Source organism: Crinia signifera, chromosome 19 (genome assembly GCF_055691185.1).
Source record: "Crinia signifera chromosome 19, ASM5569118v1, whole genome shotgun sequence".
NCBI classification, from domain to species: domain Eukaryota; kingdom Metazoa; phylum Chordata; class Amphibia; order Anura; family Myobatrachidae; genus Crinia; species Crinia signifera.
The window spans coordinates 121,940,297-122,012,385 of NC_139226.1; the positions used below are offsets into that span (position 1 = coordinate 121,940,297).

The 72,089-nt window shown below is 41.3% G+C and overlaps 1 long non-coding RNA gene across 3 annotated transcripts; it reads right to left on the reverse strand.

The window, feature by feature from the left end:
• Positions 1–1,299: 1,299 nt before the first annotated feature.
• LOC146042115 (uncharacterized) lies at positions 1,300–21,051 on the reverse strand. 3 transcript variants are annotated; one of them, XR_014463745.1, is made up of 4 exons: positions 20,948–21,051; positions 19,590–19,797; positions 2,089–2,221; positions 1,300–1,967 (listed from the first exon to the last, which is right to left on the reverse strand). It is a non-coding gene; the product is annotated as an uncharacterized LOC146042115 (long non-coding RNA). The 3 variants fall into 3 exon arrangements; XR_014463743.1 differs by having other exon boundaries at positions 1,300–2,221; XR_014463744.1 differs by having other exon boundaries at positions 1,300–2,221; positions 19,590–19,794; positions 20,948–21,040.
• Between the last annotated feature and the right edge of the window lie 51,038 nt (positions 21,052–72,089).

Consider the following 72,089-nt stretch of genomic DNA (forward strand, 5'->3'; position numbering starts at 1 on the left):
TTTTACCCTATGTGAGATGGACTTAATCAAGTCCATCTCATCTTGTGCCATTATAATGGCACAAGACCGACGCGATCCTCCCGATTTCAATGTTAAAAGTTTTTTTAACATTGAAGTCTATGGAAAAATCGGGTCAATCGGTCGGTCGCATCGCGGCCGATTTTAATTGGTCGCGACCGACCGATTGACCCGATTTCTGTCAATCAAAGTGAAAAAATTGTAAAAAATCGGCCACATCGTGAGGATCGTGTCCCTTAATTAAGAGCCACGATCACTCACGATTGTGGCCGTTCTAGGAAACAAGTACCCCCATTTTTCTTCTAGATTTATTTTAAAGGCTCGTCTATACCTACAGTGTAATCGTTAACATTAATGCCTCACAGTACTGAGGTGGGTTTCCTCAAGGTACTCCGGTTTCCTCCCACATTCCAAAAATATAGTAGGTTAAGTGGATCCTAACAAATGAACCCTCAAATGTGTGCTTGTACATGTAGTAAGGGAATATGGATTGTAAGCTGTACTGGGGCAGGGACTGATGTGAGTGTTCAAATATTCGCTGTATGCAGATGCGTATTTTCGGACAGGAACCGAGTGTTCTTAGCCTGCCTACCGTACGGATCACTCACACCGTCTGAACGCGGTAAGACGCAGAGCGAATGGACCGCGAGTGGATGTTTCGTGTGAACACCTCCTCCATCTGTGGGAACCTCCCCCATCCTCTGATGGTCGCCGACCATCAAATGATGGACCGAGCGGTCAGGCAGCAAAGAGTGCTCCAGACCATTCGGACATGTTTCTGTATGAAAGCAGGGATATGGGCGAGCAGCTGACATCCGGCTATGTCAGCTGTCTGCCCCCCTCATGTGCATCACGGCCGCATTACCATACGTACGCCCAGTGTTTTCATGGACGCGGGGCGTACGCATATGGTAATGAGCCCAAACAGCGTTTTCATGAAACGCGGGGCGCACGCATATGGTAAAAAGCCCAAACAGACCTTCACGTCCCTCTCACCCCCTGCTTGAACGGTTCTGACCGATCATTTTCTGCACGGAACTCACTTCGTGTTTGGACGTGCAACGCGTTCGCACATGCGCAGATACGCCTCTGCACATGCGCAAATACCAAACATCGGCCGCCCGACTGAACACGGAGCCGTGAGACTCAATCAGAATAAGGGCCTATATAAGAAACTGTTAATAATAAAGAAATAAATATCATTAATAAAATAACCATTTAAAAGGTTTTTGCTTTACAACAAAATGAGTGTAAGGGTTCAAATTTTGTTCCATTTTTTCTTTTACTTTTACATTCAAAACTTTTTTTTACATCTTTATGATAAAAACTCTTTTTTTTTCTCTTACATTTTGCAATAAAATATATCGAAGCAACTTGCCAAGTATGTAACTTGCACTTCAGAAACACAGATTAATATTTTTTCCAGACAAGCATGCATTTGTGCTTTATGTCTTCTGCCTTCCAGAAAATATGATCACTTTAGAGTTTGGTCTTCCCTTTCAAAATAAGTGAAGTATTGTAAAAAAGGAAGCCAATCCAGGATGACAGCTGAGACAAAAGAGCGACATTTACACACTATCACAAGAGAGCGAATCATCCTCTGAGCTGACAGGAGACCAAAAGCGTCTTCACATTTTACATTGGTGAGTCAGGCATTGTATTTCTTAATATCTTCAAAGCCTGTGATACAACTCTGTATCTTAATGGATGTAAAAAATGTCAAGCAGAAAGAAACAAGAAACAGATGTGTGTATCCATTTTAACCTCTCTCTCTGTCACAAGCATGAAAAGCTTTTCACATCAGCACAGTAATTGAATTTCCAGGCAGAAAAAGTGTGGCTGCTTTTACTTGGTTGTCCCAATTTCTCAAACTGTGAAGTTTTCCCCCCTAAGTTGTTATTGTTGTTATATGTTCTGTCTGGAGGAAGATAGGCCGATGTTGAAGTGTTCTAAAAACAACAAAACATTTTATTTAACAATCAATGACTGACATATCTCAAAGGAAGTTACAGTACTCTCTTACTGTTGCCAGACAACAGAATTTTTTAAGTAATAAAATGTCAAACCAACACGTTCTAACAGAAATCAGATGTTGTCGTAGATTTTGAGGGAGGAGAATTCAATCTCGTGATTTTCACCCACTGCAGTCAGAATGTTGATTGGTAGGTCAGAATGACATCACCTAAAGTTTTCCCATTGCATCCTGTAAAGGTACAGAAAGAACATTTTCAATATAGAGGGATTCTGCACTTTCATGAATGTGAAAGAATCACGAATGCTGAGTAAGCAGTGAGGGAGCATAAACCGCTGATAGGTTCCCCAGGTTACACTTGGAAGGTGTCTTGTTTATATGATAATTAGGATGGGCACAAGGCCTATCAGAGCAGGGGGAGGGATGTAGACAGGGTAAGGAAAATAACATGCTAGATGTAAGATCACTCTGTCCGGAGAAGCCCCACCCACCCTTCCCTATTTTCTCTCTTCTTCAGCGGCGGTAAAGAACTGTCATCCTTTTAAGATCTTGTGTGTGTAGATAGTGGGGTGCGCTCTCCCTTGACATCGTATGTCATGGGCCATGCTTCTGTCTGGGGGATGGCCACACCACCTGCCAGGGTGGATGACCAGGGAGAGTGATCACCAGTGATGGTGTGTATGTGTAGTCATCTGTAACCCCCACTTTCCTATAGTGACCGTTCTTTGGTGCTGCCACCATTTAAAGTTATAGTTTAATTGTCAAAAATTAATTTGACATTAGTTTTTGAAACGCGAGCACTTTGTGTTTGTGTCTTTTTTATTAGATAAGTTAGTTGTGTTAAGGTTAAGTTAATGTTTAGTTTTGTTGAAATCTAAAGTGTGGTCCTGGGGATAACAGATGGCGAGTTTATGCCTCCAAGTGTTTCTGTAAGCTGGTTCCACAAACTAAAAGTTGTCTTACCACACCCTTTACATTTAATTGTAAGTATTTAACTGCTACTTTTTATAGAGAGGCATTACTGCCACTGAGCAACCAATGTTATAGTCAGGGAGATGTTGCCATGTTTATAGTACATACAGGGATTAACACATTATACAAGTGGTCGAAGTGGGATTTTTGACATGGTAGAATGGAAAATTTACAGCAGCATGGCTAAAAATTGAGGCATGATCACACCTCAATTTTCTTCCTCAGCCTTTTCTCTGGCCCTCAGCACTGTACTCAGCTCTCAGATAATATATAAATGACTGCGACATCTGCTTTACTCAAAATGCTAGGTGAAAGATGTAAATATTTACTGAAAGTATAGATTGAAGACACAAACAGCCTATTTTATTAGAAATCGTCATCAACACCTTCTGCATTTACAGGTTATCACACCTGACATGGGGACCTTTGCAATTTCAGTTGTGCAAAGAGCACAGGCTATGAATGATAGAACGGAGAATAATGTTGATGTATTAAAATGAATAGTCCTTCATCAGGTTCTCAACAAATAGAGGAGTACGACCCTAAATAATTAAGCAGCCCTATATGCTTCTTTCTACCAGTGAAAGGTTTTGGTGGTTCTCCAATATTGTCTGGTACATTTACCAGATTTCATTAGATACAATCATTATCTTGAAAATCAAGACCATTTTTTAATAACATTTTATAAAGACATTTCCCATAATGACAATTCCAAAACGACAATGAAATATACAATGAATCATATTACAAAATGTAATTTATTTTATAAGAGAATATGGGGAGAGAGGAATGGGCAAAGGAAAAACAAAACACACAGAATCTACCAAACACAATATCGCATATCTTATTACAGGACATCATGCCATATCATATAATACCATCTAATAACGTAGAATTTAATTGACAAGATGAAACTTATTTATGAAATTTAAAGTTGCCAAAATAGCTAGGGTACTGAAGTCAATTGGTTTCATGTGATTGATGCCACATATTCAATCAAAGGCCCTAATGAACTGTAGTTGGGTAGAAAGAGAAAGCATATCATTATAAGGATTGACTTTGTCATAATTCTACTTACTTTGATATAGAAAATTGTGTAAAACTGTTTATAAAAAGTGGGAAACTTTGAAGTCAAAATCAATTCAAATCACCATAAACTGTACTGACTGATCATCATGGGCCTTATTCTAGTTCACTCTTTATGACAAATTCCTTCTTAGATGGACAAATCCATGTGCACTGCAGGTGGGGCAGATGTAACATGTGCAGAGAGTTAGATTTGGGTGTGGTGAAGTGTAAAAATAAAGCAGTCAGTATTTACCCTGCACAGAAACAAAATAACTCATCCAAATCTAATTCTCTCTGCACATTTAAAATCTGCCCCCCTGCAGTGCACATGGTTTTGTCCATCTAAGAAGGATTTTGTCAGAAAGAGTGAATTAGAATAAGGCCCAATGTCTCCAATAATAATGTCCCCAATGATGACACTGATAATATTGATAGAGGTTTCTGATGGTTGGTTGAGCAATACACTAATATATCAGGACAATCTCACTTGCTAGTTCTGATGCTGATCTAGAATTTATGGAATATTCTGGAACAATGCATAAGAAAGCATAATCTACAATCACCAACCAGACATCAGCTGAAAGAAAGTGTAACGAAAGCATGGTGCTAAATCATTTCAGCTCATTGTGAGGAATTAATAGATTTTATGGTACAGTATAATGCATAAAGATCACCCTGGACCCAAGTTGTGGTCCAGTAGGCTATAAAGTTACTTTATATTGGGATTTATTTATAGTAAAGAATAGAACAATGAAAACTGATTTATTCATGGAAGAATTTTCTCTTGGCAGAGAAGCTTGAGATCTTTTATTGAGGTCATAACATAATGTAAAGAATGTATATAAAATAAAGAATAATCAGAGGTAGTTTCTATAAAAAAAAATACATGGTATGATGTTCAGTAAACACAACATCCATCAATCATTATACAAACATAACCATGCTCTTCTTGACTGGTTATGTCAGGACAGGTTGTGGGATTTTCATTCACATCTTAACTCTGAAAAAACTAAGAGACTAATTCAGACCTGATCGCAAAGCTGCCTTTTTTTTTAGCAAATGGGCGAACTCATGGTGCACTGCTGGTGAGGCAATGTAACATGTGCAAAGAGTTAGATTTGGGCGAGTTATTTTGTTTTCGTTCAGGGTAAATACTGGTTGTTTAAAATTCAATTTAGATTTCAGTTGGAACACCCAAATTAAACTCTCTCTGCACATGTCATATCAGCCTCAAATGCAGTGCAACATGGTATTTCCCATTTGCTTAAAAAAGCAGCTTTGCAATCTGGTCTGAATTAAACCCTAGGTTCTCATTTTGAGTTTTTTTTATTTTATTTCTTAACAACTGGATTGCCATAGAAAGTTAAGGTAGAAGAAAATGTATATGAATGAAGAAACAGTCTACATGATTTTGGAGTACAGTAAAGTGGCAACTAGAAATTAAAGAATTGATCATTTACATTAAATTGAAAAAAATAAAATAATAATAAATAATATGATTGAATCCTTTAAATATGTCTGTCTTATATTGCAGGTACCAGCAGGCCATTAATGGCAAGGCCTGCTGGCGTTTGCTTGTTACATGCCCTGATTTTATGCTTTTATGCCTCAATCCATAGTCATGTTGCTTTGTATCCTGGTATGGAAACTTATTTATACTTGTCTATGAGAGCCACAGAAATTATATACATATTGTCAATGTCAGTCTGGGGCAAGAATGGCCCATTGGGGGAATGTTGTGGTAAGGGCTCACATTTAGGGCTATGATAGGACACCATTGCAGGCATAAACAGCCACCAAATTGGTTTTCCTAATCATTAGAGAGTGCATGGGCTGGGCCCATTCATAAATATACTGTATATAGTAAACACAGTCTGGAACCTGATCCCTAGAAGAGGAGGTGGACTCCCTGGCTGTGAGGATTACTTGGAATTGTCCCTGTACTCCTATGGACCAGTCCATCCCAACATATTGTATTCTCTTTACTTACATATTATTGTATATATATATCTATATATATATATATATATATATATATATATATATATATATATATAGATATATATATAGATATATAGATATATATATATGTATATATATTGTACTAGTAACCCCACTCAAACCAGATGCTTCAAAAGCTAGTAGATGTAGTTTCACTTGCTGCTGACAACAGATAGCAGTGTAAACCCGCTTAAAGCAAATGCTTCCAAAGCTAGTGGATGTAGTTTCACTTGCTGCCAACAGATGGCAGTGTTTCAGAGCTGCACGGACACTAGACATATATAGATGATAGTATGTTTCAGCTACAACTTCTCACACATTCAGATGCAGATGCTATCACACTGTTTAATTTATGATGATTGGTCAAGAGGGGGTGGGGTAGTTTGAGTTCTTTCTAAAAACCTCCTACACCTACAGTAACTCATGGCACATAACATTTGCACCATCAGGATTTGGAACTCCAGTCGATCAACTTGGTGGATCAAATGCAAGCTTGAAATTAATCAATGAAAATCAATAACCACAATGTAGGTTGGTGTAACATATTTTTTTTTATCAAGGCTATCATAAATATATGTATTCATATCATTCAAAGAAAATCCTCTTAACATAACGTATCAACTGTCAGAGTTTAAAGCAACTGTTATGTGGGTTATGTATCAAAGGTTTAATAATTTGGTGCAATTTTACATATAATCACAAGAATGTGTAACTCACATGTTAGATTTGGATTTATATTTAAAATTATATTTAAAAAAATCTGATTTAAAACAATACAAATTATTTATCTATTTAGTAAACCCAAGACTGTTAGACTGTTTAGGCCATTTTTATATTTGTTAGCAAAAGAGACACAATTAAAAAGTATTTATGCATTTCTCTGTTGAGTAACACTTATTTCAACATGCATAAAGGAGATGGCCATAGTGATGACCACAGCCACCACCAACAGTTTTTCCAGTGGGACTTTGGCTCAAAAGGTTTCTGGATGAACATCTCTTTTACAAACAACCCATAAAGGGCCATATATCTCAGATCTCCTGGTGGCTAGATAAACCAGGAAACAACTGTCTCATTAAAGTACATGAGCACTGCAGATCAACACAGGGCTGACCCAACTCCCTTCCATGCAGTCCTGCCCAATGGCAGGTGCAGTGTGTAATCCCCCATACCAAAGGCTTCCACAACATCGACAAACACAAGCAGCAGCTGTTTAGAGTTAGGCTAGGGGGATTAGTATTAGATTCTAGCAAGGAAGTTAGGGTAAGGCTGTGGGGGTGGGGGTGGGGGTGAGATTAGGGTTAAACTGCAAGGAGGGGGTTATTCACTTAGAAGGAGGGGTTAGGCGTTAGGATACAAAGTTTAGATACTAATGGGGAGGGCTAGGAATAGTCTGTGAGGGGGTGTAGGATGTGGGGGGATATGGTTTGGGTAGGGCAACGGGAAGACAAGAATACTTCTGGGACACCTGTTGGGATTCCCTGCATCAGGATGTCGGCAATGGTATTCCAACAGTTGGAATCTCCAGCTCTGGTCATTTTTATGCATTCCCTGGCAACATGGAAATGACAAGTGATGCCAATAGGCAGTCAAATCCTTATACAATCAACTAGAGAGGTACATTTTTATGCATCCAGTAAGATGCAGGCAGTCATCTTCATCGTTGCATACCTTTGCATGTGTCCAACCAGTAGATGAGAAAAACCTGTCTAAAATTTGGGGGCAATCTAGGAGGTTGTTAGTATCTATTAACATTGCATTTGCATAAATATGCACTTAATATTGGACATTAATCTCTAAATGAGATTATTGGAAAAAAAAATAATTCCTACTCTGTATTACATTGTAGATTTCCTACTACAGAAAAAACAGTGTTTACATGCTGTAATCATATTTATTTAAATGTCTACATTTGTCAAACCATGTATTGTACTTTATGATTTATAGCCCTAATATGAACTAGAAGATTAAAATGCTGACAGGTACCAGACTGGCTTCACAGTGCCAGGGACCTTCAAATATTCATGTCTTAACATTTATTTATTTACAGTTTCTCATATAGCACAGCAGATTCCGTTGCGCTTTACAATAGTAGACAGTGATAAAACAGACTGGGTAACAACAGACAGACTTGGAGGTAAGAGGGCCCTGCTGCAAGCTTACAATCTATAGGGACATAGGAGGGAAACACAAGGACAGGCACCAGTAATAGCATAACTTGTAGGTCCAGAAGGGAAGCTATATAATACATAAGTGCCTCAGAGGGTTATGCGTATGGAACTTAAACATTCATATTAACATTCATACATTAATGTATTTCATTTTAAGATACTTTATTAATTTGATTAGAAAATCCACAGAGAATTAATAAATCACAGAAGACTTTTTGATTTTATTTTTGCGTTTCAGTTTCTTTTCAGTTTCAATCTTTCCAAAAACACATTTCTTTTTCTAAAATAACACTTTTTAATGTCTAAATTATGAGCATAAGGTCAACTGCTAACATTACTTAAATTATATTTAAATGATACATTCCTTTAATATGAAGTCCATTCTACTTAAATACGCCAGTAGGTGTCCTCAATATTTGTCAAAAATGTATTTACTATTCTATGATCTATTTTGGGGGATTTCCTTAAATAATTAAGACAGAAAAACATTTTTTTGTTCCGCACAGGATAAATGAGTGCCCCAAAAAAGTATTCTGTTTCTTCAAATATTTTATAATTTTATCCTGAGATATCTTGAGAAAATATAATCTGACTTTGATATTGATAGAGGACGGGACGAAAGAGGACGGGACGAAAGTGGACAAGTATGATGCCCCTGACAAACCCTTGAAGTAACTGTAATAGCCTACGAGGCAGTGTGGGAAGTGAGAGGTCAGGCACCACGGAGGATACCCCCATCTCGGCATCAGGACCCATAAAAGGCCCCACAAGAGAGGGCCCAGCTCTGAGTGCATCCAGAGACCTTAATCCCTGCAGTGCAGCAGTTCATATAAACGGCTCACAGGGCTCTGCAGTGTGCTGTCTCTACCTGCAATTGTGTTTCTGGTGCCTAATCTATGTGCCCTCATGATGGCTAATGCCAGGCGGCAAAAGTCTCCATTGTCTCCAGGAGTTACGCCACTGATATAAATAAAGAGAAGCAGGTTTCGCACTCCCAACATCATACTTAGCTGTGGCCGATCCCTTCACAGGGAGAAACGATAGGGACATGGAGGTGCGGCACTCGTAGCACGAAAACAGTCACACGAAACTATGCCAATAGGTTACAAGGGTTGAAATGTAATAGGGTAACAAAATCATATATATATATATATATATATATATATATATATATATATATATATATATATATATATATATATATATATATATACAGGTTGAGTATCCCGTATCCAAAATGCTCGGGACCAGGAGAATTTTGGATAACGGATTATTCCGTATTTCGGAATATTTTAATATTTCAATGATGTATTTTGAAGTATCTTGCATTTATGCTGTATAAACACATAATATACACACAAATATATTTTATTACCACATAAAATACACACAAACATATTTTAATTGTTCAAAAAACAAGGTTTCAAAACGTGAAACAAAATGTGTATACTATCTCAGCACTGAATTTGAATGCCAAGCAATCATTGTCTTGCACATATATAGTGCCAGTTACATATCATGTCCCCAGTGATGCTGTTACATATGTCCCCAGTGAGTTTTTAGCAACTTTCTGGAATGTCCGTATTTCGGAATAATTCGGATAACGGATATTCGGATATGGGATACTCGACCTGTATATATTCTCCAAACAATAATGTTATACGGCGCCCTTACATAGTTAAAAAGGTATTTCCTGTCTTATCTTATTTTACCAATCTATAAACAATATACATTTTCTTTAAATGTACAGCATTTATTAAAATATAAACATTAAAACGTTAAAACAAACTTTTCTTGGCAAAATCTTGTTTTTTGGAGTGTTTATCCTTAGATTGTGGACGACGTAAAAACTGACGCGTTTCGTCTCTTTATGAGACTTCATCGGGGGTGTAACAATTTTTGTAGCAATCTGGGAATGTCTTTGTTGCACAGTTATACCGGACAAGTCTTCTCAATTTATTTTGGTGCTCCAGGAGATTTCTCGTTGAAACCTGTAATAAATGGCTTTATAATCGCTGATAATGGATGTTAATCCTTGAGTAACATTTTTTAATTTCACTCAAATTGGTATGATGAAGATACCATTCATAGGTTAGTGATAATTACACTATTATCAATAGTGCCCAAATTCACTTTTATAAAGGTGCATAGGGTAAAATAACTTTGATTTTTTCCTTTTCTAAGGTAAAAACAGGGCAAAAAAGAAGGAGATCACTCCTGATGTGTCAGTACAAGTGCACTATTCAGTGTCTATATACAGTATATAATCTCGAAAATGTATTAATGGTGGGAATTGTTTTTAAGAATGTTTCATAACACTGAACGTATTTTAATATGCTTCACGTGCCAGATTTTTGCTGCAGTCATATATCATATCACAAGAATATTTTGTTTCTCTCTCTCTCTATGCAGTGAGATACTGACTAAAGTGCAATCAATAGCTTTTACATCAAATTCTGATCTTGTTTTTCGAAGAACCATTTTTCATTACAATCTTCAATTACACAAAATAGAGGAGGAAAGACGACAGGTACTCTCATGAGCCATTAGTTGCTGTACAAATTATTATGTGTCTCACATAGTCAAATTTTGCAGCTCTCAGGAGAACAATCCAAATTATAGACTTTACACAGATAGTCTGCTTTAAAATGCACCTGATGGCCTGAGGCTGTAATGTACCTTTATCTAGGAATGATGGCTTATGGGTCTTCGGGTCTTTTAAAAAAATAATTACTTATAGTTCAGTTTCCTTATTTTAATCATCTATAACACCTACATTTGAAACAATGAATCATTTTATGTAGTAAAAACTCCAAAAATAGGGAGGAGTTGTATTAATGATTGGAGAGATTCAATGTTGCCATGGGCAACCAATAAGATACTATCTAATATCTTCTAGAAGCTTTGATAAATCTCTTAATTTAGGAATACATGCATTCCCATTTGCCTGGAAACTCCCCTCCCCCACAGCCTGGTCTGCAGGTGCAACATGCAGGTCATAATGGAGCAGCTGCACATGCCCAAAGGTAGCAGATTTTATTACCTTAAGCACAAGAGAGAGAGAGAGATGTACTAAGCCTTGAAAAGTGATAAAATGAAGAGTGATAAACCACCAACCAATCAGCTCCTACCTGTCATTTTTTCAAACACAGCCCATTACATGGCAATAAGGAGCTGATTGGTTGGTGATTTATCCCTCTCCATTTTATCACTTTTCAAGCTTTTTTTTAAAAAAAAATCAGTTTATTGTAAGTTTTTCAAGTGTACAAGAAACAATATATAAGCATATTTGCATATACAAAGAACTCAGTATAATAAAGAAAGTAAACATAGAACAACCGTCTAATCTGTCTGTACACTTAGCAATCATGAAGAACACCTCAAGTTATTTCAACCCAGACAAAGGGCATGTTAGAGTATCCTATATTGTATAACCATCATAAACAAATGTGTAAAAGTAACAGCAAAAATGAAGATGGAAGCAGACCCCAGATATTTTGTAAATGTCACAGGCTTTCAAGCCTCGGCCGCGGTGGTACAAGGGTGTCCATTTAAATGGTTTATAAACAAACAGACAATCAAACACTCAAACAAACCAACAAAGAGAGGATACATTAGGGAAGGATGGGGATAGGGAATAATGAGCAAAATTATGTATCTACATCATGCTGAAAAGTAACTAAGCTAGCATCCTGTAGTAAGTTAAGGTAAATTAAGTGGGGTTAGTTAATTGTCTATGTAGGGCCCACTTTGTGTTATCAAAAATACAAAAGATTTGGCGTTGAGTTGATTGGTCCAGGGTATCTATATAGGATCCCCACAATTTGTAGAATTTAACTATTCCTGTTTCTATATTTGGAATTGTAGCTGACTTCCTGGTGAAATATAATAACTGTAGCATCTTTCCATGTACCTCTGCGATAGATGGGGAAGAGTGGGATACCCAATGCTTTAAAATTACTGTTTTAGCAATTGTGCTAAATTTCGTCAGCCAAGGGGTTAAGTGTCAATGTCGGTTGTCTAGATCCCAGAAATTGGTGCATAAAAAGGCAAGGGGGTCGCGTGGGAGATAAATATGAAACAAGGAGTATACGTTACCCAAGTGCTTATTCCAAAATCGTCTGATTTTGAGACACTCCCAGAAGCCTTGGATACATGGCATTTCATATATTCTCCTGTGACCGAAGGCATGAAGTGGGAAAGGCATGTGGGTGAAATATATGCTCACTGGATGGTTAAGATATGGACTTCTTGTAGGTACAAGGCGCTTAGTATTCTGAGAGTAGCTTCGTAGTGAGCACCTCATTTATCAGGGGATTGCATTGAGGGGATATCCGTGACCCACTGTTCGTACAATTTGGACCAATGGATGTTGCAGGTATCCTGTAATAGAAGGGAGTAGTATGGCTTTAGTCTAAAGGGGTTACTACTTGTCTGGGATAGCAAGCACTATAAGGGATCCAATTGTAGGGTTGAGGCAGTAGCACACCAAGAGGTCCGTAAGGGAATATAAGTAGTGGCGGGTTTCCAGGTACATATAGAAGTGGTTTTGTGAAACCGAGTACTCCTCACGAAGTTGAGAGAGAGATATAAAAGGATTGAAGACCTTGGATGAAACAGATATACCCTTGTCTCTCCACAGACAATAATCAGCATTGTTCAGGGAGGGAGAGAATGTTAGGGGTACCCCAAAGAGGGATTATTCGGGTAATGACGGGGTTCCTTTTTAATTTATGGTTTATCATTTGCCATGCATAAAATATGTCATGGAAAAGTGGGTTGGCCTATATGTGTGGTGGTTTTTCAGAGGCCTTGGAGTGTAAAAGAGCACTAGAGGAGTATGGGTGCAATAGAGTAGAATTTAATTTGGGATTGGTGAAAGAGTCACCAATCCCAATCAGATGCACATCTAAGGAGGGTGGCTACATACAATACAATGGTATGATGTAAAGTCAGGGATGCCCACTCCTCCTCAGCTCTTGGGGTGCAGATAGTTTAGAAAAGGCAATTCAAGATCTTTTTCCACTCCACAGGAAGGTATTTCTTACTTTTCGGAGTATCTGTAGGTCATGTTTGGTCAGTGAGAATGGAAGTATCTGCATCAGATAGAACAATTTAGGGAAGATTACACTCTGGAGAGCCGCAACACAGCCCAGCAAGGACAGTGGGAGAAGTTTCCAACTAGTGAGTCGTGAGGTGATTTTAGTTATGACGGGGGAATATTTAATAGAGTACATACTGTAGATGACAGCCGTTTCAGGGTGAGAATACCCAAATACTTAATGTGTGAGTTTGCTATAGTGAATGAGAATGTGGGAGGGGGATTAGAGGGGTAAGGATCAGGTGCAGTGAGGTGGAGGAGTTCACATTTAGAGTAATTTACTTGGTATCCAGAGCAGGTATCAAATGAGTCAATAATACGTAATATATCAGAAATGAACCGGGACAGATTTGAAATAAAAAAAGCATATCATCCTCAAAGAGGTAGCGTTTCAGTTCTAGAGGGCCTATTGATATGCCTGTGTATAATTAGGAGGAGCTTAGAGCAATGGCTAGGGGCTTAAGTACAATGGCAAATAGCAAGGGGAGAGGGGACATCCCTGTCTGGTGCCCTTGTGAATAACAAAAGGTTCTGAAAGGAGAGCATTGCATGAGATATGGATGTGAGGGGCATGGCTGATAAGGCGAAGAATAGAAGATAATCCATCAGGGAAGTCAAATTTAGACAATGTTGTATATAAATGTAACCATTCTACCAGATCGAAGGCTTTCTCCACATCTAGGGATAAAATCATAGGTTAAATAGGTTTGTTTGTTGGGTCGATAGGGTTCATCTTATACTGTTTGAAAGATAAGGTTAGCACATTTTGCAAGGCTAAATATTTTTCAGCATATTTATTTTTGGTGCTAGCAGCATAGGAAAGTATTTCCCCTCACAGGACCGCCTTGGCAGACATCCAGAACAACTTTGGGTCTGAGTCGGCATGATCAATATTGTTTGCTAGGAAGGAATCCCAGGCAGATTCTAATCTCTGTTAAAATTTTAAAGATTTGGCCAGGTAGGATGGGAATTTCCAAACTCCTGACTTATTGGTAGGTTGTAGTAACCCAAGGGTAATGGAAATAAGAACGTGATCACATATAGCAATTATAATTTTTCAAGTTTAGTACATCTGGCCCAGAGTCTGGTAAGTACTGTAGCTTACCGTGAACACTGGTTTACATTTGAAGTCAGTATTATACAAACAGCACTTAGGGGCGGACTACAGGTTTGAGCACTGCACATGCGTTTTGGCTGCAATTTGTATTTGCGACGCCCACCTGCGATCAGGTCCTGCAAATTTTTCTGTCCGAATGCACGGTGATTGACAGAGATTGACTGTGTGGGGGCACGTACTGACTATTTCATAGGAATGCCAAAAAACCTCAAGATGTGATGAAAAAAATGCTGGGAGCCTATTAGAAGAGGATGTATGACTTCAGTAACAGCCCGGATGTTGCTGTATTTACCGCAGCCAAAAACTTGGATATGCTGCAACTGCAAAAAATGGTGGCAAGTATAAAATACAGTATAATTCAATGGTGAGTGGCTTCCGTCTGGATTTGGACATCTTCACTCAGGGGTGAACGGATGTGCAGCTATACTAGCTCCCTATTCCCGGACATTGTATCATCAGTTAACGCCACCCTTCTGGACTCCGGTCTTTATTACCAGAGTAATCCCAGACGGGTGGTGGTAACCCTATTTGGGGGTATCACATATCAAAGCACTTCACATTTTGCTTCAGACTCATTTGCATAGCTATGAAATAGCCTATATTAGATTACTAGCTGCCTATTCCTGGACATTGTATTGTCCAGAATAGCCACCTATCCGCACTCCAGACTTTATTACCGGGCTATTGTCTAGAGTAATCCCAGATGGGTGGTGGTAACCCTATTTGGGGGGTATCACACATCATACTGTAGAACTATGTATTTAGCTTTGGACTCATTTGAATATATATGGAATAGACTATTAGACTACTAGCTGCCTCTTCCTGGACATTGTATAGTCCAGAAATGCCACCCCTCCGGACTCTGGTCTTGATTACCAGACTGTCCAGAGTAATCCCAGACCAGGGAGAGGGGTGATAACTTTAGTCTCCCCCATGTGTCTATCTCTTCACTGGCTCCCCATTCCTTTCCGAGTTCTCTTTAAACTCCTCACCACCGAAAGGAATGGTGTTGTGCTCCCTAGGGTGCATGGACAGGCGCTACCATGGGTGCTGTGCCAAGAGCTGCCACTTAAAAAGGGGTAGTCGGCCCCAAGAAAACAGAATAAACAAGAAAAAGAAGTGGCGCTGGTATTGATGAAATAATCATACAAATATTTAATAACAATTTAAAATAACATATAATTAGACATTCACATAACATATAATTAGACATTCACATACAATAATAAAAGGTGGGTCAATAACTGGACCGGAGGCTGAATGGATTGGACCCGAGCAAGATGGAAATGGGTAGTAGCTGGGGTAATAAGGGGGGTTGCCCAATAGTTACCTTTGTTGGTGATTGTGATCCAGTCCCACAAACAGATTTCCAATGGTCCTCGAATGGGTGCGAATGTGGGGGCCACAGTAGGTTGGAGGCCCAGTAGATGTTGTAGGGCTGTAGACTGTTTAGGCCGCAGTGTCCCACGTCGCTTAGAGGCTCCAATAGGGGGATAGGATCAAATGGCAGGTGTCCTCAGGGTTGGAAATTTTAAGACCAACTGGTCAAAGATCTCTGCTTGGAGAAATATCCACGTGGTGTCGGCAATAGTGGACCACAAGTGCGGGATGGTGTAGGGGCAATTGTTTCCCAGAGCTTGGAAATGGGCACCCAGTGCACTGAAGGTCCAATGAATAGGGTCCAAATATATTCAGCTGATACTGGTCAAGGCTAGGGCCTGATGCGTTTCGCTGCTTGTGGCAGTGCAGCTTTATCAAAGGCAGAATAAATGCTTGTGACCATGGGGTTTTTATACCCCTATGCAAGTGATTAAGGCTTCACACCTGTGTAATTACAACATAACAGCAATATTATAATGACTCTCTCTCCCCAACCGATTGGCCACCTATCCTCTTCCAGTCAGAAGTTTTAACAATTTATTAATATGAAAGAACACTCGTTTTTTAACTATATATGTCTATTTGTTGTACTTCATAAATTACTAAATGTTTGCCTTCTGTTGATGTTTGTTTTTTATGCTTTATTGTATACCAAGTAATTACATAGGTGTGAAGCCTTAATCACTTGCATAGGGGTATAAAACCCCCATGGTCACAAGCATTTATTCTGCCTTTGATAAAGCTGCACTGCCACAAGCAGCGAAACGCGTCAGGCCCTAGCCTGGACCAGTATCAGCTGAATATATTTGGACCCTATTCATTGGACCTTCAGTGCACTGGGTGCCTATTTCCAAGCTCTGGGAAACAATTGCCCCTACACCATCCCGCACTTGCCGACACCATATTGCCGACACCACGTGGATATTTCTCCAAGCAGGAATCACGGTTGGTCACTACAGAACTGAGATCATTGACCAGTTGGTCTTAAAATTTCCAACCCTGAGGACACCTGCCATTTGATCCTATCCCCCTATTGGAGCATCTAAGCGACGTGGGACACTGCGGCCTAAACAGTCTACAGCCCTACAACATCTACTGGGCCTCCAACCTACTGTGGCCCCCACATTCGCACCCATTCGAGGACCATTGGAAATCTGTTTCTGGGACTGGATCACAATCACCAATAGTGGTAACTATTGGGCAACCCCCCTTATTACCCCAGCTACTACCCATTTCCATCTTGCTCGGGTCCAATCCATTCAGCCTCCGGTCCAGTTATTGACCCACCTTTTATTATTGTATGTGAATGTCTAATTATATGTTATTTTAAATTGTTATTAAATATTTGTATGATTATTTCATCAATACCAGTGCCACTTCTTTTTCTTGTTTAACTCCTCACCACCACCTACAAGGCTCTCTCCTCCTCCACGGCTCCTTACCTCTCTTCACTGATCTCTATCCACACTCCCTCCCGTCCTCTTCGCTCCATCGCTGACCACCGACTGACCTCTCACCTAATCACCTCCTCCCACTCCCGTGTCCAAGACTTCTCTCGCGCTGCCCCCCTGCACTGGAACAACCTCCCGCCACCCATTAGGCTTTCTGATTCCCTTACCTCCTTCAAGCGCTCCCTCAAAACCCACTTTTTTCGACTAGCCTATCCCTCCTCCTAACCTCTTTTGATCCTCCTATCCTGCCTCCGTTCCCCTCCGTTCCTACTTATCCTATTGTTTTTCGTTCGTCCTCCCACCTATTTTTAGTATGTTAACTCTTATGAGTAGGGTCCTCCTTCCTCACGTACTCACCCTACCTCTTTAACTCACCTGTGCTCCTGTCCTGTTCTTCCCTTTTTCTACTTCATCTTCAGTCTCCTCGACAATTTTGACACCTACTTCTGAACTGATGCTGATTTTAGTTCTACCAGCTATACCCCTATTTATACTGTATTTTTCAACACACCCTGTACGTTACCTTGTAATTTGTTTTTGTTTGCTATGTACGGCGCTGCGGACACTTTGCGGCGCCTTATAAATAAACGTACTACTACTACTAGTCAGGGGTATCACACGTCATAGCACTTCTTATTTAGCTTCAGACTCATTTGCATAGAAATGCAAATGTTGCACATCAAATTGATCAGTATATTATAGCAAATTAGGTTTGTCATTTCCAGTTGTTTTATTCACGTGAATAAGATGCATATTTTAAGTTAAAATGCTTGGGTTGATCGTGTTCCCTGTGAGCTGGCATGCTGGGATGGAATGTTTGGCATGACTAAAGCCACAATGCCTGGAGTCTTAAAAGAGAACTACTGTACCACTACCACTACTACTACTACTACTACTACTACTACTACTAATAATAATAATAATAATAATAATAATAATAATAATAATTAGTTTTGTTCTATAGTCTATTCCTAAAAAAAATCTGAAATGCAGTTGATTTTTCAATTCAACTGTAACTGAATATTTTATGTGATATAATTCCCAGAAGCACTATTCCCATACAGCATACAATATTTATTGAAAAGCAAATATAGAAGTGGCTGAGTCATCAATGTCATTTTGCATGACTATGTCTATAATTACTTGCTTAACCATGCAGATTTTCTTACCTGCTACTATGTTGGGTCCCAACCATGGCTCTGAACAATGTGACTTAATAATGCATATTGACATAAAGAAGAAATTGTGTTCGCTTGAAAAACAATCCAGCCTTGCAATATAAGCCAAAAATATATACTTTATTTGATATGGTATAATTAACTATGCACACATTTCACTTACATAAGGTTTATGTTAATGTTTGATACAATAGATGTTTGTTCGTTTTCTGCCTAGGTGCAGCCTCTTCAGTTCTAGCCCCCTCCTCTCTGCTGGCCGCAGCGTCCCACCGGGAAGTGCAATAGAGTCTGAGCACAAGAGCGCTGCCTTAATCACATGGAGAGGCCAGTGGCGTAACTAGAAATTTTGCTCCCCCCAGCCAAAAAAAATCTGGCGCCCCCCTCCCATTTTTTGGAACCTATAGCATTCCATGAAGGGTGTGTGGCAATGCTTATTAGACAATATGCCACACATTGTAATGTCTATTACATATTATACTACACACCATAATGACCCTTACACATTATTCCCCTTACCATAAAGCCCATTACACATTATGCCACATATTGTAATGTCCATAACACATTAAGCCACACAAAGTTATGCCACATTATGCCACAACGTAATGCCCATTGCACATTATACCACACACCTTAAAGTCAATTACACATTATGCCACACACCGTAATGCCCATTACAGAATATAACACATTATGCACACATGGTGAAACCCGATATATATTGAATGAGGTCAGCTTCCAGGCAATCAGGTTGCTGGTGTTCAGTATATCGACACTGGCATCCCAACTGCCATTAGAACACTGAAACTGGAACATTTAAGCGCATCAGTATGCCAACAACGGAATGTCAACAGCCAACAATTAGCCGTAAGTATGCTATAACGGGTTAGGGAGAGGCCAAGGTGGATTAGGGATAGGCAGTACTGGTGGTAGGGAAGGGGTATGGAAGCTACTAGGTTTAGAAGTGTACATACATTGCACTTTAAGCTGCCATATTGAAAGTTATTTCCAGTGCTGCTGCAGGCACCATTGACACCACCTCTATACCCCATGCACGGCCAGCAGCAGGAACCGGGGCAGCCTCTGGGAAGAGAGCACCATCCTAAATGAGCGCCAGTTACCCCATCTCCTGACCCGAAACCAAGCAAAACACATCTTACCAGATGCTAGAACTGCAGCCAGGAGAGGACACTGAAGCGCCGGGATGGCAGTGGGTCACAACCATTATCTTGAAGGTCATGACGGGTGCTCTGTGATGGCCGCTCCTCCTGGGCTCTGCGCGTGTGATAGCTTGGTTGGTCTCTAGGACAGGAAGGGTGGAGTCTGCACTGCAGCAGCAAGTTCTGCTGCCCAGGAGACACGCTGCTGCTGTGGGAGATGAGAAAGGATGATCATAGGTCAGGGTGCTCTGGTGCTGCTGCCAGCAACTCAGGGCAAACAATTGGGGTGCAGGAGAATAACTAGAACCTTGTGGGTCCCATTGCAAAATATATAAAGGGTCTGATTCTCTCTCTCTCTCTCTCTGACACTTTCTTTTTCTTTCCATCACTGTCTCTCTATTTCTCTCTCCTTCACACCCCCACTCTCTCCATAGCATTTCGCTGTCTCGCTCCGCTCTTTCCTTCATACTCACCTATCAGGATTCTAGCTGTCAGTATTACGGCATTGGCATCCTAACTCATTTCAAGTTCAGCGGCCGCTCTTCTAAAGGCATTAGGGATGCTAGTGACGCAATACTGAATGCTGGCATCCAGGGACCAGGGGCTAATAGATACCAGACACACAGGGCATACATGCACACATACCATACACACACATACCATACATGCACATACCATACATATATATACAAACAGGACATACATGCACACATACCATATATACAGACACACATCACAAACACACACATATACCATACAGACACACATCATATACACGCACATACCATACATATATACAAACAGAACATACATGCACACTACAGTAATCACACGCATGCCATACATACACACAGGACATGCCATACAGACACGCACACACACACACACGCACATACCATTCACACACAGGACATTAAAGCACACATACCTTAGACACAAAGGACATACAAGGACACACACATGGCATACTGGTACAGATACCATACATGCACACACACAGCATATTTACATACACACACACATACAGCATACACACATGGCATACAACCACAGATACCATACAACATGCACACATACAGCATATTTATAAACATACACACGCTATAGACACACAGAGCATACACAAAAAGTATACATACATACACACATACAGCATACTTACAAACACCAATACTAAAGCAAATAACCCCCACAAGCAATGGAGGGCACCCAGTTTCCATATACCCAGTCCTCCCCCTTCCCACTGAAGCTACCAAGACATAGTACTCACTGGGCCACCAGCTTACATTAATGGTGCCCACACTTTTCTTCCCCTGTCCATGCCCCTGCAACTGGCACCCACAACAAGGTACACAAACCTGTAAAATCAGCATGTCACCTATTCATAGCTCCGTGTATCAGGCAGCCCCATGTCCTGAGACAGAGAGAGGGGCTTCTTCCTGACAGCCGAGGAGCTCAGCTGTGCGCTGCAGCGCCACCTACAGGCGGCTCAACAGTATATACCCAGCTTCCTCCCAGCAGCAGAGCACTGAGCAGAGCTCGGCTTTGAGAGTGCCGTGACCCTGCTGCGCCCCAGTGGCACCGGCTCCCCCCCGCGACGGCTGGGGCTGCCTTACCATAGCTACGCCCCTGGGAGAGGCAGAGGGGACAGAGTGAAAGAGGCAGCAGGGTCAGAGACATGGAGAGACAGTGGTGATAGAGAGAGCAGGGACAGAGACATGGAGAGACAGTGACATGGAAAGCGGCAGGGACAGAGAGACAGTGCATTGGGGAGTGGTCTCAGTTGAAACAGAAACTGGGAGAGAGGAAGCCAAGCATAGAGGACACAATGGAGGACTGGGTTCCACAGCCTGCTTCTGCTGCACTGTGATTAGGAGTCAGAGGTGGAGTGGACGGACACTATATGAGAGTGTCTATCAAGGGGCGCTCAACACGGGGTACCTTTCACAGCAGCTGCGATGATGGGTTAGTCGTGCCTGATAGAAACAAGAAGAAAGAATTTAACCCAAAAGTTTCTGTAAATACAGAATTAAAAAATTCAGAATAATTGGATTATCTTTACAAATTTTCTTTATTAAAAATTACTAAAAAGTTTGTCTAAAGAATGGCATTAAGCCAATGAAGTATATAATATACAAATATAAACAGTAGGACACTTTTGCTAACTGCACAGTTATTGCACGATGGATCTGTTCCTATAATGCACTGCAAATGTACTGTCTTGTATGTACAGTAGGAATGGGGTTGATATAGTTACCACTCCAAGAAGTTGTGATGGGTGAGCACCTTAATGATTGAAAGTCTAAACTTGGCTTAATCAAAGATGGATGAAGATGGATGCTCAGCAGTTGCTGAAAAGGGTCTTTTTAGGTTGATCTTGGGAATTGATTGATGTCCCAATTTAAAAATGTAGAATTGGTGCTCCAGTGGGTGCTTTGTAGGTCCTCTCTATTTGGATGACCAGAGGGATTACCTGGTCACTGGAGGTTTCCTGACGTGGGCTTCCGTGGGATTTAATGGAGAGGTGGTGATCCTTGATAAAGCTACATTTGGGAAAGCAGCGAAATGCATTGGTCACCCCACCTGCATCCCACTTATGCACAATAATGGATTCTGAACCAGCCCCACTCCATCCAATTTTCGTTCACCACCTCTCCATTCAATCCCATGGAAATCCTGTGGGAAAAGGGTCATACTGTTTATATTTTTATAATATATACTTCATTGGATTAATGTACTTTTTTAGACTTAACTTTTTAGTTATTTTTAATAAAGAAAATCATCCAATTATTCAGAATTTTCTAATTTCTGTATTTACATTTCTAAGTGGACCTAATCCAGTAGCGCTGCCAGGAACCTTTGGGTTCAATGCTTTGTTACTGTGATTTGGAGTCAGTAGTAGGGAGAAGATAGGGCTGTGTGCTGGGTCATACTGTGTGCTGCTACTAGTTGTGTGTCCTTCCACCCCGTATGCCTTCCCTGTCTTTCACATATATTTTTGTCCACCCAACAGCCAGCCACTGCAGAGGATTACCTGGACTTCGATGCGCCACCCTGCAGACACTCAGAGGAAGTCACTAGGTTCTGTCCACACGACCCCCAGTGACTGCAGAGGCTTACCCAGACTTCCGCACGCTGCCCTGCAGACACTCGAAGTGGGTCACAGTGACTGTGACTGCCAAATAGGGATGGCCATCGACCATCCATGATTTTAAATCATCTATGGTTTATGGTCAATGTTGCATACTCTTACCATCGATGTGGGAGAACCAGATAGTTTCCCTACATCGATGGCAAAGTAGAACCAATGTTTCAGTTTTATTTTATTTTTTTAAAGTGCTGAGACACAGAGCATAACTCCACCACCCAACACCAGGAAGTCCCGTCTCATATTCTAATTGGCCCACAGGCCATCCAGTCAAATATAATGGATGACCATCTACAGCTAAAACTATCGATGGTTATCCATCAGACAGTTTATGACTATCAATGGCTGGTTGCAGAATCAACATCGATGGCAACTGCACCGATGGCCATCCCTACGTGCCGAATACAGCACACAGTGGAGCTACCTCCAGACTTGTGAGATGATGACATCATCATCTTGCAAGTCTCTACACTGGGCAGCTCTGGGAGACTGGCCAGACATTGGGTATTACGCTGATACCCTTTCCCTTCCTCCTTCCAGAAATTGGCCTCCATGGCCAGTGTGCATTATTCATATATAAAGGGATAAAAATGTGAGTGTGCAGGGGATTAACTGCTGGGCCATGAGGCCCCAAGCCCCTGGGCCCCATATCAGTCACATCCCCTGTACCCTCTATATTTACACCACTGATCACCACTAAGGAGATATAAGAACTTGCCACACTGAGACGTGAATACAAGAACACATAGCCTCAAATGTCATAGCATACCACCTTCACACCATGGGACAAATTCAGGACTTGCTTTCCCATATTAACTCAAAACTCCCTGCCCACATTTATTGCTCCCAGACCACTGGACTTTAGACTATTCCACCTTCATATTAATAACCCCACCATTAGAATTAGAAATTTGCCCCCCAGAGCACTGAACACCACTAGTGTGTAACTGCATTATAAATATGCCACTGCATTAAACTGTGTTCACAGAAGTCTATGGGTGTCTATTGTATTTGCAAGTTTAAGCAGACCCTTTGCAGGATGTTTGACATTCATGTGTTTTAGAACAGTGTATTGCTTCAGTGATACACTAGTGTGAAAGAAAGCCAGCCAGCTGTGAAACCAGGGTTATGTCCAATGCGTAAAAAGGGGGAAATAGTAGGAGAAAGCTTTATTTGGATTCTCGTTGCCAGGCCAGACATGTGATACATAATAAAAGTTTTTGTGTTATGTGCTGTGAGAAAGACAAGGGGCGAGTGTGTAATAAGTTAGTTAACGGGACATAAGCGCTGAAAGATTGCTCCAGATGCGTTTCAGGAAATCCATTTGTGCCTTTGATACAATCTATTGCATAACTTCAATTTACCGCCAGTGCATAAGATCGAAAACAAGGAAGATTTACACCACTTAAAATGGATGATTAGTGTGCAAGGGGTGTTCAGGGGTAACTGTGCTGTAGACTCAGTTGAAGTGGGTTGGCCGCAGGGTGTTGGAAGTATACTACAGGGTACCTCTTGGGAGAGAAATGATAGGAATGGTACACCTTGGGGTGTCACCCTGCGCACAATTTCACTTAACAGTAATCCTGTGTATGCTAAGATATTGGTAAAAAATGCATGAATCACATACACTGTGGTGAATGAATAAAAATAGGTTTATTATATTTTTAAAAACATAATCTGAGAAATTCATAAATGCATGCAATATTTAAAAATTATTAGAAATAAAAGAATAGCCATAAATAAATAAAAATGTGAAAATGAATATAAACTACTGTAGCTTGAAATTATATATACTGGTTAGCGAATTACTATCAATGACAATGATACGGTGACAGATAAAATGGATGTCAAATAAAGAATACAGGTAGGAAGGCTAAAAACTGTCACAGCTCAAAGAGAAAATAAAAACTGTCACAGCTGAAAGTGAAAGTACATTGCAGAACCGTAATTTCAACAAGCTTTTAACTAGTAGATTTAATAAAATATTGGAGATTTTTAACATTTTGTATACTATACAGGACAAAGGAAAGAACAAACAACAATGGGAGAGCATATGTATTGTTAACTGTTAGTTTTGGATATCAACAGTAATCTCTTGAGTTTTGTACAGGTAAGAATTAATGTGTTGAATTTGTTGAGCATTTCGGTTGTCTGGTTTCCCAGAAATAATGCTCCATGTGACTCTAGCAAATTGTCAGAAATTGTTGTAAAATTATTCCATGAAAATGCTGTATTTCCAATTCCTTTGATCTACTCCAATTAAACAGAACCCAAGCTCCAATTTATTTTCCCCACTCCCTATATGCATGCTACAGTCTCTGTGGGAGAAGCATATACAGTAACATAAACAAACACTGTGAGAGTTTGAAAAGTGTGGTGATTACTTTTCCTGTTACATGTTTACTTTCTTATTTCATTTTCCTTTTATTTAGAAAATAGTTATTTCAAAGTTTTTCTTTTTCATATACAGTAATCATGTTTAGAGTTTTTTTTTTTTATTTAACTAGAAGTCTAATAGCATTGGGCTGGTAGATTTCATTTTTGCTTGTTTTTTTGAGATGGTGGACAAATGAGTTTTGTAATTATTTATTTATTTATTTGCAGCACAAACATTACAGCAATTTGATAATGATAATATTGGTTAGGTTTGTTCTTGGGAACAAAACTTAACCCTTTATTGAGTACTGATAATTCTGTGGGGGTGAGTTCTCTGGTGGAAAGGTTGTATACTATTTGGCTTTTTTTGCCTTCCTTTCTCTGTATTCTCTCACATTGCCTCCCCCGCCTTGTTCTTGTGAGTCTATGCCCACTCGTTGATTTCTGTTGCGTGCCCCTAAAGGGTGAGTGCGTGAGGTTGTAGCTTGTTCTCTTGAAGTGCTGTCTGTTTCACTGTTGGCACTAGAGGTATCTGTATCAAATCTATTTTTAAATGGACGTCTAGTGTTCCTCCTGTTAGGTCTCGGCCAATTAACCTGGCCATAAAAACATTTACCAGAATGGTGAATGAAGAAATCATCAAAAAGAACAACTTTGAAGGTAACTATAACATGACAAAAGAAGAGAATAAAGCCCTTAAAGATCTATCCAAGTATACAGATATAATAGTCCGACCAGCGGACAAAGGAGGAGCGCTGGTAGTACAAGTTGTCGAACAATATAAACAAGAAGCCTACCGACAGCTTAATGATTCCAAAGTCTATGTAAAATTGGAACAAGATCCCACTCCTATATATTACAAAGAGCTGGAAAATATCTTACAGTTAGCACTCAACAATGGATACATTAAAGAAGACACTAAAAAAGCCCTTTTCACCATGAATTCGAAGATCCCAGTCTTCTATACGGTACCAAAACTACATAAAAATAAGGAGAATCCTCCGGGACATCCAATCGTGTCTGCCAAAGAGTCCCTATATTACAATGTAGCACGGTACCTTGATCACTACTTGCAACTAGTAGTACAAAAACAAAGTACCTATTTAAAGGACACTTGTGTATTCTTACAAAAAATCAAGGAGTGAAGAGATCTTCCTAGTGACAGCTGGTTATGTACGGCCGACGTAATCAGTCTGTACACTAGAATACCCCACGAGAGAGGCTTACAATCAGTAAGGGAACTACTTACGGACAACCCAGACTACCAAGGACCGCAAATCGACTTCTTCCTACAGCTGCTCCGCTTAGTACTAGAAAGAAATTTCTTTCTATTTAACAAAGAACTGTTTCTCCAAGTACAGGGCTGTGCGATGGGGGCGTGTGTCGCTCCGTCGTATGCAAATACATTTATGTTCCAAGTGGAAAACAAACTCTTCTTCAATAACCCAGTGTATTCAACTAAGATCAAGATGTACACCAGATTTATTGATGACATCTTCATTATATGGCTTGGAACGAAAGAAGAATTCAAAATCTTTATGGGGGAAGTCAATAAACTGGATGAGCATATTAAATTTACATTCAATATACATGCACAGGAAATACATTACTTGGATGTAAAACTCCTAGTCAGAGATCAGAAAATCACGACGTCCATATAATCGAAACCTACTGATAGTAATAATTTACTATTAGCATCCAGCCACCACCCTGAACCACTGCTTAAAGAACTACCATACTCTCAATTTCTCAGAGTCCAGCGCATCTGCAGCGATCCGTACCTTAAACAGATTGAAGGAACAAAATGGCAACAAGATTCCTACAAAGAGTATATAATAACAAATTGATACAAGAAGCTAAAAATAAGGCTCTGAATTACCAAGAACCAGCCGCAACAGTACTAACCAACCAAGCAGTCAATAAAACAGAACAAGAGAAAATTATCTGGGTGAATAATTACTCTACAGAATCCAAGAAGATCACCAAATTGGCCAAACAAATCTGGCCAATTGTGCAAAGAGATCCGGACCTCAAAGGGTTCAAAAACAGACGTCTCCTACCTTGCTACACGAGAGGCAAAAATATTAGAGACTACATCGTCAAGACAGACATATCGGACTTGGATAGAACAGAAGAGATGCACTTTCTGAGGAGAAAAATGGGAAATTACAAATGTACAGGTTGTACTACATGTACGTACCTCATAACAAATAATTACATAACACACCCGCATGATGGATACAAAATTCCTATAAAGCACAGGCTGAGTTGTCACAGCACACACGTCATCTACTGTATTATTTGTCCGTACAGCAAATATTACATAGGAAAAACTATATGCAGCTTCAAAGTTAGGATGGCGCAACTTCGGAGTTCAATAAAGGCTGCACTGGAAGGTAAAAGCGCTGACCAGCCTGTAGCAAAACACTTCTTAAAATATAAACACAGCCTATCAAGTCTGAAGTATCTGATGAATGACCAAATTCCAACAGACAGACGAGGAGGAGACAGAAATTTAAAACTGTTACGAAGAGAGTCATATTGGATACAAAAACTAAACACTGTAGCGCCAGCGGGACTTAATTAACAATTGCCACTGACATGTTTTTTGTAATGACTGCATAATAATCGTTTGTACCTAGTAGCAAATAGGTGGTTAGTCCTGTGATTGCATAAGCTGATTTTATAATGTTCATTATGTATATATCTTCATGAGGTTGCCCTGTACAGTTAACAGCACAAGTGGCATGATCGTAGAACTAAATGTTGTTTACAGGTTACCATGGTTACCTAGTTTTGTGCCGGAACCTATTCCCCACCCTGTACCGGAAGGGAGTGAAGGAGGAGGGAGGAGGCACGGCTTGCACAAGTACGAGAATGGGGTGAGATAATGTTATTTATTTGGTGATTGTACTTGCATTTTGTATATCTGACGAAGGTAAACCGAAAACGTTCATAGCAAACTACTGAGTGGTCTCAGTCATTTTGGTTCCCGCGAGTGCCGCCCGTCATTCCATGTATGTATATATATATATATATTCTTGGTTGTATGCCGGCACTCTGAATAAGCAGCTGCCCCGGTGCCTAGTCCATAGTGTACTGTAGTAATCCAAATAAGGAGGCACTCGGAGACTGTATAATAAGACAAATCTTCTGTATTGAGGGTTTAGTACTTTCGAGAGCGAACTCTCGTCCTCAGAAGGTGGTTCTGAGGACGAGAGTTCGCTCTCGAAAGTACTAAACCCTCAATACAGAAGATTTGTCTTATTTGTCTTATTTGTCGCATTCACAGCGGTTGTGCCCAGGTGCCATCCAAGGAGGGAGACCCGTAGGGTCACTTCCTGGAAGCACCCGGAAGCAGATTGTGGTGAACCTGGCCAGGTTATGGAGCAGCACAGATGGTCATCCAAATGTAAGTTTGTTATATAAAGCACTGCACTTTGTTGTTTAAATTTGTTTGAGATTTTGGTCCTGACGACGGGGTAATATCCAAAAAGGCGTTGACCGCCTCACTTTAAAATAGTTTTTTTCACTAAAGTCCCGGTGTGACGCCTCACATTTCCATATTATATATATTCAATTAATTTTATCTACACTGTTACAGCGCCCGGCACGAGGGGTGGCTATCAGTGACGGAACGGAGGTAACACCCACGGGGGCGTTCCTGGGTGACCAGCCTCCCGGAAGCCCTGACGGCGCACCATCGGAGCTGCACGCTGCCTCTAACACTTGGTTATAAAATGTCTCATAGAGAGGTACGATACTGTTTTGTTTGTCTATAACCTGCACAAGTTTTTGCTACATTTTGCACAAATGACCTGATGAAAAGACCATCCAGGTCTTGAAACGTCGTCATGGACACTGCTGTAATCATGCTTTAAAATGCACTTTTCAATACAGATTCTTATTTAAATCCAACTGAGTGCCGCCTACTATCTCATGTTCTGTGTCTACAGTATGAGTGTCTGCATATATAATTAACTCTGGGAAGGCACCGTGGTCTTATTAATTTCATCTGGAGTGCCAATCAACCCCTTTCTGTCTATATATATATATATATATATATATGGTACTTGTTTCCTAGCACGGCGCCCAGATTTTCTACGTATGGTACCATAGGGAAATCACATCACATCGCATCGCATGGGCCATTATAGCGGCATGCAATGCGATGCGATTTTTTCATGTATATTTTTCCTCATTTTACACCACTATATCGCATCGCATTGGATCGTATGTCCCGCAAAATCGCATGCGATTTTTAGGGTGTGCGATGCCATGACATTAGGTATACAATAATATGATTGTATATCCCAAAAATAGATTCAACACACCCCCTCCCCACTATCCACGCCACCCTGAAGCGTGGCGAGTGCAGTGAAATGCATCCTACAACTTTTTCATTACCTCACTATCCATGTCGGCGTGGATTTGACTTTATACAGTGCGCCGAGCGCAGCGACCCCTGTGAGGGGACGCGGATTACTTGACATGTATTCCGCGTCCGCTCGCCACGCTTTGGGCTCGGTGGCGAGCTTTGCTCGCCACACTATATAAAATCAACTCCACGTCAACGTGGATAGTGGGGTAATAAAAAAAAGTCGGAGGACGCGTTTCGCCGCTTCGGGGTGGCGTGGAAAGTGGGGGGTGCGTTAAACCTATTTTTGGGACATACAATCATATTATTGTATACCTAATGTCATGGCATCACACACCCTATAAAATCACATGCGATCGCGATGCGATTTTGCGGCAGATGCGATGCGATGCGATGGCCGGGGCTGAGAGAGCAGTGAATAAATTACATAGGAAAATCACATCGCATCGCATTGCACATCGCATGGCCCTAAAATGACCCATGCGATGCGATGCAATTTCACTACGCAGAATAGCTCACTAAGCAAATAGCTTAGTGGACGCTGTTCTAGGAAACAAGTACCATATATATATATATAATTCTAATTCAGGTGCTGTGTTTGGGATTGTCTCACCTTATAAAAGCCATGTTACTTGGCAGTTGAGCATTAACCCAGAAAAAAACACATGTTCATTTTAGCTATGATGTGTAAGCAGGTGCCAGGTTCTCAAGATAACCAGTTGCTAGTGTAGGACTTGCAGTGAAATGGGGTCCCTTGGCGATGGGCTGCAAGCTTAAATGCATTGATCAATTCATGAACTAAAACCCCATTATTTATTTATTGATTATTTGAATGTTAAGGTGAGTTAGTTTGTTGTAGTGAGTGCTGGGCCCCCTGTGTTTGTATTTACTAGAGTGTGTGGTCACAGGCCACCGCACCCCACCCTGGGATGTGGGTGCAGTTTGCACCCCATTCCTAGGAATGGCGAGTGTGTTGGTACTTCTGTATCTATATATTTGGGTTGATTTTTAATTAACCTCTGTTACTGTGACCATAGCTTTCTCATGCACCCTTGATAAGCTCATTTACCTGAAACCTGTGACAGCTGCCCCTTTAATTCTAATTCAGGTGCTGTGTTTGGGATTGTCTCACCTTATAAAAGCCATGTTACTTGGCAGTTGAGCATTAACCCAGAAAAAAAACACATGTTCATTTTAGCTATGATGTGTAAGCAGGTGCCAGGTTCTCAAGATAACCAGTTGCTAGTGTAGGACTTGCAGTGAAATGGGGTCCCTTGGCGATGGGCTGCAAGCTTAAATGCATTGATCAATTCATGAACTAAAACCCCATTATTTATTTATTGATTATTTGAATGTTAAGGTGAGTTAGTTTGTTGTAGTGAGTGCTGGGCCCCCTGTGTTTGTATTTACTAGAGTGTGTGTGGTCACAGGCCACCGCACCCCACCCTGGGATGTGGGTGCAGTTTGCACCCCATTCCTAGGAATGGCGAGTGTGTTGGTACTTCTGTATCTATATATATATATATATATATATATATATATATAGAGAGAGAGAGAGAGAGACAGACAGAGAGAGAGAGAGAGAGAAACTTTGGGAATGAGCACTCATTACTTGAATCCACAGGCAGTGGGTGCAAAGAGCCTGATGTATTTGTAGAAAAACTGAATATCCAAAGGATATGAAAGGCAGCACTCCTGGTTATACTTGTAAAGTCAGATATTTATTTCATATGTCACCCAACATTGGAATACATATGACTGGGATACAACTGCAACTGATGGCAACAGCAGATATTCAAAGTGACATGGGTTTCAGATTAACAATCGGAACATAATCACCAATATGGCAGTCAACGAAGCCCGTTTCGGCTTATCCAGCCTTCATCCTGGACTGACCCACACTAAATCAGTGCCCCAGTTTGGTTTATATAGCAGTTACCAATCAGGTTAATACAATCACCACTGTGAAGATTATTGGTTAATTACGTCAGCCCACGGCATTACTGATGCATACTGCCGCCCTCCAGATCTCCAAATATGGAGTATCCGGTCTGAGTTCCAATCAGTTGCTCAGAGGCCTCACACACCTCCGTGTGTGTCATGGAGCCCGGCTGCTGGTGACGTGTGCGTGCGTCTGATGTGCCGTATTGACGCGATCACGCATGCGCACAGAGGTCTCTGTGCCGGGACTTCATCCGTCTGAGGCTAGGGATAGTGCGCCCCTACTCCATCGTGACGCTTATGCGTTGCCCTGGTAACCCGCCACCTCAATGAACGATGCAGCAAGCATCGTCATCAGGGCCGGGTCTCATCGGGGTTAGCATAGCGCTTTGACACCAACGTTGTCCACAGTCATAGACAGTAATAGAGGACAAATTAGAGTTCAACTCATTATGCTGGAAAGGTACATTAATATCAAGCCCTGGTATCTCATCGCACCTGTCATATGACACCATTATGTGTCACTGACAGTGCCGAGTCTCATCAGGATATATACGAATCAGCACCACTTTAACACTAATCGAAGAGCTCACGTTTACTTAATAGTGAAAGAGTACTGTGGCAGATGCCTCCTACCTTCGGGGAGTGAATGGGGATATTTTAAATGGCATATGCATCATAATGATCATAGAGCTGAGTAACCAACAACCTATAATCTATATTTATCACAAAAAATAGAGGTACATGTGAACAATCAGAGATACACAAAAAGAAAGAAAAATTGAAAAAGATTAGATCAAATATAGAAGCAGTCCACAGAACAACATAAAACTTTTAAGGAAGGACCACTCGTATCAAGAAGCACGGGTAATTGTCACCATGTGTATCTTAATAGATTACTGGTTCCCTATATGAGGATGTACATGTGCAAAGACTGAGGTTCATGAAGAGACTATCTATATAGGACTAGACATAACCCCTAATAGGGCTACTGGCTGGAGATCTATAGAAAGGCTGATAAGGGGAACTCCTCATTTAGGCCAGAGGGTGACAATGTTTCCAACTTTTTTATCCATTGGCATTCCCTTTGGAGAAGTATTTTATGTCTATCGCCTCCCCTCCTCAATGGAGGTAAATGGTCCACAGGTATGTATGAAAAGTCTCTTAAAGAATGTCCGGCTTCATAGTAGTGACGAGCCACCGGAGTGGTTTGGTCAACACCGTTAAGTGCCTTTTTAATTGAGGACCTATGCATGGAGATCTGCTCCTTAACCATTCTGATGGTCTTGCCAATGTAGATTTTTACACATGGACATGGAATAGCGTATATCACGAATCTTGATTTGCAGTTTAATCGATGAAATATCTTGAACTGCACACCGGTTGATGGATGAGTGAAGTGTGCTCCCGTGATGACAAAGGGACAACCAGTGCATTTATATGATCCTGTTGGTCTTTTTAACCAGGTGCTATTTGTACTCACAGAAGGGCTAATATCAGAATACGTAATCCGTTGTTTAAGATTGGGGCTACGTTTGAAGCTAAATAGCGGTAGTTGTGTACAATCGGGTCCAATCACTGGGTCTGTACTTATGATATGCCAGTATTTGGTGACTGCCGCTTTGATTACCTTGGTCTTAGTAGAGTAGGTAGTTGGGAATACTACTCTATTGATGTGTCTCGACTTCGATGTGGATTCAGGATGTAACAGGGTCTCTCTATCAGGTTCAAGGCATTTTATTACTGCAGCTGCCACTTCTGTTTTGTTATAGCCTCGATCAAGGAATTTTTGTGCCATCAGTTGCAGGTCATTATTTAGGTCCTCCCTCTCTGAGGTAATACGGTGACTTGAACCAATTGGGAGAAAGGTAGACCCTTCTTCAGCGGTGCTGGATGGAAACTTGAGTATGATAATAGGATATTTTTGTCAGTCTTTTTGGTGAACACTTTTGTCACAAATTTGTAATTTTTGACTGTCACAGTCACATCAAGGAAGTCCATCGTTATGAGGTGCCAGTTGTATGTGAAGCGGATGCGCCCAGGGAAATGATTCAAAAACTCAACAAAATCTTGGAGTTGGGAATGGCTGCCAGACCAAATCAAAAATTAATCGTCAATGTATCTACAGTAAAAAATAATGTATTTGGAAAAATTGGAATTTGACATGATATGCTGTCTCTCATAACTGTACATAAATAAATTAGCGTAGGATGGGGCCATGTTGGACCCCATCGCTGTAACAGATAACTGTAAATAAAATGCATTATTAAACATAAAATAATTCATGCGTAAAATTATATTCATTAATAAAATGAGATAGTCGATTGGTGGACCCGTATAGTAGGGGCTTTCAGTCATGATGGTCCGTGCAGCAGCTGTACCCTCCTCATTGGAGATATTGGTGTACAGACTGCTGACGTCCATTGTTACCAGAAGGCTGTTTTTGGGGGGTTCACCCACGTTTTTGAGTTTAAGAAGGAAGTCAGTTGTATCACGTGTGAAATACGGTGTTTTCACCACCACCGGTTGGAAGTGGAAATCTACATATTGCTAGAGTGGTTGACCCAGTGACCCCCTGGCAGAGATGATGGGTCTGCCAGGAGGGGTCACTGGGTCTTTATGTATTTTGGGGAGTATGTAGATCAATGGGATTTTCGGGAAGTCCTGTGTGAGGAATTTACCGGTATCCTCATTGATCCACCTGTTCGACAATCCCATTTTGATCACAGCATCAATCTCCATTTTATATGCAGAGGTGGGGTCAAAGGTCAACCGTTTGTAACAATCATGTTCATTTAACTGTCTCATCACTTCATTTACATATAATTCTTTGTCTATGATCACAATGCCCCCGCCTTTATCGGCGGGGCGTATAATTATACTGGTGTTATCATGTAGCGAGCAAATTGCCTGAGATTCAGTTCTAGATAGATTGTTTCTTACAGGGTTATTATTAGAATGTGCAATCTCTTTTTTCACCAATCTGAAAAAGGTATCAATAGAGGAATTTGTGGTGGGGGGACACATCCTGAGGAAGACCTGGCAAGGTTGAAACGCGTTGGTGGAGAGTCTGGGACATATTTGGAGACCTATACTGCTGCATGCACCTACTTCTATTTCAGGGGTATCAGTCCGGACCTGATCCCCTGAACAAAGTTAAGTGTTCATTTTTTCATCTGTACTGTGCAGTTTGTACTGGCCCATTGTAACCCACATTTTAATTGTCCTTTCAAATAAATTTGTTACCTGTATTATACCGGCATTTTTACCTTCTTCTTTCTGGTATATAACTATTGATATAAGAAAAGGAGTTCTGAATCAGAAGGAGACCGCATAAAAGAAACCGAGATAGGATTGAAGTTGCACTGTGTTGTGTAAGTGGGGTACGTCCCCAGTTTTATATTTTGTCTATCTCGCACTGGGTGAAGATTCAGCCTGATCTTGGGGAAGAAGAGAAATTGATAGAGAAAAAAGGCCCTACCTTTAGGCTTGAAAAGAAACCTTTACGTGAGGAGCACATCCTTTTCTTGGTGTGAGTAGGGTACGCTACCCTTCTGGACTTCTACATATATATAAAAATACTTCCCACTTCTATTTTAGGGTGGTGGTTACCAAATAAATCACTACTAGTTCTAGAACATACTACACTATATCTCTTCTCTTGTTTTGCTTCTCTTTTATACTCCCGACACGGAGAGAGGAGGAGCGAAAGGAAAGAAGAAAAATTGAAGAAAGAAAGAAAAGACACGTCTTGGAATATCATTCATCTAGGACTGTCTTATATTTGTATTAGTTTGTGAGCGCGGTGTGCGACAGGGGAAAACTTCTTTGTATATCCCTTGTCTTTATTGAAGGTTGGGTGACCTTCATTTCCCTGTACTTACTGCTGCTCTGTGTGCGCCAATAGGGTACTGTAATTTTCTTTTTAAGCCCTTAGATAAGACCGTCATTTCTGCTGGTGTTGGAGTATATTTGGAAAGGTTGAATACAACTAATTCCGGGGTTTGGGGTTCAATCCCTTTCCTCTTGTGTCTCCTGCCCCCCCCCCCCCATCTGGTTGGTAGTCGCCTTTTCGATTCCGACTGCGTGTATGTATGCGCTCACGAAAAAAATCGGGCGTCGTCTGCCCCTAATGGGTTGGTCTGAGTCGCTCTGGGAAGTGTGGGACTCTACGTCCGTATAATCCCTCCCACCCCCCCGTTTTCTGGGACCCTCTGTAGATCGCCAGGGGCGTCTGTTACTTTGAGAGTTTAACCAGGGGTACACCCGCAGCTCTTTGTAATCATCCTTTACTTTTTCATATTTAGTCTTTTTAAAAGCTAAAAGATCAGCTTTAAATTTGTCCACTTCGTCACTAATTTTGGTCAACCAGGCTCCACCCTCATCTGCCCTCAACGTGTCCAACCCGTTCTTTTCACAGTCTTCTATGTCAGTCTTAATGGTTTCAATCTCAGTATTTACCTGCTGCACTACCAATACCAGCAAATCTAAGCTGCACTGGTTAAGGATCATGCACCATTGTTTGCAAAATTCAACACTACCCCGGCCAATAGTGGGCTGGTTCTTGATGCGAAACCCTCTGGGTATTATTTTATCTTTATGGTATTGTGAGAGTGTTCGCCCGTGGAGTTCTAATTCCACTAGTCTTTTATTTAATTTAAGAAGGTCGGTATATATTTCCTCAGGATTATCAACATCAAATGCTAATAAAGATGTATCTGTGAAAAGAATCTTAGATATATCCTTTTCAAGAAATCTCTTGGTGCCTGTGAGGTCACCAATGCTTGCTTCCATAACAACACACAGTATAACCAGGTTGGTAAAGAAAGTACAGTAAAAGAGGAGAAAAAATGAATCACATAGAGAACATGAAAAATTGCAAAAAGTTAAAAAAATAAGTCTTTCAAACAACTTGTACGGTGCCAATCCAAAAAATCAGAAGAGACTTTTATATGGAGAAACTTGGGGAATGAGCACTCATTACTTGAATCCAAAGGTAGTGGGTGCAAAGAGCCTGAGGTATTTGTAGAAAAACTGAATATCCAAAGGATATGAAAGGCAGCACTCCTGGTTATACTTGTAAAGTCAGATATTTATTTCATATGTCACCCAACATTGGCATACATATGACTGGGATACAACTGTTACTGATGGCAACAGCAGATATTCAAAGTGGCATGGGTTTCAGATTAACAATCGGAACATAATCACCAATATGGCAGTCAACGGAGCCAGTTTCGGCTTATCCAGCCTTCATCCTGGACTGACCCACACTAAATCAGTGCCCCAGTCTGGTTTATATAGCAGTCACCAATCAGGTTAATACAATCACCACTGTGCAGATTATTGGTTAATTACGTCAGCCCACGGCATTACTGATGCATACTGCCGCCCTCCAGATCTCCAAATATGGAGTATCCGTTCTGAGTTCCAATCAGTTGCTCAGAGGCCTCACACACCTCCGTGTGTGTCACGGAGCCCGGCTGCTGGTGACGTGTGCGTGCGTCTGATGTGCCGTATTGACGCGATCACGCATGCGCACAGAGGTCTCTGTGCCGGGACTTCATCCGTCTGAGGCTAGGGAGAGTGCGCTCCTCCTCCATCGTGATGTCGTGCCACTTATGCGTTGCCCTGGTAACCCGCCACCACTAACGAACGATGCAGCATGCATCGTCATCAGGGCCGGGTCTCATCGGGGTTAGCATAGCGCTTTGACACCAACATTGTCTACAGTCATAGACAGTAATAGAGGACAAATTAGAGTTCAACTCATTATGCTGGAAAGGTACATTAATATCAAGCCCTGGTATCTCGTCGCACCTGTCATATGACACCATTATGTGTCACTGACAGTGCCGAGTCTCATCAGGATATATGTGAATCAGCACCACTTCAACACTAATCGAGGAGCTCATGCTTACTGTACTTAATAGTGAAAGAGCACTGTGGCAGATGCCTCCTACCTTCGGGGAGTGAATAGGGATATTTTAAACGGCATATGCATCATAATGATCATAGAGCTGAGTAACCAACAACCAGGAGTGCTGCCTTTCATATCCTTTGGATATTCAGTTTATATAGGAAACGCAAAGTACACGGGCCCGGACCTCCAATTTTTTCTGGCCATCTTAATGTTCACATTAGAACATAATTATTTTTATTATGATGGAAGATATTACAGGCAGAGAGTGGGCTGTGCGATGGGGTCAGCAGCCGCCCCGTCGCTAGCAAACTCATACATGTGGAGTGTCGAGAAACAGATGTTGTTCGAGAACGAGAATATCGCTTCTAGATTACGCCTTTATTACCGATACATAGATGATCTCCTGTTCTTTTGGACAGGAGACATCAAAGATTTACTAGAAGTGATCGAACAACAAAATGCATCGGCCAGCCCGATAAAGCTTACAGTGGCCCATCACGAAAATAAGATACACTTCCTGGATATTAACATCCAAATCCAGGAACGAAAAATAAAAACTTCGCTCTTTACAAAAGAGACGGATCGGAATACACTGCTCCATCACACTAGTTTCCATCCGAGAGCGACAGTCCACGGGCTACCATGCTCACAGTATGTAAGAGTGTGTCAGTGTACTAGTGATCCAGTTGAAAGGGAGACACAACTGGACATGATGACCAAGAAATTCATGGATAGGGGTTACCCCATAGCAGAATTAAAGTCGGCAAGGCTAAAGGCCAGCAAACCCACAAGAGACAAACTGCTTGAGGAGCGTAAAAGAACAAACCTATCCAAGGTAATACCATGTGTCCAGCAGCACCATGAACAGAGCAAAAGCCTGGTGCGAACAGGAAAAAGATACTGGCCCATGGTCAGCTCAGATCCGGATCTAAAATCCCTGAGAGGTCACCGGCTGATGCCCAGCTACAAGAGGGGACGGAACCTGAAGAACTGGCTGTTCAAGACAGATGTGACGGGAATGGACCCAGGCAACACCAAAAAACATTTTCTATCTAAGAAGAACGGGTGCCACAAATGCCTGGGATGCACCACCTCTGGCTTTAAGCTAACAGGGAATCATGTAGCCCACCCGCACACAGGCCAAAAGTTATACATCAACAAAGTCTTGACATGCACATCAAAGTTCGTGGTGTACGCTCTGTACTGCCCATGTGGCTTATGCTACGTGGGCAAGACAGAGCGACAATTCAAGGAGAGAATGGCACAGCATCGAACAGCGATTCGGGCAGCCACCGCAAGTGGGAGCAGTGAGCAGCCAGTGGCTCGCCACTTCGCTTTAAAGCAACACGGGGTGGCGTCCATGCGCCACAAGATTATAGACCAAGTGCCCGTGTCACCACGAGGGGGAAACAGGGGCAAAGCCCTGTTACAATTGGAAGCCAGGTGGATCCACAAAATGGACACGGTACAGCCGAGAGGATTGAATGAATCCCTTTGGCTGGGCTGTTTCCTGTAAAAATGGAGAAGGCCAAACCCAAAGTGGAATTGGCCCCACCAGAGTGGAAGTAATATAAGTAATAGCATCAGAAGGGTAGGGTGGGCTCTACAAAGGGAGCTAGTCCTAACACACCCATGTAGACCCCTGAGGGGTCACCCATGTTATTAAATCATGAAGAGGAAGGCATCACGTGATCATTTGAAATCGGGAAGAGTAGATAAGTCAGCGCTTTGAGATGTAGATCTATAATTATGGGTTAACACATGGTATTCACCCCAGCACAATAGGCACTTTGGCCAGGAGAGGGTTAACCCACAAGATTTTTATCAAACACAGTCAGCATAAACAATAGGCACAGTTTTTCATTCACCACTTGAAGCAATTCATGATTCACCACAATCCCTGAAGAATAAGCGGGGTCATAAGAATGTATTAGTACGAGCACCTATTGTAATGGCATATATGCGCATGTTTTTATTAGAAGTATTTATGATAGAAGTGTTAGTGATCTTGTTTGTATGTTGCCGTCTTCTGTTACAGAGCACTTGTTGTCAAGGCAACCAGACGCCCTGACCGCCGGGCATGGCTGAGCACGACGTGACAGTGCGGTGCAGACCTGTGACATCACACGCGCCGGGAACACGGACGGAGATGCAGCAGGGAGACGCCGACAGCACGCCGAGCGCGCCATGGAGGGGGAGAGGAAGAGGCGTAATCAGTAAGTAAATGTATTTATACACGTTTTTGTACACAGACATGTTCACTTGTTTAGGCTTGAGAAAGGGGTGCAGCCCCGAAACGTTGCCCACCGAATAAACACCTAAAGATTTTTTTTCACACTTTTTAAACCGACTCAGAGTGCCTCCTTATGAATACTTGTATTGGGGGATGGCCTGCACAGGACCAGATCAGAAGAATGGCACCTGAGCAAGTATATTGAAAAAGCCACGGAGGAGTGCCGGTATATTGACTGTATAAATATATATATATATATATATATATATATATATATATATATATATATATATATATATATATATATATATATATATATATATATATATATATATATATTAGGGCGGAGTGAAAAAACTGAAATTGAGAAATTCAAAATCGGCTAGTGTGGAAAAGTTGTGACTTGACTTGAATAAGAAACGTGCAGAAGCATTTTGATCTGAGTCAACATCTTCTGTTCTGGCAAGAGGCCTGAAGTTTCACTTTTTTGGTGAAAATTACGAAAACTATGAAGATGCTCCGATCTAGTTATAATTATGTCAGGATGTCTTAGAGTGGTTCATTAATATACTTTAGCATAGTAAAAGAGAGTACGAGCTTGTCCTAGTGCAAAGTGACTGACTTTGGTGGGAGAAAAAATCCCTAATAATTGACCCATTTTCATGGTCACAATTGTGAATATTGTGTGTTTTCTCCTGAACGTGTTTATAATAGAAGCACAAATACTCTAAATGGAATTTCGGTGACACTGTGTGAAATATAACACTGCATAATAGCCCTTAATCAGACCTGATCCCAGTACAAATTTGTTCTCAAAATGGGCAAAACAAATGCTGCATTGCAGGTGGGGCAGATGTAACGTGCTGAGAGAGTTAAATTTGGGTGGGGTGTGTTGAAACTGAAATCTAAATTACAGTGTAAAAATAATGCAGCCGGTATTTACCTTGCACAGAAACAAAATAACTCACACAAATCTAAAGGTGGCCATACATCTACAGATCGATTGTCAGATCTGGCTGGTTGGAACAAACAGCTGGTAATATCTGAATGACAGTTTTTCAGCATTTCAAAGCAAATGGTCAACTGTCATTTGCTTTCATCTTTTACCAGGATTTTGTTCCAACCAGACAAATCGGACAATAAATCTGTAGATGTATGGCCACCTTAAATCTCTCTGCACATGTTACATCTGCCCCACCTGCAGTCCAGCATTTTTTTGCCCATTTTGAGAACAAATTTGTACTGCGATCAGGTCTGATTAAGGGCCATTATGCAGTGTTATATTTCACACAGTGTCACTGAAATACATGAAATTGGATTTATGCTGCTCTCTTTGCAGTGCATAAACAAAGATAGACAATCCTGTGTATATAAATAAGAAATAACTGTTGCAGTCTGTTATTGAAAAACAGTAACTGTTACAATAAGTATTACAAGTAACAGTGTAAACGGTCTAATGCAGGGGTTCCCAATCTTTTTTGAATCACGGCACCCTAGAGTATCAAAAATTTTTCACGGCACCCCTAGGCCAAAAATAAATTTATTAGATTGGGTTTATATGTGATTCTTTGGGTCAGGTATGTGGTAAAGGACAGGATTTGCTTCTGTTTGTACACATTTTATTAATGGCAGCCACCAGCATTGCTTTTGCTTATAAATAATTAACCATTAATAATTTGAGTTGGTCCTGGACTACCAACCCAGGGCACCCCTGCATGTGTCCCGAGGCACCCCAGGGAGCCACGGCACACAGTTTGGGAACCACTGGTCTAATGTATCATTTTACATATCACTTCTGTTTATTGACAGAAAAACAGTGTTGCATCTCCTATACTGGGAACATGATTGGGCTGCATTACAGCATATAATTATGCCAAAGATAAACCAATATATTAACTGTTAAATACGTTGAAGTATATTATGATGTAATAAATTGTAAGCTTGCAGCAGGGCCCTCTAACCCCCAAGGGCGGGATTCTCTAAAATCCGCAGCCCTCTTCGCCGGGCATCGCATTTCTAATGACCGCATATTCTCTAAAATATGCGGTCATTAACGCAAGGGACAGCTCTTGCGGTAAGAGCTGTCCCTTGCGATGCGGCGCCGTTGCTGGACTTCCGGGTCTATGACCCGGGAGTCCGTCTGCGCATGCGCAGACTGACGCGCTGGCCGCAGGGCATGCTGGGATGGATCCGTGACGGATCCCTCACACACCGCTGCGGTAAGAAGCCCATAGGCTTCTGCAGGGAACCACCAGCTTTTGCTGGCGATTCCCTCCGCAGCGGTGACACTGCGGAGGGAGGTTAGAGAATACAGAAATGCGGTTTTTACCGCATTTCTGTAATAGAGAATCTCGCCCAAAGTCTGTCTGTCATTACCCAGTTTGTTTTATCACTGTCTACTATTGTAAAGCGCAACGGAATCTGCTGCGCTATATAAGACACTGTAAATAAATAAATAAACAAATACATCTAATGTTTAGGGGAAAAAAAACAAGAACATTGATTCAAAAAATAACAGGTTAATCATTCAATAAATGGTGTCCAGCAGTACATATATGCCAATCACTGTGTTCATTTCTAGGCAGCAGGGCCGTCTTAACAGCAGTGTGGGCACCTGGGCAAAGCAATGCACTGGGGCCCTTACCCATTCTCCCCTCCTAGGGGTGTGGGCTGGTATCAGCAGCAGCTTTGATGTCCCACGGGTGGCAGGGGGTGCTCTATCTTCCATTCAACATGTAGGACCTGGAGCAGTAATTTGTGATAATTACTCCTTTACTGCGCAGGTGGTGGGAGGGTGAACACTAACGTGTGGAAGGGGGCACTGAGCTGAATGAAGGGTCCCTTGTAAATTACTTCCATGGAGGTAGGGGGTGTTTTATACACAGGGGACGGTTGGATAATGGAGTGGGCTTAATATTTGTCATTTTCCGGTGAAAGGGCAGCTTGTTTGACTGCAGATATCGCCATTATCTGGAAATAGATTTCTTAGCCTAGTATAAAAACCTAGAGTCCCAACTTTCAGGAGGTGCTGGGAACTTGGGTATCAGAGATCAGGAGCCAGAGCAATCCATTGACAAAAATATAAAACTGTACACCAAACGTTTAGAGCTGGAGCAGGGACCGGCTGCTGGAAGGCTAATATCTCTGGTTCTGGGCATGATAGAGACAAGCCGCTAGTGTCAGAGAGAACCTGAGAAATATGTCTGGAAATTGTTATAAACAGGTCGGATGTGGACTGCTGCTTTGAAGTTGGATATCTGCAGTTCCCCAGGGCTGATTTTCAAAATTCTGGTATCCCTGGAAAAAGGGGATCCTCAGCTATCAACATAGAGCCCTTATACGCCTGGGGCCCCTGGGCAAGTGCCCATTAAGCCCATACAAAAAGACGGCCCTGCTAGGCAGGATTGATCAGCAATACTTATTACAGCATAATGCACTTTAATGTATTTAACTGTTAATATATTGGCTTATCTTTGGCATAATTATATGCTGTAATGCAGCTGCAGGTGGGGCAGATGTAACATGTGCAGAGGGAGTTAATATGGCCATACATCTACAGATGTATTGTCCGATCTGTCTGTTTGGAACAAAATACTGGTAATGGATGAGAGCACTTTGCTTTGAAATGCTGGAAAACTGCCAAAAACTGTCATTCAGATATTACCAGGTATTTGTTCCAACCAGCCAGATCTGACAATCGATCTGTAGATGTATGGCCACCTTTAGATTTGTGTTGAGATATTTTGTTTCTGTGCAGGGTAAATACCGGCTGCATTATTTTTACACTGCAATTTAGATTTCAGTTTCAACACACCCCACCCAAATTTAACTCTCTCAGCACGTTACATCTGCCCCACCTGCAATGCAGCATTTGTTTTGCCCATTTTGAGAACAAATTTGTACTGCAATCAGGTCTGATTAATGGCTATTATGCAGTGTTATATTTCACACAGTGTCAATGAAATTCCATTTAGAGTATTTGTGCTTCTTCTATTATAAACACAATCAGGAGAAAACACACAATATTCACAATTGTGACCATAAAAATGGGTCAATTATTAGGGATTTTTTCTCCCGCCAGTCAGTCACTTTGCACTAGGACAAGCTTGTACTGTTTTTTTACTATGCTAAAGTATATTAATGAACCACTCTAAGACATCCTGACATAATTATAACTAGATTGGAGCATCTTCATAGGTTTCGTCATTTTCACCTAAAAAGTGAAACTTTAGGCCTTTTGCCAGAACAGAAGATGTTGACTCAGATCAAAATGCTTTTGCACGTTTCTTATTCAGGTCAAGTCACAACTTTCCCACACTAGCCGATTTTGAATTTCTCAATTTCAGTTTTTTCACTCCGTCCTAATATATATATATATAGGAAGAAATTAGGCAGCGCTAGTCCTTGCAATATTCCAATATATGTTCAAGCTATATACATACACAGTTGTTAGCAAGGTGGCACCCGATGTGGTATAAGGTGGTTCAAGGTCCAAAAAGATAGTGATATAGATGCACTTACCTCCCCCTGTGATGGAAAGGAGACATGAACCAGCACTCAATTGAAGTAAAAGTGAAGTGTAATAGGAATACAGCATAACGGAGTTATATAAGGACAGAACAGCTGACCTGACAGCTGTTTCAAACGGAGCTTGGAAGAGAAAGGTACCAATCCTGCCTGCGTCTGCTTGAGGTGGTATTGGCACCTTTCTCTCCCTATTTTCTCTCCCTATTTAAACCTCCTACTGTACTATGGACTGCACCTTTGAAGTAAACTGGACAGGCTCCGGTTGAAACAGCTGTCAGGTCAGCTGTTCTGTGCTTATAACTCTGTTATGCTGTATACACTTCACTTCACTGAGTGCTGGTTTGTGTCTCCTTTCTGTCACAGGAGGGAGGTAAGTGCATCTGCATTACTATCTTTTTGGACCTTGCACCACCTTAAACCACAGCGGGTGCTGCCTTGATAACAACTGCATACATATAATTGTATTACTCCTACTTCCCCTACTCCCATGCTTTCATTTCTGTCCTCAACATTCCCTGTATCTTATTATTGTCCCACTCAGCAACTAGTCTCCATATATACTACATATTTTGCTCTCAACCCCTTGTCTTTCTCTCTCATATCTTTCTGCCTCAACACTTATCTCCCTCTGTCTCATATCTCTGTTTCCTCACCCCGCCATCTTCTATTTCATATCTCTTTCTCTAATGTCAACGTCTGTCATCTTCGTCCTTCTCTTTCCTCTTGACGTTTTGTCATCCCTGTTCCCAATCACCCCATTAAACACATGAGGGCAGGAGGAATACTTTTATGACACTGCTGCTCCTTTAAGTCAGTACCTAGAGATCCCTTTACATATTTTATCAATTGATCTACCACAGTTGAAGTCATGTCTTCTTCCTTCCACCATTGGTGCCTGATCAACTTCTAGGATGTTTAGGCTGCAGCATGGGTGCAAAGAAGACACAATTCATTCAACGCTGGTGGCAACATTCATTACAGAAGCTTGTCACTTATCCAGACGGCTGAGGCAGTGTTGAGGGAGAAGTTCCTAAAATAACTGTGAGACTAATTTTGTACAGTACATTTGTTCTACCCATTGCCTCGCTTACTCTGAGTTTACTGTATCATAACACTGTTTACCATGTATCCACAGCACCAAATAATTCATTATCTACTTATCTATATATCCATACCTTCATCTGTTTTGTAAATTACCATTTGATGCATTATTCTGATAACTGTCCTGCTTCATTTCTTCAAGACAAGGGTCAGTATTAGAAATTTCCATTGTCGGTATTACCCTATTACATTATTTCAAGATTTGCTCCTCTACTGTTGTCTGTTTTATGTAGTATCCTGGTTATCTTTTGAGCACGTACAGCTTACTTCACTGCACTGTTGTGTGTGTGTCTCACTCTATATTTAAAAAACTCACAAAAGGTACACGAGAAGTAACAATTGTTTCATATAAAGATGTAGCCACACTCAGCTTTGCACATTAATTGCCATCCTGGTGTCCCTGTTGTGCCATAAGAAATGTTTTGTTAAGGCGCACTTACAGTATGTGAACCAAGGCGTACTATGGTGAAAGGATCAAAAGCATGTAATTACACAGCTTCACCAGTGGGTGGTGATTGGTCACTAATGAAAACTATAGTACAGTGCCATAGTGTAGTGTCATGTATTCACATAAATCAGGTGTGAATAAGATGACCAACATAACTTATCTTTCAAATGTGCAAAAGTTGTTGATTCTTTGTATGAATTAATATTTACAGGAGCAAGTATTATACATGTGCCATAGACATCTTTAGGTTCATCTTTAGGGCATTTGTCCAAAACATATTTTATTTTTTTTATTACCTACAGCTAGTAGATACGATTTGGGCAGATGCCTTAGACACTGAATCGAATTTTATCATATTCAGCAAAAATACTTTATTTAAAATTATTTATTCAAACAAAAATTCATTCTTGTAATGAATGGTTTTCTCCAATGAAAGTTGCTCCATATGTATGATGGGAGAAAAAGGGATTGTCCCCAAAAAATACCTTATACAAATAATATTTACTAGATGACCCATGTGAAAATTTTGCGTGCAAATAAAACTGATCATCTTAGCCATGCTAGCCAACTCATCCAGGAAAAGAACTCTAGGGTGAAACGTGAATTTTTGACTTTGATTATTAAACAAACAATACAATGTGCAATTCTAAATTAACAATTTGTCAGAAGTGGAGAACTGTATCTTTAAAATAGTACCTCATTTATCAATTTTGGTTAAGTATGAAGAGAGAAAAAGGGATCGTCGCCAAAAATCACCTTCTAGAAATAATACATATGATGATTAACCAGGCTATTATATGTACTATACACAGGGCTATTTTTCAGTAGGCTCCAGCAGGAACTGAGGCCCTTATTCTAGTTCACTCTTTCTGACAAAATATTTCTTAGATGGACAAAACCATGTGCAGGCAGGTGTTATTTGTGCAGAGATAATTAGATTTGGGTGGGGTTTTACACCTGCCTCACCTGCAGTGCACATGGTTTTGTCCATCTAAGAAATATTTTGTCAGAAAGAGTGAACTAGAATAAGGGCCTCAGTTCCTGCTGGAGCATGCTGAAAAATAGCCCTGACTATACATACTGTAATACTGTTATATAACTCCATGGAACAGTGAGTTGCTTCTGTTTCAAAATGTTTGGTAACCAATTATCAACACTACTCTTTAAGATAATCAATCATGTGGTGGTCACAGTGACTTTATCCACTCTCCAGAAACATGGACCCACAGGCAGCACTGGATTGCTTGCACACCTGGGCGAAGGGTTATAAAGTAAGGTATGTTTTATTCTGATTGTTTGTTCTTCATGATGACAAGGTATGTTGGCTTCATAACATCACATTAAGGTTGCTTTGATATATTTCTGCAGTGCCATGCATGTTTTCTCTGCGTCTGCAGTTTAAACACCTCCTGCCCATCTCAGCAATTGCATGCAGGTCATTGACTCACTGATCGTGGTGTGCCAATCCATTCTGTGCTATGTAAAATAAAAAAATAGAGCCCCCTTCAAATGTTGTAAAAAATAAAATGTATATGGGCACTGGATGAACACACATTCCAAAGCTGTATGCTGCTGCTGGTTACTTCTTCCAGTCCTAAGTGCTTTCTTGATTTTACCAAATTTGTTGGGACTAGCCTGTATTTTCCAACTGAGGAACCCATAATATGAATAAAGGAACCTTTAAATGTACGGGAAACTCCAATACCATCTAATTTGTGTGGATTGGAATGTATACCCTTCAAGAAGTCGTTAAGAAGAAACGTGTCAGGTTTTCATCTAGACCAGGGTTTTTATCCATATCAATTATGAAGGAGTTGAAAATGTATATTTGTATTTGATTTCAAATACATTTTTATTGGTTTTTACGTTTTATCAAATAAAAAGAAAATATATGAAAAACTTTTCAAATTATTGTTTAACCCCTTCCCGACATTTGACGTACATTTACGTCATGGCCGGGATGTACTTCCCGACACATGGCATAAATGTACGTCATGACTTTAAACTGTCACTGCGTCTCGAGACGCAGTGACAGAGGGACGATGTCTGCTGTCCCTGACAGCAGACATGTCCCTGCATGCCCAGGGGGGGCTGCGATGTCGCCCCCCCGTCGGCGATCGCTGTGATTGGCTGTTCAGTGTGAACAGCCATTCACAGCGTTTTCCTGTGTTACCAGCGAATCAGACGCTCGGTAACACAGGTGTCAATCACCGCCGGGCGTCAGGGGGCATGAGGGGGTCATCGGTGACGATGACACCTCACCCCACCCTCACCCCACCTGCTCCCAAGGCTGTGATTGGTCCGTGGGACCCACGGACCAATCACAGCCAAGGCGCGACATTTAAACTAACGGTGACTGCGCTGCAGACGCCATTCCGGTCTGGAATAGCGTGCAGAGCGGTCACCGTGCCTATCTGCCGTGATACTGACCTGATCCTTGCTAATACTTACCTGATCCTTGCAAATACCTTACCTGATTACCTGATCACTGCTTGTAGCGTGCTGGACGCTTCCTGGATCTGACTTCTTGGGACTTCCTGCTGCTGCTGCAGTGTGATAGAGAGATAGAGAGATAGAGAGAGAGATAGAGAGAGATAGAGAGATAGTGACAGAGAGAGCTATATTTTGTGTCTGCTACCCCCCCTTTTTGGGGGTGCAGGGGTTTTTTATATATAAATAACTGTCAGTGCTGCTGCTGCTGCAGTGTCATAGAGTGATAGATAGTGATAGATAGTGATAGATAGTGATAGATAGTGAGAGATAGAGAGATTTGTGTCTGTTACCCCCCCTTTTTGGGGGTGCAGTTTTTTTTTTATATATCTAACTGTCAGTGCTGCTGCTGCAGTGTCATAGAGTGATAGATAGTGATAGATAGTGAGAGATAGAGAGATAGAGAGAGATAGTGACAGAGAGTGATAGAGAGTGTATATTTTGTGTCTGCTACCCCCCCTTTTTGGGGGTGCAGGTTTTTTTTTATACATATAACTGTCAGTGCTGCTGCTGCAGTGTCCTAGAGTGATAGATAGTGATAGATAGTGATAGATAGTGATAGATAGTGAGAGATAGAGAGAGATAGTGACAGAGAGTGATAGAGAGTGTATATTTTGTGTCTGCTACCCCCCCTTTTGTGCTGATCAGTATATCTGTGCTGATCAGCAACTTTTTGGGGGCGCAGGGTTTTTTTTTTATATATATACCTGTCAGTTGCTGCCAGTTGCACTGTCAGTTGCACCAAAGGTTGTGCACCTGCTGCCCCTCACTGGTAATCAGTGTTGCATCACTGATCACCTTTTTTTTTTTTGAGGCTGCTGTGGGTCTTTTTTTAATTTTTTTTTTACACACACTGTGATTTTGTGGGTGTCCTGTGGCCACTGTGCGCTGATCAGTGACGTACATCACTGATCAGCTTTTTCGGCACAGGGTTGATCTATTTTTTTTTTTTTTTTGATCAAATTCCTGTTGCCTTTGAGCGCTGTTCAGTGACGGACGTTACTGACCAACATCTGTGCTCAATTTTTGGCGCAGGAGCTTTTTTTTTTTTTTTTAACCCCTTCAATTTTTTTTTTTTAATTGGGTTCAAATTCCTGTATAAAGTATTTTTTTTTTCTGCACTACATACACACTACACACTACATACCCCCCGGGTTGAAATAAAGTTTGTACCCCCCCCTACACTATACACGTGTTGAAACATTTCACTACCAGTAACACAAAAATAAAAATGGCATCCCAAATGTCATCCCAAATGTCATACCAAATGTCATCCCAGTCACCCAGAAGAATATATTCAGCGGAGGAGGCATATGCCATGCTTGCCTCTGATTCTGACACAGCCAGTGAGGCAAGCGGGGAATTTGAAGGATTCATCTTAAGCTCCTCTTCCTCCTCTAGTGATGAGGGACCCCCTCAAAGACGCCCCCGTAGAGCAGCTGAGACCCCCCCCCCAATAATTGATCTTGTATGGACCCCACCACCAGACAATTTTGAGCCCCAGGTTCCTGAGTTTTTGGCCATGCCAGGAATCCAATTTGATTCCACAGGTCTCAGAGAAATTGACTTTTTCAAATTATTTTTTTCTGATGATTTTATAAATTTAATTGTGGACCAAACTAATTTATATGCCCAGCAGTTTATTGCTCAAAACCCCACGTCATCATTTGCTAGGTGGACCCCTGTAGATGCAGTAGAGATGATGACGTTTTGGGGTCTGGTGTTTCATATGGGCATAGTAAAAAAGCCAGAAATTAGGCAATATTGGAGTACAGATGTTCTGTACAGCACCCCATTTTACCGTATGGCCATACCCCGGGCTCGATTTGAGACGATCCTTAAATTTTTGCATTACAACGATAATGCACAGTGCCCACCCAGAGATGATCCCACCTTTGACCGGCTATTCAAAGTCAGGCCGGTCATTGATCATTTCAGTGCCAAATTTGAAGAGATGTACATCCCAGATAAATTCATTTGCATAGACGAGTCCCTTATACATTTTAAAGGAAGGGTTAAATTCCGCCAGTACCTTCCCAGTAAGAGGGCAAGGTATGGCATAAAAATGTATAAGCTGTGTGAAAGCACCTCAGGGTACACCCACAGGTTTAGGGTATATGGAGGGAAGGATTCAAGAATTGAACCGCCAGAATGCCCCCCCTCCCTCGTAGGTGTTAGTGGAAAAATTGTCTGGGATTTAGTGCACCCCTTCCTGGATAAAGGTTATCACCTCTATGTGGATAACTTTTACACCAGCATCCCCCTGTTTAAGGCCCTTGGTTCAAGAGGTACAGCAGCTTGCGGTACTGTGCGCAAGAACCAAAGAGGCCTCCCAAAAACGCACATTGCCCAAGTAATGAGAAGGGGTGAAAGCAGGGGAATATGCACCGAAAATATGTTGTTGGTCAAATATAAGGACAAGAGGGATGTCCTTATACTGACAACAATTCACGGAGACAGTACCACCTCCGTCCCTGTACGAGGTACCAGTACCCACACCTCAAAACCTAATTGTATCCTGGATTACAATAGGTACATGGGCGGAGTGGATCTTTCAGATCAGGTACTGAAGCCGTACAGTGCCCTGCGGAAAACAAAAATCTGGTACAAGAAGCTGGCCGTGTATATCATCCAGATGGCACTGTATAACGCTTACGTGCTATTCCGTTCTACCGGCCAGAGGGGGACATTTATGCACTTTCAAGAGGAAGTCATAAAGGGCCTAGTATTTGGGAACCAGCAGGCAGAGGGCCCCAGTACTTCTAGTACTGGCCCCCGTATTGTACCAGGGCAGCATTTTCCTGATGAAATCCCCTCCACTGGAAAAAAGGGCAGGACACAAAAAAGGTGCAAAGTTTGCTATAAAAAGGGAATAAGAAAGCAAACTATTTTCCAGTGTGACACTTGCCCCGACAAACCCGGCCTATGTATAAAGGAGTGTTTTAAAATATACCAAACATCTATGGATTTTTAGGTTCATCATTTCACCGTGCTTCGGGGGTCTTGCTAATGCCACATAGCACCCACCATTCATTCCACCAGAATCTGAGCCGCAAAATCCAAAAATCACTCCTTCCCTTCTGAGTCCTGCCATGCACCCAACTGGTATTTTTTGGTCACATGTGAGGCATTGCCGTACTCGGGAGAAATTGGGGCACAGATTTTGGGGTGCTTTTTCTCCTTCATACCTTCTGAAAATGAAAAATTTTGAGCCAGAACTGCATTTTTGTGTAAAAAAATGTAATTTTTCATTTTCACTGCCCAGTTGTATCAAAATTGGTGAAACCCCTGGGGGTTTGAAATGTACACTATACCCCTAGATGAATTCCCTGAGGGGTGTAGTTTGCAAAATGGGGTCACTTGTGGGGGGTTCCACTGTATTGGTGCTTTGGGGGTCTTGCTAATGCGACAAAGCACCCACTAACATTCCACCAGAATTTGTGCTGCAAAATCCAAATATCACTCCTTCCTTTCTGAGTCCTGCCACTTTTTGGTCACACATGAGGCATTGCCGTACTCGGGAGAAATTGGGGCACAGATTTTGGGGTGCTTTTTCTCCTTCATACCTTCTGAAAATGAAAAATTTTGAGCCAGAACTGCATTTTTGTGTAAAAAAATTTAATTTTTCATTTCACTGCCCAGTTGTATCAAAATTGGTGAAACCCCTGGGGGTTTGAAATGTACACTATACCCCTAGATGAATTCCCTGAGGGGTGTAGTTTGCAAAATGGGGTCACTTGTGGGGGGGTTCCACTGTATTGGTGCTTTGGGGGTCTTGCTAATGCGACATAGCACCCACCAACATTCCACCAGAATTTGTGCTGCAAAATCCAAATATCACTCCTTCCCTTCTGAGTCCTGCCACTTTTTGGTCACACATGAGGCATTGCCGTACTCGGGAGAAATTGGGGCACAGATTTTGGGGTGCTTTTTCTCCTTCATACCTTCTGAAAATGAAAAATTTTGAGCCAGAACTGCATTTTTGTGTAAAAAAAATGTAATTTTTCATTTTCACTGCCCAGTTGTATCAAAATTGGTGAAACCTCTGGGGGTTTGAAATGTACACTATACCCCTAGTTGAATTCCCTGAGGGGTGTAGTTTGCAAAATGGGGTCACTTGTGGGGGGGTTCCACTGTACTGGTGCTTTGGGGGTCTTGCTAATGCGACATAGCACCCACCAACATTCCACCACCAAAAATCACTCCTTCCCTTCTGAGTCCTGCCATGCACCCAACTGGTATTTTTTGGTCACATATGAGGCATTGCCATACTCGGGAGAAATTGGGGCACAGATTTTGGGGTGCTTTGTCTCCTTCATTCCTTGTCAAAATGAAAAATTTTGAGCCAGAACTGCATTTTTGTGTAAAAAAATGTAATTTTTCATTTTCACTGCCCAGTTGTATCAAAATTGGTGAAACCCCTGGGGGTTTGAAATGTACACTATACCCCTAGATGAATTCCCTGAGGGGTGTAGTTTGCAAAATGGGGTCACTTGTGGGGGGGTTCCACTGTATTGGTGCTTGGGGGGTCTTGCTAATGCAACATAGCACCCACCAACATTCCACCAGAATCTGAGCTGCAAAATCCAAAAATCACTCCTTCCTTTCTGAGTCCTGCCATGCACCCAAATGGTATTTTTTGGTCACATGTGAGGCATTGCCGTACTCGGGAGAAATTGGGGCACAGATTTTGGGGTGCTTTGTCTCCTTCATTCCTTGTGAAAATGAAAAATTTTGAGCCAGAACTGCATTTTTGTGTAAAAAATGTAATTTTGCATTTGCACAGCCCAGTTGTATCAAAATTGGTGAAACCCCTGGGGGTTTGAAATGTACACTATACCCCTAGATGAATTCCCTGAGGGGTGTAGTTTGCAAAATGGGGTCACTTGTGGGGGGGTTCCACTGTATTGGTGCTTGGGGGGTCTTGCTAATGCGACATAGCACCCACCAAAATTCCACCAGAATCTGAGCTACAAAATCCAAAAATCACTCCTTCCCTTCTGAGTCCTGCCATGCGCCCAAATGGTATTTTTTGGTCACATGTGAGGCATTGCCGTACTCGGGAGAAATTGGGGCACAGATTTTGGGGTGCTTTTTCTCCTTCATACCTTCTGAAAATGAAAAATTTTGAGCCAGAACTGCATTTTTGTGTAAAAAAATGTAATTTTTCATTTTCACTGCCCAGTTGTATCAAAATTGGTGAAACCCCTGGGGGGTTGAAATGTACACTATACCCCTAGATGAATTCCCTGAGGGGTGTAGTTTGCAAAATGGGGTCACTTGTGGGGGGGTTCCACTGTATTGGTGCTTGGGGGGTCTTGCTAATGCGACATAGCACCCACCAACATTCCACCACCAAAAATCACTCCTTCCCTTCTGAGTCCTGCCATGCACCCAACTGGTATTTTTTGGTCACATATGAGGCATTGCCATACTCGGGAGAAATTGGGGCACAGATTTTGGGGTGCTTTGTCTCCTTCATTCCTTGTGAAAATGAAAAATTTTGAGCCAGAACTGCATTTTTGTGTAAAAAAATGTAATTTTTCATTTTCACTGCCCAGTTGTATCAAAATTGGTGAAACCCCTGGGGGTTTGAAATGTACACTATACCCCTAGATGAATTCCCTGAGGGGTGTAGTTTGCAAAATGGGGTCACTTGTGGGGGGTTCCACTGTATTGGTGCTTGGGGGGTCTTGCTAATGCAACATAGCACCCACCAACATTCCACCAGAATCTGAGCTGCAAAATCCAAAAATCACTCCTTCCTTTCTGAGTCCGGCCATGCACCCAAATGGTATTTTTTGGTCACATGTGAGGCATTGCCGTACTCGGGAGAAATTGGGGCACAGATTTTGGGGTGCTTTGTCTCCTTCATTCCTTGTGAAAATGAAAAATTTTGAGCCAGAACTGCATTTTTGTGTAAAAAATGTAATTTTGCATTTGCACAGCCCAGTTGTATCAAAATTGGTGAAACCCCTGGGGGTTTGAAATGTACACTATACCCCTAGATGAATTCCCTGAGGGGTGTAGTTTGCAAAATGGGGTCACTTGTGGGGGGTTCCACTGTATTGGTGCTTGGGGGGTCTTGCTAATGCGACATAGCACCCACCAAAATTCCACCAGAATCTGAGCTGCAAAATCCAAAAATCACTCCTTCCCTTCTGAGTCCTGCCATGCGCCCAAATGGTATTTTTTGGTCACATGTGAGGCATTGCCGTACTCGGGAGAAATTGGGGCACAGATTTTGGGGTGCTTTTTCTCCTTCATACCTTCTGAAAATGAAAAATTTTGAGCCAGAACTGCATTTTTGTGTAAAAAAATGTAATTTTTCATTTTCACTGCCCAGTTGTATCAAAATTGGTGAAACCCCTGGGGGTTTGAAATGTACACTATACCCCTAGATGAATTCCCTGAGGGGTGTAGTTTGCAAAATGGGGTCACTTGTGGGGGGGTTCCACTGTATTGGTGCTTGGGGGGTCTTGCTAATGCGACATAGCACCCACCAACATTCCACCACCAAAAATCACTCCTTCCCTTCTGAGTCCTGCCATGCACCCAACTGGTATTTTTTGGTCACATATGAGGCATTGCCATACTCGGGAGAAATTGGGGCACAGATTTTGGGGTGCTTTGTCTCCTTCATTCCTTGTGAAAATGAAAAATTTTGAGCCAGAACTGCATTTTTGTGTAAAAAAATGTAATTTTTCATTTTCACTGCCCAGTTGTATCAAAATTGGTGAAACCCCTGGGGGTTTGAAATGTACACTATACCCCTAGATGAATTCCCTGAGGGGTGTAGTTTGCAAAATGGGGTCACTTGTGGGGGGGTTCCACTGTATTGGTGCTTGGGGGGTCTTGCTAATGCAACATAGCACCCACCAACATTCCACCAGAATCTGAGCTGCAAAATCCAAAAATCACTCCTTCCTTTCTGAGTCCTGCCATGCACCCAAATGGTATTTTTTGGTCACATGTGAGGCATTGCCGTACTCGGGAGAAATTGGGGCACAGATTTTGGGGTGCTTTTTCTCCTTCATACCTCCTGAAAATGAAAAATTTTGAGCCAGAACTGCATTTTTGTGTAAAAAATTTAATTTTTCATTTTCACTGCCCAGTTGTACCACAATTGGTGAAACCCCTGGGGGTTTGAAATGTACACTATACCCCTAGATGAATTCCCTGAGGGGTGTAGTTTGCAAAATGGGGTCACTTGTGGGGGTTTCCTAAATTTTAGCATCTTATGGTGCCTAGAAACCTACATGGTGCCTAAAAAATAATCTCATAAAAAGGAGGCTCCAAAATCAAGTAGGTGCTCCTTCTATTATGAAGCCTGTGGTTTGGTCAACGTGCACACTAGGGCCACATATAGGATATTTATGAAAACAAAAGAATTGGGGGAATCAATTTTTAGTCACATTTTTCTAGTAAAATGTACTGTGTTCCTTAGAAAAATGTATTAAAATTGCAAATCTGCAAAAAAATGAAATTTTGAAATTTCACCTACACTTTGTTTTAATTCCTGTGAAACACCTAAAGGGTTAACAAACTTCCAAAATGCTGTTTTGAATACTGTGAGGGGTGCAGTTTTTGAAATGGCATCATTTATGGGGGTGTCTCACATACAAGTCCCTCAAAGTCACATCAGAACTGAACTGGTCCCTAAAAAAATCAGTGTTTGAAATTTTCTTGAAAATTTGAGAATTTGCTATTCATATTGTAAGCCTCCTAGTGTCCAAAAAAATTAAAAGGAAGTTGAAATAATGTTGGAAACATAAAGTAGACATATGGTCTATGTTAGTTATTAACTATTTTGAGTGGTATGATTATTTGTCTCACAAGCAGAAAATTTAACATTTTGCAAATTGCAAAATTTTCCATTTTTTCACGACATTTTGGTATTTTTCACAAAAAAACACAGACTGTATCGACCCAAATTTACCACTAATTTGAAGTACAATGTGTCACGAAAAAACAATCTCAAAATCACTGGGATAAGTAAAAGCAAAAAAAAGTTATCCCCACTTAAGTGAGACATGTCAGATTTGAAAAAAAGGGCTCTGTCAGGAACGCAAAAACTGGCTCTGTCAGGAAGGGGTTAACCACAATCATCATTTACAAAACATTGGTGGTGGCAAAAACTATAAGTGCGCTCTATTCTTAAATTATACACATATACACACATATATATATAATTATAACAGTAGAAGTGTCATTAAAATGTTGATATTATGCACTGCCTACTGTCGATATTATAAGATACAAAAAGATACAAAATTCCACCACAGCGCTAGAAGGTGCCCATGTAAAACACACAGGAATAGTTTAAAACAATACTGTCCTTTTATTGAAAAACCAAACAGTCCCTAATGATGAATCCAAGCCAGTCCTATAACATGGATCTGAAAGAGACAACCCCCCCCCCCCCAAAAAAAAAAACAGCATAATACATATAACTCAAGCAAAGCCACTCACATGTCCCAGCGTCCAGGAATGGAAATGGTCACTGCGATTCCGGATAAAGGCAGGAAACCTCCTGGTAAGAATGGGCAGTACAGTAGGTGGAGCCACGCTTAATGCATTTCATATAATCCTGATCCTTCTTCAAAATGTTGGTTGTGGCTCTCCTCCTTGGTGTATCTAAGCTTCCTGGCCGGGAAGCACAGCTGACAGGTGTTTGCCACTAATTTTAATTTGTCACTAGTGCACATGCTCCAAACGGCAGAAACAAGATGGGGATGCGTTTCATCCACAGGAAGTCCATGTCCAGTATATGCATTCCATAGTGTTATTTAACCATGGTACACACTTCCCAACAAGATGGTGGTGCGTTCCACCATCTCAGGAGGAACATCTTATGAATAAAAATACAAAAATACTATACAACAATACTATAGAGTTGCGGGAAAGAAATCAAAATGGCCATTGAGATGTGAACCCAGAAATCTGGTAACCTGCAGCATTTGCCGGGGAACAGCTTAGCCCTGTTGTGTTGGGAGACGCCGGCGGTCCGGATACACAGACAGGAGGTCCCATGAGTTAAAACATCTAAAATGGTAATAAACGGCTATGTGCATGCAGCTTGCCAATAGGAAACTAATATATAGTGTGGTAACCAGCACACTCCTGACGTAAACTTTGGTACGAGCTCTGTACACAAAAAAAAGAGATAGTGGAGCACTAGAAAAAAATTATTTATGGTAAATTGGGCATCACATATATTTTTTATTTTGTTAAATTAAAATAAAATATAACAAAACACTGTAAATATATATAAAAAACTGAAATAAAAAGGTCAAATGACAATAGCAAGTGTACTACGGTAAGTGAAATAATCAAATTCAGGTACAATAAGGTTGTATACCTATTGAATCGAAGTCCCACAGCTCTGAATTTCTTGTTTTGGCTCACCTTTCCACTGGGTATCCTTAATAAAAAGGAAATTTCTCAGGGGGTTCCATAAACTTTGCAGGGTAGGCCGCTGGAGGGTAATGGTAGTCCTCAGTTATTTGGATAGAGGCATCCTCACAATAATGCACTAAAGGCTTAATTTGCCCAAATAAAATTCAGGCAAATTCAATTTCACCATAAAAACAGTCTCTGTGGATTCAGGCTATTTCTCTATAAATTATTCACTACTGCATGGATGGGATAAAAGCCTATGAACCTGCATAGTATGCCTCTCAATTGCTTGGGGAGCAAAGTGCTGTCTTGCAGTGAGAGACAGAGAGAGATCATTTCTACCTGAAGTAAGCACTGTGCTGAACCTCTGTCTTTGGGAGCTGGACAGTAAGCATAAAGGTAGTAACCAGTCAAGCTAGGATTTATGTTTATGATTTTTTATTTTATGATTGATGTTTTTAAGTTTGCTACATACTGTATAAATATAGCTCTTGCTACTTGTACCAAATATCCTGGACTGGCGGTGTATTCTTTTTTGAGCAGCTAAAGAAAGTGAACACGTCTACCCCAGGATACAGTATATCTACCAATCTGTTTCCACAGCTAGCACTCCGCTGCAAGTGTTACTTGCCCTGGTGCATTCCAGGGTAGTCATATACCAAAAAAATACCTGAAATAGTCAGCGGCACTCACAGTATTTTTTATATAAATACTCCACAAATGCCTATGGTTGTTCTGTTTCACTTTTCAGTTGGTCAGACTGTTATCAAGTACATATTATAAAAAGAGAAATTACATATCTTATATAGCCATAAAACCCTTAAAGATCCGATGTCTCCACCTTCACCAAATGCCAGGTGTTGGGTACCCACGTACATGTGTCATCGAGTGAAGATGTCAGACACCAGTGACGCAGCATGCCAAGCACACCGTGTCCCTCTTTTAGATGATTGCGTTCTTGCAAAAGATTTAGACCTTCCACTGTTTGTTTATCATTTTGGCTTTTTAATTGTATTACAGTAATCCTTTTGTCTCCATAGTTCTTTCTTAAAATGTCATGGTTTATGAAGTATGAGCTGCTTAAGTTACAACACATTAGAGGAATTAGTGATCTTATTAAGTTATCTGAGAATTTTAATTGCTTTGCAAAAATAAAGCTAATACTTCTGGAATGTACAGTAGCATCTCTTTATTCTGCGAGCCTCAACAACAATCCCTGTTAGTTTCACCCCTGCTGTTATCAAAAGCAATTTACATTGTTGATTGTTTTCTAATGAAAACTGAAGTCAAGTCATACAACTAATAAAGTCAGATGAAAAATGTAATTATAAAAATTACAATATATTTTTCATTAGGTATACTCCATACATCCAAAGGGCTTTATCTGTGATTATAACCATTAATTAAAATGTTATTTATTGCTTTCTCATGTTAAATTTTAAAGATTTATCAATTGTCATCATTAAAATATAATGTGAAATTTATACATAATTATTTAGCTTCAGAGTAGATGAAAGCTCACTAGGAGTGGTAGAGCTACTGTGTGCAGGGCAGCCGAGAGGGGAGCAGGTACTAATTACCCTGGCCCAGGCTTGCTGGAGGGGCCCGGCGGGGGATCTGGTCTGACCCCACCTTCCCCCTCCGACCCTCCCGGGCAGCACATACCTACAGCATGTGCTGTGCTGACAGCAGGCTCAGCATGAGAGCTGTCAGCACAGCACATGCTTTAGGTATGTGCTGCTGCTGAGGGGATGGAGGGCACAATAACACCCCCCCCCCCCCTTGACTTTACAGTGTGTTTTCACCCCCTAAACATTTTGGGAGCGTGGCCTAATCGCAGGAGGTGGCCATGCCTCCTGCGATTGGGCCACACCCCAAAAAATTTACCGGGGCCCGGCATACCTCTTGGCTGCCCTGACTGTGTGTAGTAGAGTATACAAGGTAAATAATTATCTCTGTCTGATCAATTTCTTTGCTGTTTTGGAGTTGATATGTTTAACGCCCCTTCCTGTATTTGTTCAATGTCCATTTTTTGCTGTGGTTAATTTTTATTTGTCTTTTACGTCTCATTCTTCTCTTTTCCTTTGTTCCCTTTCACCTACAGTACCTGCTCCCACCTCTAATGTTACTCCTCTTTACATCCTCTTTTTTTGGGGATTCCCCCACTGATGCAGCATCATGCCCTATGCCTGTCAGTCTGTGTTTCACCCAACTTGCTCTCTTTATCATGTTCCGATAGACTGTGTAAGCTTGTGTGCATCGCCTGCAGAATGTGCCTCATCCACTGTCTTCTCCTCGTCCTGTCAGTAGGGGAATGGCCAGCACAACTGCCTCCAACCTATTTTGGGATACTGCTGCTGTGGAAAGGTTGGCCACTTCACCAGATCCATGCTGAAGCCACATCACATACTTTCATTGAGCATCTTGTATCCCCATTGACTGCAGCCCCTATTTGGCCACTCTGTTTGTTATGTGGATCTGGCTGACATTTACATATGGTGGCAATGATAAAGTCCACTTATTCCATAGGTGTCGGACACTTTACCACTGCTGCTTTATTTTCCTTATTCTTTCATTGGCACTGATACCCTCCCCTCTTTCACTCTGATGTGGGGGCTTTAGCTCTGTGAGTCATTGGGTCTGATGGTGGGCTTCCTGGTGCTTCCATTTTTGCTGTTTTCCTTTTATATTTTTTCTTTCCTAAGACCTCTTTTGCCCCTTTGTCATCTCTGATCTTTTTTTCTTGTCCCAGCCTTCCTGAAGCTTTAACTTTGTCCTGCCTGCATTCCCTTCTGTTTATGTTGCCTTTCCTCTCTCATTTTCCTCTTCTTGCCTGTAGTACAGTATCTGCCACTGGCTAATTCTTTCCCTTACAGGATAACCGATCTTAGTAAAGGGAAATATGACTGCACTGATCTGGTCCAGAAGGATTTTGTTTATCTGTCAAGATTTTTTTACTAACATGTACAATTGTTTAATCTTTTAAATAATGCACAATTTTTATCGTATTTGTTGATGTTCCCAAGAGTCCTAAACAGTGGCGTAAGTTCGCCCCAGTTGCCCGGAGGCAAGATAAATATTGGTGCCCCCCATATAGCTCAATCAGTAAGGTGTCTGTCTCCAGTAAGACAGGTCATGGGTTCTAATACAGGAATACAGGTTGTGACACTTACAAAAGTAATGCTATGAGGGGGAGTCAGCCACAGAAGCGATATCGATGGCTTTCAATGAACTGATTCAAACTGGCAGGAGAGGAGAGGTGCCCCCTTGGGAGTAGGAGCCCGGCGGCAGATGACTCCATTGTCTCCCAGCGTTACGCCTCTGGTCCTAAATATATAGCAAATCCAAAGCAGAAAAAATAGTGCTGTGGCGCTCTTTAGTTGATTATCTTTATTAAAACTGAATTTTTATCATAATATATCTATCCATTTTCTCTGCCCCAGAGCTTTATATTACAAATCATGTGTCAAGATACAATGTTATGATGCTAGTATGACAATTTGACAACATACTGTATATTAGCGTCACAAACAGAAAAATAGTGTAAGGTATAATATATTGTTTTTTACTCTCTCAAAATCAAACAGATAAGTCAACCAAATACTCACAAGAAGAATATATTAATGATCAAATCCAAAGAATGTCAACCAATGTGTTCTGTGATCCAATATTGGATAGGTAATTAACCTGTTAAAAAAACATGACAAATAGTAAAAATGTCAAATATGTATTAATTGGAGGATATCAGAGAGATATTCAGTATATTCTAATTGTGGCAGATACAGCATACTTCCGCATTAGGTGAATGTGGAAAATCCAGTCCAGGATTTAGAGCAGCAGCAGTAGGTGCAGTAAGATCCAGTCCGGGTATGGTGAATCACTCTTCTATTAAATGACACCTGGTTCTTCTAGTTATAGGTTTGTCCAGAGCAGAGGATCAATGTTATCAATGCCAAAGGCTGGGGGAATGTGGGGATTATATTAGGCATTTCTGCAGTACTCTTATTGTGAAGCCTGGGTGTTACCTGCTGAAACCTGCCATTGCTGTAACCTGAGAACTGCATTGCTGTAACTTAGAATTTCCCAGCTGTTATCCTGGTATGCTGTTTATCTGCTACAAATAAATAATCAGACTTCATTTCAGTCTAGTTTATGTGAGTACTTGTCACAAAATACATTGGGTCATACTGTATATAGTGCAATTGGTATTCATAATACACAAATACCCTGATAGAGGTAAATTATACAGTCTGTATGATTAAAATGATAAAATGTACTGTAAAGTGAAATTCCCAGTATTAAAAATAGATATTCAGATTCATGTGATCTGTGTCCCACCTCTACAGCCCACCTGTGCGTTTCAATAAAAAGTGAGTAGGCGGGTGACAAGTCAATTACAATATAGAAAGAAGTAAGGTATCTGCTGTTGTGCAGATAGCAACCACTCAGTCCCTGTTATAGAACCATGGCAGGGGATATCACATCTCAGACCCAATGAGAGCCCCAAAAATTGGTGCATTTCCGAGGTACTGTGCAGTGCACCAAATTGTGGGTGTAGTGTGAGCATGTACAAAGTGGTATTATACCAAAATCAGAATTTAAGTATAGAAAAGATAGTGCACGATAGGAAAATCTGAAAGTACTGTACTAAGAATAAAATGGCATGTAAGAAAGTAATAGTAGTTAAACATTTATCAGATGGATCAGATGATGTTTTTTATGAGAATTTTGCAAGTGGTTGATTTGTACCTTAATAAATGAGACAAAAATTTAAAACAGCAAGTTCCATCAGGATTTCGCCCCTGGGAGGAGTAACCAGCTTTGTGGAATAGTAATCTCATTTGTCGATTCAGTTGCTAGGTATTAAAGTGAAGGAAGCTTGTTTCTTTGTGTTGTATTGGATCCCATTTGATAGACATCTTGTAAGAGCCAATAGAAAGTCTGTGGGTGGATTTCTAACAGTCATGTGACTGAAATAGGTGTGATGGCTACCCCGTGGCCACAGTGACCTACTCTAGCATGGTGGGTGATATCTGTGAAATGAGAAAACAGTGCAATACATGCTGTGAATTAGTTTTTGCATGCATGTAGTGCTCACAGAGGATAGCGAGGTCATGAATTAAATAAGATTCAATATTAAATAAGAGTTATGTATAGACTGAATTCAAATAATAAATAATACGATGGTAAAAGAAAGGGGAAAGAAAAAAGGGAAATGTGGTGTGAGAAAATGTCAAAGATGCAAATTGTAGTACTACTTGGGTATAAGAAAGAGAAAACATAAAAAATATGAAATGGTATATGGAAAGTTATAATACTGTACATTGGAAATAGGTTGATGATGTAGAAGGAGAAGGCAGGAGAAAGTAAATTAAAATGTCACCAGCTGTATTTTATTTACATCACCCAAAATAACTGCAGCACTCAGGATTCCCAGGCATCCTCCATCCAGGTACTAGCCAAGCCTCCAACTGCTTATCTTCCAAGAGCAGATAGATTTGGGCATGTCCAGTGTGGTATGGCTAAAGATAGTGACATGAAATACTATACTGGAGTGAGATAAATAATTGTTTTGTGTATTAAACAATTATAGAAATGACAGATAACTAGTTGGAAAGGAAAAAAGAAAAGAAAATACTGATATTATATGAATATTGGAAGAAGGTTTGTGGAACTATTATGTAAAACACATATTGCGGGAATAAAGAAGAAATTGTATTGATATTTATACAGTAGTATGCGTTTTAAATATACCAAGCGGATACTTTCTTGTTAGACCAATTGCTCAGCAGTGTGATCCCATTTCCTCCTACTATGACCCCAGAATAGCTTCAAACCTGAATTTTAACATATTTATAAACCATGTTAATTACTTACCTCACCCCAGGGAGTAAGGAGTCAACTCCCTATGTGCATTAAACCATGTATTTAGTGCTAACCACTTAGATAAACTCTAACATGACACATCATAATTAAATACATTCTACACATGGACACTGAAGAGCAATTATTTAGCATTTCTGATTACTCTGATTTTAGACATACAGTACAGCATTATCTTCAGCAAATATCCATTTCCATTCCCAAAATGTTCCTATATTTTATTTTAAACTGTCAATTACAAATGTAACCAAGAAGTAGGGCAAGGTAATCCACCAGGTGCTGTAGGTGCCCGTCTAGGGTCCTTGTATGTCCTACGGGACCCAACTGATACCATCCTCCCTCGTGACAAACTATTGTTTTAATATAAATTTGAGGGCCAATGGGGAGGAGCGATCAGGTACTGCTGCATAAAATTAGTGCCATTGGTGACTCAAGTGTTCATTATTTTGCCAAGGAACCAACAACAATTTGTACTGACAAAGTTGGCAAGATAGGCTTCCAAAAATGGAACATCATTTATGAATGCCCTAGACTGGAGTTCCTCAAACTACTTTGCTCTAGGACCCCATCAAACAATAAAAATAATGACAGGACCCCAGCAAGTTACTGCAGAAGGTCATCACATCACATGTGTAGTCAGCAGAAAGCACATAAATGGTAGCGTTGTGGAGGCACAAACTGATGGGAAAAGTTTGAAGCAACAGACAACTCAACAGATTTATCAGACTCCTTCAATCAGTGACTGCGATTAGAAAAGTCATCAGCCTGACGGTCAGCAACATGGAATCGCGACCCCATGCTGAGAAGGTCGGGACCCACTTTGGGGTCAGGACCCACAGTTTGAGAACCGCTGCCCTAGACAGAAGAAACCATTGACAGAATAGAAAAGATGTAGCTGGGAACTCAGCTTGAGTCATGTCCACACCAATAATGGAACATTGCTGATACATATAGACCTGAAGTCAGTAACCTGTGGTTGAGGAAAGGTTTTCTGTGGGCCAGTCAAGTTCTTCCACATAAAACTTATGAAACCATGCCTTTATAGTCCTTGCTTTTTGCACTGGGGCACCATCATGTTGAAACAAAAAATGACACCCCCCAAACTATTGCCACAAAGTTGGAAGCATAGCATTGTTTGAAATGTCTTGGAATGCTGACGCATTATGGTTACCCATTACTGGAGATAAGGGGCCTAGCCCAAACCCTGAAAATAGTATTTACCATTATCTCTCTACCACCTAATTTCACGGTTGGCATAATGCAGTCAGAAAGGCAACATTCTTCCGGCATCAGCCAAACCCAGACTCTCCAGTCTGACCGGCAAAAAAATTTGTCACTTATTTTAAATAATTATATCAAAGGGTTAAAGAAACAAGGTAAGAGATATTGTAAGTCATATTATTAAGTAATATGGAATATACAGATGTGCCAAATTGTGCCATACATGGCGCAGGAAAACCAAGATGTATGTGGACACATCTGGTATAAATTTACTAATGCTGCGTTCTCATTGCCGCCCCTGCAAAATCCCGGGTTTTTCTTGCCGGATTTTTTTGGGGGGGGGCACAGAGCTTGTCAGCTCAACAGACCCCCTTCACACTGCACCTCAAACCCGGGAATTTCCCGTGTCTACCCCTTTCCATGGTCTGCCTTCCAACAAGTGTGTGGAATGTAATAGCAGCTTTGATTGGGTGTTGGGACCCGGACTTTGAGCCGCAGAGCCGGCCCCGATCTTGCACATGGCCCCTGCAGTGCCCGGACTTCCAGTCCAGTCCCTCAAGGCCTGGCGGCGAGGCCGGGGATGTGTCCTCCATGATCCCAGAGGAAGAGGATGAGAAGGAAATGACAGCCGCGCCGGGGCAGGCGACTCGCTAAAGCGAGGGACCCTGGTGCTGGTGAGTGGTGGCGTCCATGACGTTCTGGCTCCCGGGCGCAGTCAACCACCCCCCCCCCCCTTACTTACTGCTGCAGTCCGAGATATACCCCCTGTGTTTGTGGAAAAAATAACTTGGCCTCCTCTAGGATACCTCCCAGGTAACTGCTCTCCTGGGCACTTCTGGAGATGTATAATGTGTGTATATATACATATATAGATATATATAGATATATATATATATATATATATATAGATAGATAAATATATATATATATATATATATATATATATATATATATATATATATCTTTATATATATATATCTATCTTAATAATGAATATGTTAAAATGGGGGGGGGCGTAAATAAATGTTGTGCCTAGGGGCGGCCTGACCCCTAAATTCGCCCCTGGTTGCTATGGGCAACCAATCAGAATCTTATTTATTTTGCACCTTCTAGAAGATTATAGAAAGTATCTGATTGGTTGCCCGTAGGAACATCAAATCTGAAATAGAACTTTCACCTTAGTAAATTTGACCCAATGTTTTTAGGTGTCCATTTAGTGTGTATCTCAGCTGTATTTTGTGCATGTGGCAAGGTATTACAGCATTCCAGCACATAATGGGAAAGCACTTCAATCTGACAATGTAAGGGAGAAAAAAGGAAAATAAAATCTTTGCAGAAACATCAAACTCTCCTTCAAGCACTGACATCTGTTTGTAGCAAAACTTGGGTATATTTGAATTCATTCCTCACATACAGTATAATATATATATATAGAAATATGTCAAAACAAATGAATGGATTTTCTTTATTAAGCCGGAATTTCACACAGAATTACGTTTTACCAGAATGGGGGGGGGGGGGGGGAGGGGGGTTCTGGTTGCCTGGAAACCCCCATCCTCTTGTCAAGTGCCTTGACAACAATAGCACTGGTATGTGAAATGATCAGGGCTGCCACCACATCATGCAGTGTAAGGGACAGAGCAGTGCTGCTGCACATGCCCAGTGTACCAGCTTCTTCTTCTACCACATTTACTGTATATGGGGATCTGAGCCCTCAGACGTTGCAATGGACCAGAGAACAGCTGCCAGGAGAAAGAGACAGGAGCCATACCATGGAGTGGGAGATTGTGAGCTTAGAAAGTGCAGTAGTGGTTCTTTTATGTTTGAGTATTTATTTATATAAAGGTTTAACCTTTTCCTGACCACATATCTTATTTAAATGTTTGAAAGAACCTGTATTATAGACCATCTCTACTGTTAAATATCAATACTGTATTCCATACAGTATCCTGTGTATAGAGAGACAAATTTTTGAGGCTGTTAACGCTCCCCCAGATTTGTGTACTAGTAGTGGGTACACACAGTGTGATTTTGCTTGCATATCTCACCGTGTTTATCCTCTAATGCTCCAATTTAACTGTACTTTCTAAAATGCAATTTCTACCTGCAAATAGGCACATTTTTCAAAACTCTGCTGATGTTATAGTTTAATTCCACATTTTGCCTTAAAACATCACACGTCACCTGTTAAATCTAGCTTAAAATGTTCTAAATCCTACAGTACTTCAACTGAATCACATAGCAGAATAAATTAACTGTTATCCTCCCAGCCATGAATAGTCCTAAATGCAAAATTTCCAATATACAGTGATGAATGTCATTCCCTAGAGTGGAAAAGCAAAGTTTTAACTTGCAGATTTATAACACGAACTCTGCACTCATACATCTGCAGTAAACCTGCTTCATTCCAAGTTGACTTGTTTGCAAAAGAACTGTGAATTCAAGTTGAAAGGTTATTATGAATTAAAGAAAAACTGTTAATGTAAAAAAAGAAATGTTGAGCAAAGTGAGGCACATAACGAAACTTGTCATGATATCAACAGGTCTATGTGAAAAATATCAATGAAAATATTAAAACACAATAATACATTTATTCTTTTCTGCCAAAGTTTCTGTCTTCTTCATTTATGGTTCAAGGGGGTACTAAATGTGGGATTCTGACTGTTGGAACGTCCCAACATTCGGAATCCCAGGATGTTTTTTTTTTTTTTTAGAATATATTTTATTTGGTTTTTTTTGGAATTGCTAAAGTAGTGAAATACAGATACAGTAATACAGATGTGTAGCCAGTACACACGCTGCACAGGTGCAGAACAATACAGTTATTGATCAAAGTTGCACAATGAATGAGTGTCAATTTAATGGTCCACAGAAGATAGTAAAACCAAGATAAAATAACTGTGAACATACTGTAGGTTAAGTAAGGTAAATGGAATTAACACTCAGTTCTGTATAAGAATATAAGATCTTAGAGTGGGAGGAAGGAACAGGGAGGATAAAAAGGGAAGGAAAAACAAGGGGGGGGGGGGGGGGGTAGCCAGTTGGTTCTATCTGCATGGAAATACATGGAAACAAATACATCTAATGTTTAGTGAAATTTAAAATGATACATTAAACAGTTGACACTGTTACTTGTAATACTTATTGTAACAGTTACTGTTTTTTTCAATAACAGACTACAACAGTTATTTCTTATTAGCAAGATCTGACAAGCAGACACTCTTATTGATAAGACACAATGGCGCAGATGTATTAATCTGCCTATAACGTTTGGCGAATAACGAGTCCCGCTTCTCCAGCATAACGTGGAGAAGCGGGCAAACGTTATAGGCAGATGTATTAAGCAGATAAGGAGAGCCGCTATCCCCAGCGTGAACGGCTATCCTTATCCGCTCCTTCACCGCCTGCACATGCGCACTCGCAGTCCCCCCCCCCCCTGGCCGGCTTTCTGGGCATGCGCGAGATCTCGCTAAAACTGCGAGATCTCCAGCGCAGCCCAAGCCAGACTCAGGGCTAGCATTGTCCCCACAGTGGGGATAGGACAATGCTAGCCCTGAGCTGGCGAAGCGGCTTGGGTGAATTAACGCCTTGAAGGCTGTTAATACATCGCCCCAGCCGTTAATCCCTGGGGGGGATTGCAGGGGACAGCCCCGCCGAGCGTAACTCAGCGGGCTGTCACTAGCGCACGTTAGGTGCGCTAGTGATACATTAGGGAAATCGTAATCTCCTCAGTTAACCAGCGTTAAGTGCATTTTTGCACTTAATGCTGGTTCATACATCTGCCCCAGTATACCAAAATCACAGTGCTCCAAACTAATATAAATAGTATGTTTTTTTTTTTTAATTTACAGATTTCAAAAACAGTGCAGGGATTTTTTTATACTTGATTGACATTACTATCACAAAACATTCCTAAATTTATTTATACCATGAATAATGGCACAGTATCAAATATGATACCAGTACTAAGTGGAGTGCCACAGGGGTCGGTGTTAAAGCCCCTTTTATTTATAATATTTATTTATGATATTGTGGTGGGTATACTAAGCAATGTTTCCATCTCAAACTGAGCAGAGGAATTAGCTCAACCGATGATGTCTCCACGCTTCAGATCAATCTTAATAAATTAAGACAAGTGGGCATAAAAGTGGAAAAAAAGGTTTAGGGCCTTATTTTGGTTCATTCTTTCTGACAAAATCCTTCTTAGATGGGCAAAACCATGTGCACTGCAGGTGGGGCAGATGTAACATGTGCAGTGAGAATTAGATTTGGGTGGGGTTTTACTTCAAAGTGAGATCTATATTGCAGTGTAAAAATAAAGCAGTCAGTATTTTCCCTGCACAGAAACAAAATTACTCACCCAAATCTAATTCTCTCTGCACATGTTACATCTGCCCCCCCCCCCCCCCCCCCCCCTGCACAGTGCACATGGTTTTGTCCATCTAAGAAGGATTTTGTCAGAAAGAATGAACCAAAATAAGACCCATTATGTGGATTAATGCAAGGTTATGCATCTTGGGAAACATACAGTAGGTATTTCTTGATAAGAAAAGGAGCGCAATTGTCATAAAAATCAATAAATTTATTAATACAGTAATAAAATATAACAAAAACTATACATTTCTGAATAGAAATAGAAGGTGATCACAATGACATCTGTGGGACACTTATGCAAATTCATACATTATTAATTCCAACAGTAGTTACATCCATAAATTGCAATACTATCAATATGCACATATATGGGGATTGGAATTTCTGATTGCGTATGAGTAGGCTCAGATTTAGGAAAGCATGGATATACAGAGTCCCAGTATAAAAATAAGCAGCCAGCAGTACCAGGTGGTTGATGTTATTATCAGTACTTCAAAAGAAATGGGAGTTGATGTCAACACTCCATGTCGACAGAAATTTTATCCAGGTTAATGTCACGGCACTGTGGCCAAATAATTGCTGGAGTAGAATATGTGCTCACCAATTGTTGAAACTCTCTGTCTCTGGAGGGAATTTCCAATCTCCAGGGGTTATATGGGACCATACTGTGGCAGTTTTTCAGGTTCTTACCCCCGCTGTCGAGCTCCAGGACCTGAAGCGTCCACACACCTTGTAAACGCTGTGTGTGGAGGGGTGTCTGAAGAAATTGCACAGGTGCAAGGACCGCTTTCAATCAGCTTCCAGATGGCAGCACCACTGCCGCTTGTACACACTCGAGCTGGGAGCGGAGATATAGCCGCACAAATACGGCGTCACCCTGGGTGGCAGGTGAACTGGCTGTAACGTCATCCAACGTATGTGCAAAGTGTCCCACAATCGTCAAATGGATCACCAGGGTTCTTGACGCGTTTCTCCAGTATAAACCAGTTTCCTCAGAAACTGGTTCTGAGGAAACTGGTTTATACCGGAGAAACGCGCTCCTTTTCTTACCAAGAAATACCTGTTCTTTAAACTTGAGTGATACAGAATCACTCTTAGGAGCAGCAATATTGTTATAAATTTTAATTTAATTAAATTTATTCTACTGTGGAATATTGAGAGTGTCACTAACTGCGGGTTATTGCGCGCCTGATTTTGTTCTATCTGTGATTTGCATCGTGTGTCTAAATATATCACACGTTTGCAACATCACAGATTGGCTATTGTATTATCTTGGGAAACATAATCAATGTGCTAGCTGTAACCTAAATGCGGAGGGTAATTCAAAGCTTGAAAAGGACCAAATAAATAACAAGCTGGGGTGTAGTTCTCAAAGTCATATAGCAACAAATAAGGCCAACAGGACACTAGCATGCATAAAAGGGGGGTGGAGACTAGGATCTCAAATGTAATTATGCCCCTGTACAAAGCATTGGTTAGACCACATCTAGAATATGGAGTACAATTCTGTACCCCGCACTATAAAAAGGACATCATAGAACTGGAAAAAATCCAAAGAGGAGCAACAAAGCTAATAAAGGGAATGGAGAATTTAAGCTATGAAGATAGATCGAACCATTTAGGATTGTTGATGCTAGAAAAGAGACGGGGGCCAATATAAGGAACTGTCAGATGCCTTTTTTACTGTAAGGACGGACTCTAGGACACGTGTCCATGAGTTTAGATTAGAGGAAAGAAGATTTCATTCCCTTGGAAGAAAACATTTTTGTTACAGTCAGTGCAGCCAAACTTTGGAACTCTCATCCTGGGGATGTGGTGTCGGCAGAAACAATGGGCGAAATGTAATAGGGTGTGATTTTTGGACGAGTTCCAAACTCGCCAGAAATCGCACCTTTAAAAATCGCGTTTTTTGCCGCAAATTCGCATATGTAATGAGATGGGAATTAGCGGCAAAAAATGCGATTTGCCGCGATTTCGGGCGATTTTTAGTCATGAAAATGTGCGCATTTTCAGTCATGAAAATGTGCGCATTTTCATAAATGCGATTTTGTGCAAAAAAAAAAAGTTTAAAAAAAAACGGCGTGGGGTCCCCCCTACTAAGCATAACCAGCCCCGGGCTCATTGAGCCGGACCTGGTTCCAAAAATACGGGGGACAAAAAGCATAGGGGTCCCCCGTATTTCTGAAACCAGCCCCGGACTCTTGGACCGGTCCTGGTTCCAAAAATACGGGGGACAAAAAATCTGGGGGTCCCCCGTATTTTGAAACCAGCACCGGGCTCCAACAGCCCGCGGTGTCATGCCACAGCCGGGGGACACTTTTTATACAAGGTCCCCCGGCCAAAACATGAGCACCGTGGCTGGTCAGCCTTGGACGGGGTACCTGGAGGAGTGGGGACCCCCCCAATAAAGGGGTCCCCCCCCCCCAGGCTTCACCCGTCCAGGGCTGAAGCCCGGGGCTGTCACCGACGTCCGTGGCCAGTGGACACCGGCCTGATAGGGTTAAATCGATCATACATATCATTACATTGCTTTATACCGGAGAACTACAAGTGCCAGCAGACCTCCCCCGCATGCTGGGACTTGGAGAACCACAAGTCCCAGCATGCGGGGCATTAATGGGCCCGCTGGGACTTGTAGTCCACCTGTAAAAAGAATGTTTATAAAAAAAACACACACAGAGAGAAGTAAAAGTTTATTACACACACACACCTCACTTTTACACCAGCGTTACTTACCATTCCTGGATCCAGCGCTGGTCTGGCTGCTTTACAGCCGGCTCCCCCCGCACTGACAGGCAGCGGGGAGAACCGGCTTTCTCCGTTGCCTCTAACAGCTTCTGTAGCGCTGTCCGAGTGCTACAGAGGCTGAGAGCGCGATTGGCTGAGCTATGCGTCTCCATGGAGACGCATAGCTCAGCCAATCAGGACTGAGCTATGCGTCTCCATGGAGACGTATCGGCCAATCGCGCTATCAGCCTCTGTAGCGCTGGAACAGCGCTACAGAAGCTGTTAGAGGCAACGGAGAAAGCCGGTTCTCCCCGCTGCCTGTCAGTGCGGG